The sequence below is a fragment of the Bufo bufo genome, chromosome 2, assembly GCF_905171765.1.
Source record: "Bufo bufo chromosome 2, aBufBuf1.1, whole genome shotgun sequence".
Taxonomy (NCBI): domain Eukaryota; kingdom Metazoa; phylum Chordata; class Amphibia; order Anura; family Bufonidae; genus Bufo; species Bufo bufo.
The window spans coordinates 618,824,763-618,896,851 of NC_053390.1; positions in this window are offsets into that span (position 1 = coordinate 618,824,763).

Consider the following 72,089-nt stretch of genomic DNA (forward strand, 5'->3'; position numbering starts at 1 on the left):
AATCAATGACAGGGGGGTGATCAGGGAGTCTATATGGGGTGATCACCACAGTCATTGATCACGCCCCTGTAAGGCTCCATTCAGACGTCCGTATGCGTTTTGCGGATCCGATCCATCTATCAGTGGATCCGTAAAAATCATGCGGACATCTGAATGGAGCTTTACAGGATGGAACAGAAGACCGGCACATACCCTGGACGCGTGCACCACGACTCTGCCAGAGGAGTGCCGACTGCTTTCCTCTTTTTGGAGCTTTACAGGGGGGTGATCAATGACAGGGGGGTAATCAATGACAGGGGGGTGATCAGGGAGTCTATATGGGGTGATCACCACAGTCATTGATCACGCCCCTGTAAGGCTCCATTCAGACGTCCGTATGCGTTTTGCGGATCCGATCCATCTATCAGTGGATCCGTAAAAATCATGCGGACATCTGAATGGAGCTTTACAGGGGGGTGATCAATGACAGGGGGGTAATCAATGACAGGGGGGTGATCAGGGAGTCTATATGGGGTGATCACCACAGTCATTGATCACGCCCCTGTAAGGCTCCATTCAGACGTCCGTATGTTTTTTGCGGATCCGATCCATCTATCAGTGGATCCGTAAAAATCATGCGGACATCTGAATGGAGCTTTACAGGGGGGTGATCAATGACAGGGGGGTAATCAATGACAGGGGGGTGATCAGGGAGTCTATATGTGGTGATCACCACAGTCATTGATCACGCCCCTGTAAGGCTCCATTCTGACGTCCGTATGCGTTTTGCGGATCCGATCCATCTCTCAGTGGATCCGTAAAAATCATGCGGACATCTGAATGGAGCTTTACAGGGGGGTGATCAATGACAGGGGGGTAATCAATGACAGGGGGGTGATCAGGGAGTCTATATGGGGTGATCACCACAGTCATTGATCAAGCCCCTGTAAGGCTCCATTCAGACGTCCGTATGCGTCTTGCGGATCCGATCCATCTATGAGTGGATCCGTAAAAATCATGCGGACATCTGAATGGAGCTTTACAGGGGGGTGATCAATGACAGGGGGGTAATCAATGACAGGGGGGTGATCAGGGAGTCTATATGGGGTGATCAGGGGTGATCAAGGGTGAATAAGGGGTTAATAAGTGACAGGGGGGGGTGTAGTGTAGTGGTGCTTGGTGCAACATATTACTGAGCTGCCTGTGTCCTCTGGTGGTCGATCCAAACAAAGGGGACCACTAGAGGACCAGGTAGCAGGTATATTAGACGCAGTTATCAAAACAGCGTCTAATATACCTGTTAGGGGTTAAAAAAATCCCATCTCCAGCCTGCCAGTGAACGATCGCCGCTGGCAGGCTGGAGATCCACTCGCTTACCTTCCGATCCTGTGAGCGCGCGCGCCTGTGTGCGCTCGTTCACAGGAAATCTCGGCCATCGCGAGATGACGCGTATATGCGTCGCTGAGCGCAGGGCTGCCACCTCCGGAACTCGAATCTGCGTTAGGCGGTCCGGAGGTGTTTAATATTAATAATATTAATACAGAGGATGAATTAATAATAATAATATAGAGGGGCCATTGTCTATTATAATTATACAGAGGGCATTATAGTTATGGGAACTACGGGGGAGATCTGTTATCTGAGGATGATAGTAAAGTGAGAAATCCCAAACATTTTCTGTGAAACTCTACAGGGACGAGACGCGGCTGAAAGAAGGTGTCATGGCGGTCCTATCTCCGAATGAAGAAGCTGAGGAAAGTCTACATCACAGGAGAGGTCACTGGATGTAACAGGTATGGTGCGGTCTTCTCCTGTATTTTTCATAGCAATGTATGTTATGTCCATACAAATATCTGTTTGGGGGGGGGGGGTGGATATAGAATTTGGGCCACACTGCCGACGCCTGGCCCCAGACTTCAGGTCACACTGTGCGTGTCCTGAATTCTGGGGCTCACACCCATCTACTACATTATCTGTACTCAGAGTTATCCCTGTGTTACCTGTGGTGTTACATAGGACTGCAGATGACATCTACTGCATTATTTGTAAAAAGGGGCGTGGTCACAGGTTGGGGGCGCAATACTTGGCTTGCCCCGGGTGCTGGCAACCTACGCTACGCCACTGCCTCCCACACACATTAGCTTGTCAGCTGGTCCCACTTAAAAGTGTGGGTGCTGCTGACAATACACTAATGTGTGTGGGGTCACAAGTTATAAGTCTGCATACTATCACAGAATTCATTAACAGATCATAATATCTATAAAGTGCATAAAAAATAAATAAACATGCAACTGATGAGCCCACAAACCCATAAAAAGAAGTAGTATATAGATATATAGGACATACAAATGTAGCCAGTGTTATTTTGACACCAGCTACACGAGAATGATCACTTTAACAAAATTTATTTTATTACTGTAAATAGTTTTTCAGAGATGAGTGAAGTTTTGAAAAACTTTGATTCGTCTGATTCGCTGAACTTTGACAAGAAGTTTGATTGGTAAGGAATTAATTTGTCAAAAATCGCGATAAATCAGATATACCCAGGCCACTCTGTCTAATCATATTCATTCCACTTGGTGGTCCAATCTCAGTATGAAGGCTTGGAACTTAAACTGCAGGGAGATTGCAGGGAGAGTGTATCGCCATGTGCATTAAGTTCTGGTGCACCCACATTCATAGTTAATCCATTCTGTAGGTACTGTGCCATCAGTATTACAGGTGTAATTTATGGTTGTCTACATCACTGTGCAGTGAACCAAGATTCATAGCTAATCCATTCTATTAAACAAAAAGAAAAGCATATTCCACGCCTCAGTAAAGCCCAAAACCCATACACGCCCCTGCAGGAGCTGTGTCTAAATGGCTCCTTAGTGGAACAAAATAAAGAAATGGTGGCAGCGCCAATAACGTAGTGGAGAAAAAATAGTTCTGTTAATGCATGTTGTGGCAGTCCAAACACATGTTTTTTAATCCCTTCTGTTAGCTGTATATTTACTGTGTGTCAGTATTACAGGTCACTTACCGCCAGGTCTAATTTATCACCGCAAAATTAAACATGCAGTGTCCCAACATTCAAGAAGCGGCCCCCATCCCAGAGTGGTGAGGATGGCAGCAGTGGCAGTAACAGTGACAATAGTTGCCTCATGACAGAGTGGGCAGGGTGGTAGCAGTGGCAGTACCAGTGACAGTAGTGGCCCCATGAAAGAGTGTTGAGCATGGCAGCAGTGGAAATACCACTGACAGTAGTGGTCCCATGACAGAGTGGGGAGGGGGGCAGCAGCAGTGTTGGCAAGCCTGAGTTCACATCGCTGTTTATTTTTATGTTCTTCGGAACCATTAGAACAAAAAACCTGAAAAAAAAACAAAGCCTGTAGTTTGAGCATCCATAAAGCCTCTTTCAGACAGTCAGTATTTGGTCAGTATTTTGCATCAGTATTTGAACAGTATTTTTAAGCCAAACACAGGAGTGGGTCCACAACAGAGATAAAATGTAATGGAAATACATGTGTTTAGTTTACAAATTCTGATGAAATACTGATGCAAAATACTGACCAAATACTGACCGTCTGAAAGAGGCTGTATGCTCAATTTGCATCCATTTTGGCGCTTTACATCTGAAATCATTTTTTTAACAACGAAAAACAGTCCTGCATGCAGAACTTTAATGGCCTCTTTCCCACCGTCAGTATTTGGTCAGAATTTTGCATCATTATTTGATCAGTATTTGTAAGTCAAAAACAGGAGTGGGTTTAAAACAGAGATCAAATGTAATGGAAATATTTGCATCGCATTTGTGTCTTGAACCCACTCCTGCTTTCGGCTTACAAATACTGATCAAATAATGAAAGAGGATTTATTAATGCTCAAAATACATGATCATTTTTTTATTTTTATTCAGTTCTTCTGACTGATAAAAGAACAGAAAAATAAACGGTGATGTCAACACAGACAAAAAGTGACAATAGTGACCCTCTAATAGAGTAGGGATAGGGGGGCAACAGCAGTGGCAGTAAAAGGGGAAATAGTGAACCCATGAGATAGTAGGGATGGGGTCCAACAGCAGTGGCAGTAACAGCGACAATAGTGGCTATATGAGGGGACAGCAGCAGTGACATTTACTATAGTCGCTCCATGACAGAACATAGTTACAACTCCATACGTCAGTGCTGAAGTAAATTGTACCAGACACAGAAAGGCCCAAGGATTGGCTGACCTTTTGCTCAACGTACGTGTGCAAGACTGGTACAGATTTTTTGGACAAGGTGGGCACAAGCCATCAGTTCTCTGAAATATGCAGAGTCAACTACATGGAAATGGAAGGGCTTTAGTATCAGCAACTTAGCCAGGTGCACATTTAGCTTCTGCCCCATCGGATGAGTGCACACATGATGTTGTCTTTTTGCAATCGCCTTGGTGATCGATTGCTGTCGAAACAAGTGACAAGATGGAAGAAGAAGAGGAGCATCAGGAGCAATAGACGACATTGAAGTCGATGGGAAGGAACGACAGCTTCCTTCTGCTGAGGTTGTCGAGCCCTGACTGCTGGAGAGGGCGTGCGGGACGTTTGGAGATGCAGCAGTTACTGCATCAGGCTGTAACACTAAAGGAGTAGCACAGTTTTCTTATGCCACTTCATGCTGATGCTCCGTGTGTTGTCGCAGGGCCGTTGTACCAACTTTAGCACCCTGGCTGCATTTCACCTTCTGCCCACATATCCTGCATGCCGCCACACTAACTTACCCCAGAGACTTGATGAAAAATTCTAACACCGGCCAGTATGGTATTTTCCCTCCACCACTGCGTGATGCATGCCACTGCTTTTATGTACCCATGCACTGCTAGCGTGTTCCTCACAGGTAGTCTCCCTAGTAGCAGACTGTGTAGTCCTCCCACGTTTGGCTGCATATCTCCCACTGCTTCCACTCTGCTGTCTCACGAGCATGCTTTCACAGTGCTGTCTCACGGACACACTGCCACCCTCGCCCCCTGATAATGACGATGCCCCCTCTTCACCTGGCTCCCACTTGCAATTGGCTACATCATAATCTACATCTGTTTGGTCCTCACTTGTGTCACCCTCACCTGTCTATTGCGCACTACCCTGACCACTTGCAAAATGTACTCCCACGTGACTATCATCATCGGTAGTTGACTGCCCTCACAAAGCTCATCCTCGCTGCAAAGAGGAGCAGAGCTGGAAGCATACATTACTTGACTAGTAGAAGGAGAAGCAAAAGAAAGAGACTGGTTCAGGACAGACGAGGGAACAGAAGCAGTTCCTGGACCACACCAACTTAGCATGGTGTCAGAGGAATCCACCAATTCCTGGCTTCGTATATGTGTTCTCACTTGAGAAGATGTTGAAGAGCGAGTCAACCATTCCAGTACAGATGGAATGTTGGTGAAAACACGAACGCTGGATGACAGTGGCAACTCTGGCCTGTTTCTGTGGCTCCTGCTATCACCACCCCTTCTTCTGCTGCTACTTGTGCCAGCTACACCAACATTTTTGCCACTGCCCATTCCTTTGGAGGGCCCAGGCAACTGTCTGTTGGCCATAGTGTACAGTAACTGTATCAGTAATTTAATGGATTAACTAAGAATGTGGCAGCAGTTCAAGATGCAGTTTAGATGACCCTTTAATACTGAGGCACAGTGAATCTATATATAAACTAATAGATTAACTTTGAATATGGTTGCCATTCAACAAGATAAACATGGCAATATATTAGACTTCCCTTTAATACTGAGTTCCAGTAATTCTACATAAACTAACAGATTAACGGGGATTGTGGCAGCAGTTCAACAAGATAAATGCGGTTGTAACGGTCACGTCCACACACACACAGGGGGAAGGGTAGTGACCACTGCCCTCCCTCACCCCTGGCCCTGCCTACTTGCCTCACGAGTCCTGATGACAGGGGATAACTGGACGGCAGTCCCTAACTAAGGATATGTGCAGGGAAGACAGACAAGACAAAATACGGAACATGAACGGACTGGGTCAGAACCAAGAGAGCTACGCAGTACAACGGATTAAGCAAAGAATGGTCAGGAGAAGCTGGGGTCAAATACCAGGAGAGTAGCAAAGTACAAGAGGAGTCCTAAGAGAGTAGTCAGGTGGGAGCCGAGGTCACAATACCAGGATGGATGCGCAGTACAGGAGGAGCAGGCAGAGGATCGTCAGGGAACAGGATCAGGTAAGTATTCAGTAGTCCAACAAATAGCCAGGAACCTAGAAATTAACAGGCAACCTGTGGCCAGCAGGATGCCTGTATTTATAATGGGGAGTAAAGGTCATGTGACGTGGCCAGCGTCAGATGACCGACAGGCCAACCAGTCGAGCACCGAGTGATCAGCTCGGCGCTCAAGGCAGACTAGGAGCAGGGAGCCACCCAGCCAGCAAAGCCGCCCTGGGAATGAGGTCAAGCACAAATCCTCATTCCCAAAGCTAAGCAACAGGTCTGCGGGCAATGGGGGACCGAGTGCACCTTCGGAACCCCGTGACAGTACCCCCCCTTTTACGAGGGGCCACCGGACTCAAGACTTCAGGCGATGGCTTTTCAGGGTGTTCTAAATGAAATTTACGAACAAGTCTAGGAGTATGAACCTCCCTAGCAGGTACCCAAGATCTCTCTTCGGGTCCATACCCCTTCCAGTGAATCAGGTACTGCAAGGCATTACGCACCTTCCTGACATCCACTATTTTAGACACCACATACTCGACAGCATCATTAACAAGAACCGGCGGAGGCGAGGCTTTTGATGGTACTACCGGTTCAAAATATTTTTTAAGCAGTGATTTATGGAACACATTATGAATGTGGAATGACTCGGGCAGCTCCAACCTAAAAGATACCAGGTTAATCACCTCCGTAATCTTATATGGTCCAATAAAATGAGGAGCAAATTTTTTAGAAGTTACCTTGAGAGATAGATTATTGGAGGACAACCATACTTTTTCCCAACCTGAAAGTTCACCCCCCTTGAACGTCTTCTATCGGCCTTGAGTTTTTGAGAACTTTGAGCCTTTTCTATGTTCGATTGAACCCGAGCCCAAACTGTGCACAGTTCGGAGGAGAGTTGATCCGCTTCAGGGTTAGAGGAGGAGACGGACGACCCAGAATGAAAACGGGGATGAAAACCATGGTTACAAAAGAAAGGGGAGACCCCAGCAGAAGAATTGACACGGTTATTCAAAGCATATTCAGCCAACGGAAGGAATTTGACCCATAATTGCTGGTCATCAGCAACATACAACCTCAAGAATTGTTCCACAGACTGATTAAGACGTTCAGTCTGCCCATTACTCTCAGGATGGTAGGCGGAAGAAAAAGACAATGAAATTTTACATCTTTGACAGAAGGCCCTCCAGAATTTGGACACAAACTGCACACCCCTGTCAGAAACAATGTTTTCCGGGATGCCATGTAAACGAACAATCTCTCTCACAAAAATAGACGCCAGGGTTTTAGCATTCGGAAGTTTAGACAGGGAAATGAAATGAACCATCTTGCTAAACCTATCGACCACTACCCAAACCACAGTCTTACCCTCCGCCAGCGGTAGGTCAGTTATAAAGTCCATCGAGATATGGGACCAGGGTCTACTGGGAATGGGTAGGGGTCGTAGGTTACCAGCAGGGCGAGTCCTAGGTGTCTTAGACCTGGCACAAACCTCACAGGCTGACACATAGGACTTGACATCCCTGGTCAGAGTGGGCCACCAATAGGATCTAGAAACCAGATCCTTAGTGCCCTCAACACCCGGATGTCCACAAAAGGCAGAATCGTGACACTCCCCCAACAGCTGGAGACGAAATTGTACGGGAACAAACAACTTATCTGTTGGGGTGGATGCCGGTGCCTTAATGCGAGCCGAGATATCCTGGGTTAGAGCTGCTAAGAAGATTTTTGCTGGTAGGATGGATTCAGGCGGCGTCTCAGTGGGTTGAAAGGCATGGAAGCTCCGGGATAATGCGTCTGCTTTCACATTTTTACTTGCCGGCCTGAACGTAATGGAGAAATCAAAACGGGTAAAAAACAGAGCCCATCGGGCTTGTCGGGGATTCAACCTCTTAGCCGACTCGAGAAACATTAGGTTTTTATGATCAGTGACAACAGTTACTCGATGCCTTGCCCCCTCCAAAAAATGCCTCCACTCCTCAAATGCCCATTTAATAGCCAGCAGCTCCCTATTCCCAATGTCGTAGTTTCTCTCCGTGGGAGAGAATTTCCTGGAGAAGAAGGCACACAGTGTCAGGTTAGTGAGGCTAGCAGGACCCTGTGAAAGAACTGCTCCTGCGCCGTCCTCGGACGCATCTACCTCCACAATAAAGGGTATCTCCTGATCAGGCTGGATCAGAATGGGAGCGCTACTAAATGCCTTTTTTAATGTTTCAAATAAAGAAATGGCCTTGGTAGACCAATTCTCCAAATCCGCCCCTTTCTTAGTAAGGTCGGTCAATGGCTTAGCAATTACAGAAAAATTCATGATAAATTTACGATAGTAATTAGCGAAACCCAAAAACCGTTGTAAAGCCTTTAAGGATGAAGGCCTTACCCATTCCTTAATTGCTAAAACCTTACCAGGATCCATCTTAAAGGCGTGAGGAGTCAAAACATGCCCTAGAAACAGTATCTCCTGTACACCAAAGACACATTTCTCTTGCTTAGCGGATAGCTGGTTCTCCCTCAACACCTCTAATACTTGTTTGACATGAGACACATGAGATTCGAAATCAGGAGAGAATATCAAAATGTCGTCAAGATAAACAATAATAAATTTACCTAAAAACTCTCTAAGAATATCGTTCATTAAGTTTTGGAACACAGCTGGGGCATTGCTGAGTCCAAAAGGCATCACCTGATATTCAAAGTGTCCTATCGGAGTATTGAACGCTGTCTTCCATTCGTCTCCCTCCTTGATTCGGATTAGATTGTATGCCCCTTTCAGGTCAATCTTGGAAAACCAGGTTGCCCCCAGAACCTGGTTAAATAAATCCGGAATCAATGGGAGAGAGTATCTATTTTGGACAGTGATCTTATTTAGTCTCCGGTAATCAATACAAGGCCTAAGACCACCATCCCTCTTTTTAACAAAGAAAAACCCTGCTCCCATAGGAGAGACTGAAGGTCTAATATGCCCATTAGCAAGGCTCTCCTTAATATAATCTTCCATAGCCTTGCGTTCGGGCCCTGAAAGATTATAAATTCGCCCTTTAGGAAATTCGGCACCCTCTATTAGCTCTATGGCGCAATCATACGGTCTATGGGGCGGTAGAACCTCTGGAATAGGGGATGAGAATACATCAGAATATTCTTTAATAACTGAAGGTAATGTATTAGACCTTACTGAAACCCCAGCCTGGACCACAGACAAGCATGAGTCACACTTAGGTCCCCATTTCACCAACTCTCCTTTGAACCAATCAATTGTGGGGTTATGTAAACGGAGCCAAGGCAACCCTAGTACCACCTCAACCGGTAGGTTCTCCAAGACAAAAAGAGAACATCTCTCAGAGTGGCACACACCCACGGTCAGAGAAATTTCAGAGGTACATGACCTCACCGTACCACCAATCAGGGGAGTAGCATCAATAGCCATGACATGGATAGGTGTAGGTAAAGCAAACATTGGAATACCCAATTTACTAGCAAATTCTAAGTCAATAAAGCTGGCCGCTGAACCGGAATCAATAAAGGCCTTACCCGGCCACTTATTAACCCCCAGAGAAATTGTTATGGGCACCAAAAGCTTATATTTAGAAAAATCAGGGTGTACCTGGTCTTTAGGTTGTCTTGCCTTAGGAGACTTGTCAGAGAGGACCCTCTTAGGACACTTGTTGATCCAATGGCCAGGATCTCCACAGTAGAAGCACTCTCCGCGTCTGCGATGAAGATTACCCCGGGTCATGCCAACCTGCATGGGATCCTCGGTGGAGACCTCAGTGTTGTCCCTGGAAAAGGCCTCTGGCTGGACCACGATTTGAGAACAGAACTGTCGTTCCTGTCATCTCTCTCTAACTCGTCGGTCAAGTCGGACAACTAGGGTCATCATCTCCTCTAAGGTCTCTGGAACTTGATAACTGACTAATAGATCTTTTAAAATATCAGACAGACCAGACCTAAACTGACTCTTCAGGGCTGGTTCATTCCATCCAGAGGGGACACACCACCGTCTGAATTGGGTGCAATACTCCTCCGCAGGGAGATGGCCCTGAACCAGTGCCCTAAGAGCCGTCTCGGCTACCAGGGCCCTGTCTGGTTCGTCATAGAGGCTACCCAGAGCCTGAAAAAACCCCTCCACAGAAGTCAGACAACTGGCCCCAGCAGGTAACGAGAATGCCCAGTCCTGGGGATCACCCTGTAGTAGAGAAATAATAATCCCCACGCGTTGGCTCTCGGGACTGGAGGACACGGGGCGCAAATGGAAGTAGAGTTTGCAACTCTCCTTAAAGGAGAGAAACCTCCTCCGGTCTCCAGAAAAGGGTTCTTGATCTTGGGTTCAACATGTGGACTGGGGGGCAGAGGAGTTGAAGAACCTTGCCTTAACTCAAAAGAACGGAGTTTCCCTCCTAGCTCCTGCACCATCTGTGTCAAGTTAGAGACATGGTCAGTCAGGGTAGGATTCATGATACAGTGGTTGTTGGGCCTGTTAATCTGTAACGGTCACGTCCACACACACAGTGGTGTGCCTTTATTTAATGGACAAAAGCACCTGGGAAATCCACACTCCCATTCTCTTCTCCTTAATTGAAAAACTTGTTGCCAATTAAAACTGTGGGTTCAGCTGACAAAACAGTAATGTGTGTGGGACAATAAGTTACAAGGTATAGGGATGCCTATTATCACAGAAATCATAAACATGCCACTGACAAACCAAATATCCATGAAGACAGTAGTATATAGATATATAGATACAGATGTAGCCAGAATTATTTTGACACTGTTGCATCAGGACAGTCACTTTAACACAGTTTGTTGTATTATTGTAATGTGTTTTTGTTGCGATAACACATAAACATACCTCCCAAGTGTCCCTCTTTTGGAGGGACAGTCCCTCTTTTTGACCCAATTCCCTCTGTCCCTCTTTGATCCCAAAATGTCCTCTTTTTGACTTGGGGAATTAATACATAAAAGTGCATTAATAAATTTACTAAATTGCCCCTTACTAACGTGTCTGTATGGTTTCTACCTGTCTATTAGACCATAACTTCATAATTTGGTGAAATTTGTACCTTAAAATATCTATAATCTGATGATTTATGTGCATATTTGTGCATAAATTGCCACAGGGTCTCCACATGATTTACAAAAATAAAGGAACTTATACTCACCTAACAACTCCCCAGCTGCTGCATTTCTGACGGAGTCTGTTATTATGCTTTGGGCGGAGTTACAGGAGTGGCCAAATATTTAAAAAAAACTGCCGTGATGTGCACTTCACATATTGTCCCTCTTTGCGATTTTCAAAAGTTGGGAGGTATGCATAAAGCATGTCAAAATAACAGTGGCTACACCTGTATATGGAATATTTATATAAAGACAAACTAAATTTGAACTCCAACTATGCTGAGACAAGATAGAAGTCTGTTATGGCTGCGTGTGTGGAATCACTATGCCAATCAACAGATTTGACTTTGGGCTACTCCTAAGGACGTTATCCTGGGCATCCCATGGTTTTCCCCTTTTAACTGCTGTGCAGAGTTCTAGACTGCACTGCAGGAAAACCACCAGGCTCTTACCTGGAGTAGTGTCTGTATGATTAACAGCTAACCTATAGGGGTCAGAGACACCTGGACAGGGCACCGAAGAGTCAGGTGAAATCAAAGCCAGGGAGAGGCAGAGTTCAGGGCAACCTGAGTATGTGTAATATAGTAAATAGTCAGAAATCAGGGCAGGCAGTGGAGGGTCATTTCTGACCCTAAGCACATGTTTAGGCCTATTTTACTTTCATTATTTACAAATGGTTGGTGGACCAAAGAAGCCTTTTATTACATGTGCTTTTAGCTACTAACATAAAACGTAACTTTTATTATGTGTCTATTGACTAATAAATCATGTTACAATTATCAGCTGTGTCACTTGGTTTCTTTGGAATCAGTAATGTTGTAGCAAGTTTGCTACATTACACTGTGGCAGTAAAAGTGTTACAAAAATACTGATTCCAATGAAACCAAGTGACACAGCTGAGAATTTTAACATGTTTTATTAGTCAATAGATGTGTAAGACATAATAAAAGTTATGTTTTATGTTAGTAGCTGAAAGCTCATGAAATAAAGGCTTCTTTGGTCCACCAACCATTTGTAAATATGGAGATCAGGCACAAGTTTGGGAGCAGAGGGTCAAAATCCAGAAAACAGGCAGAATAGGTAAATAGGTAGAGCTTAGCAGACACCTGGATGTTCGGGTTCGGCCGAACTTCACAAAAAAGTTTTAATCTTTAAAACCAATAATCTTGATCTAGGAGGACGAGGTCCATATGGAGTAGGAGGTTGAGGAGGCAGTGGATGTGGTGGTGTAGGTGGAATCGGCGGTGGAGGAGGTAGCCTACACTGCTTTTTTGTTTTAAATTTATTTTCTTTTTTTAAATTCGTGTACACCCCAAAACATTGGGAAATATAACCTGTGATAACCCCCTCCAGTCATGCTAAACACACATTCAGACAATACACTGGCTGCAGGGCAGGCCAGCACCTCCAAAGCGTAAAGGGCAAGCTCAGGCCATGTGCCCAATTTGGAGACCTAGATGTTGCAGGGGGCAGAACCATCAGTCAGTTTGTGTAGGCGTATGCAAACATACTGCCCCACCATGTCGCACGTCCCCGTGATGTTCACGATCCAATTGGATATTTGCTCTATCAACTTTCAATGTTCTTTTGTGCGGCGAATCAGGGTTCCACCCCGGAGAGGGAGTGTGAGAAAGAGAGACCACATCAAAGGGAGATCAATGCATGAAATTTTATTGTGATCGAGCGAAAATTTGGGAAAAGCTGATAAAACGGAAGAATTGAAGGAAAGTAGGGGGTGTGCGGCAATTCGAGCGAAAATTTGGGAAAAGCTGATAAAACAGAAGAATTGAAGGAAAGTAGGGGGTGTGCGGCAATTACCCACTCCCGAATCTGTGAGGTAGTGACGATAAATAACAATACAGTACTCTGTATGCCCTGTTATTGAAATGATTAATAAAACATTATAGGGAATGTCACTGTGGTATATTTGATTTGGAAACGTTAGCCAGGAGAGGACCTGCTGCCGCTTTGTTGACTCTAGATAACTTCTGCTTGATCGCACGTCCCTGTGACGTCCACGATCCATTTGGATATCTTCTCTATCAACTTTCGATGTTCTTTTCTGAGCCTACCATGTTGATCACGGTTATTGGCGAATCAGAGTTCCACCCTGGAGAGGGAGCGTGAGAAAGAGAGACCACATCCAAGGGAGATCAATGGATTAAATTTTTTTGGGATCAAGCGGAAATATGGGAAAAGTTATTGAAGCGCAAATGTGGGACAAATTAGTAAAGCGCAAATGTGGGACAAATTATTGTAGCGCAAATGTGGGACAAATTATTAAAGTGCAAATGTGTGACAAATTATTGAAGCGCAAATGTGGGACAACTTGTTAAATTTTAAGCATTAAATGAAAGGAGGTGGCGCGCATGAATTAAAGAAGAATTTCCGAAATTTTATTCCCTGTCACCTATGCAGAGCAGGGGTTTATTCACGTCCAAAATTGTAAAATGTCAACCCAAGAATGTAACAGAAGAATTTGTGAAATGTATTAACCTGTCTACTTGGTAGAGCAGGGGTCTATGACAGAAAAAATTTGTCACCCGAAATGTAAAAGAAAACTTTGTGAAATTTATTAAGTTGTCAACTAGGTAGAGGAGGGGTATATTACACCCAAAAATTTGTGAATTTCACCTGAAAATGTAACAGACAAATTAGTTTTTTTTTTTTTACCTGTCTACTAGGTATAGCAGTGTTACATCACACCCAAAAATTGGTGAATCTCACCCGAAAATGTAAGACAAATTAGTGATTTTTTTAACCTGTCTACTAGGTATAGCAGTGGTACATCACACCCAAAAATTGGTGAATTTCACCTGAAGATGTAACAGACAAATTTGTGAATTTTTTTACCTGTCTATTAGGTATAGCAGTGAGATACAAAATAGGTTACATAAAGGGATGCGTAAAGCAGCAATGCGGCATAAGCCCCTCAGCAAAAGAGCTAACTCAGAGATAACTAGAAAAACCTATAAACGAATACTGATAGTTGATAAGCTATAAAAATAATATTTATTGAAATACATGATTAAAAAACATACAATACGAGATGACAGACAAATCAAAGACAAAAGTGCGGTACAACCCTGGGAGAGTTTGGTAAGACAAGTGACATAAAATAGAGCCTGAGGATAAGAATCTATTGCATAAATCCAAAAAAAATTGGATATCTTAATCGATGGAGGCAGAAAATGCCATATATAAAAAGCGCAAGTGCAAACCGCAAATAAGCAGTTAAACAGTAGCAGCTCTGCAGGTAAATATATCATTAATTGAGTAAGTAACTATTTAGTAAAGTGCAACAGATATCATGATAAAGTGAATGTGCAAGCCACATATGAGTGGAAAAAGAGCATAATAAAATCCTATCAAAGGCTCAACAGTAGTAATAGATGCAAAGTAAGCATGAAAAGTCACATACCGTAATTTAAAGTAATAACTCCACAAGGAGGACCGCACACCCCGACGCACGTTTCGGTGGAAACCTTCCTCTGGGGGTGAGGAAGGTTTCACCGAAACGCGCGTCGGGGTGTGCGGTCCTCCTGTGGAGTTATTAAATTACGGTATGTGACTTTTCATGCTTACATCACACCCAAAAATTGGTGAATTTCACCCGAAAATGTAACAGACAAATTTGTGATTTTTTTTTTACCTGTCTACTAGGTATAGCAGTGGTACATCACACCCAAAAATTTGTGAATTTCACCCGAAAATGTAACAGACAAAGTAGTGAAATGACATAAAATAAAATGCGTACAAATAAAAAATAAATATTAGATTTATGAGTAGGAGTTTGGGGAGGGAGTGGACATAGCATTGTAGGTGGACGCAACGTTGGAGGAGGACGATGTAGCCAACACTGGTTTTTGGTTTTAAATATATATATTTTTTATTAGGGTATACTCCAAAAGAGTGAGAAATATCCAAAATACAAGAATGAGCAATTGCAGTGTAGTATAACAATGGCTGGTTAAGGCCAGTATACATGTCTATTCTAGACAAGGTACGGACAAGTCCTGTGGGATCCATGCCTGCTTCATTTTAATGAACGTGAGCTTGTCCACATTGTCTGTGGACAGGCGGCTGCGATTGTCTGTGATGAACACACATTCAGATAATACACTGGCTGCAGGGCAGGCCAGCACCTCCAAGGCGTAAAGGGCAAGCTCAGGCCATGTGCCCAATATGGAGACCCAGAAGTTGAAGGGGGCAGACCCGTCATTCAGTACGTGTAGGCGTGTGCACACATACTGCTCCACAATGTTGGTGAAATGCTTCCTCTTGCTAAGACGTTCCATATCAGCTGGTGGTGCTGGTTGTTGTGGCGTGCTGACAAAGCTTTTCCACATTTCGGCAATGCTAACCCTGCCTTCTGAGGTGCTGGTGGAGCCCCAGCTGCGTTGGCGACCTCTTCTTCCTCCTCTGCCTTCGCCTTGTGCTTCCACTGTGCCCCCGCTGTCAGGTGGGAATGCTACCAGCAGCGCATCTACCAGCGAGCGCTTGTACACGCGCATCTCGCGATCACGCTCCAGTGAGGGAATTAAGGACGGTACGCTGTCCTTGTAACGGGGATCCAGCAGCGTGGCCACCCAGTAATCAGCACAAGTTAGAATATGGGCAACTTGGCGGTCGTTGCGGAGACACTGCAGCATGTAATCGCTCATGTATGCCAGGCTGCCCAAAGGCAACGAAAAGCTGTCCTCTGTGGGAGGTGTATCGTCTGTGTCCTCTGTATCCCGCCAGCCACACACCAGTGATGGCCATGAGCTGGTCTGGGTGCCACCCTGCTGTGAAAAAGGTTCCTCCTCCTCCATCTCCTCATCGTCCACCTTGTCATTCTCCAGAACTGTGCCCTGGCTGGACAATTGTGTACCTGGCGTTTGTGGGTGCAGAAACCCACCCTCGGAGCCACTTGTGAATGACTGGCCGGAAACCCTAGGAAATTATTTCTCTTCCTCCTCCTCCTCCTATGTCACATCCTCTTCCATCATCGCCAGCAGCGTTTTTTCAAGGAAGCATAGAAGTGGGATAGTAACGCTGAGAACCGCGTTACCGGCACTGGCCATGTTGGTGGAGTACTCGAAACAGCGCAACAAGGAACACAGGTCTCGCATGGAGGCCCAGTCATTGGTGGTAAAGTGGTGCTGTTCCGCAGAGCGACTCACCCGTGCGTGCTGCAGCTGAAACTCCACTATCGCCTGCTGCTGCTCGCACAGTCTGGCCAGCATGTTCAAGGTGGAGTTTCACCTTGTGGCCACGACTCATATGAGAAGGCTGAAGTTACGCTGCAGCGCTGACAGGCAAGCAGCAGCAGCAGGGTGAGAACGCAGAAAGCGCGCACAGACAGCCCTCACTTTATGCAGCAGCTCTGACATAACGGGGTAATTTTTAAGGAATCTCTTCTCCACCAAATTCAGCACATGCGCCAGGCAAGGGATGTATGTCAAACCGGCTAGTCCCAGAGCTGCTACGAGATTTCGCCCATTATCGCACACTACCAGGCCAGGCTTGAGGCTCACTGACACCAAACACTCATCGGTCTGTTGTTCAAGGCCCGTCCACAGCTCCTGCGTGGTGTGGGGTTTGTCGCCCAAACCCTCACCAGATGTTGGATATTGCCAAAAATTTGTGTTTTTTCAAAGGCAGAAAAATATTTAATTTTTTAAAACTTGTTATTAACAATCACAGAATATTAAGTATTTTTTTTTTTTAATAACAGAATATGAAAGCTGAATTGCACATTGACTAATCCTGCAAAGGCACCAGATGTTGTATATTGTCAAAAAAGTTTGTTTTTTTACTAACAGAATATGAAAGCTGTATATAACGCTTGAATTTCACACGTGCAAAAAGGGCTGTAAAATAGTGTATTTTGCCAAAAAAAGGTGTTTTAAAAAAAAACTGAAAATTATGGCTGTATTTCTAGCTTAAATTGCACACTGACTAATCCTGCAAATGCATCAGATGTTGTATATTGCCAAAAAAGAGTGTTTTTTTAAAACCAGATTATTAGTGCAGTATTTCAAGCTTGGATTTGAATGTCAAAAAAGCTCAGATGCAGTGCTGGTGCACTGAGATTGCATAAAACGACCGCCACCGCCCACTTAACTAACAGACAAGTATACTATACTGGCTAGGAAGAAATCACCATAGCGCATGCGTGGCGTCGGCGTGTGCTTTCGGGACTGTGCACAGCCGGCCGGGAGAAATGAAGAAGTCGTCTGCGCAAGCGCGGCCACCGCGATTCCGCAGAAGAGTGGTGGCGTAACCAGGGGAGACGGAAGACTACAGTCAGGTAAGTATATGTTCATTTTCTTCTAAGGAGTGGGAATTAGTTAATTAAGTGGTAGGCAATTAAGAGTGACGCATTTGTGTGAGGGGAGGCGGGGCGTTCACTATTTAAACCTGGCCCTCCTCCCCCCACTTGTCGGTTCGAACGATTTCGAATCGGCTTGTGGGTTGGTGCCAGAGAAGGGCATGCGTCACTGGAGGATCGGGGGATCGGCTGCGTCGAGCTCGTCGCTACGGTGATTAGGTAGGCAGGGTGGCTTGCACACCCGTCTCGCTATGTATAACATGTGGGGCTGCCGAGCGTGCCGCCGGTCCCCAGCTGCGCTGGAGACTGCCCACACTCCCGATCGCTTCCGGCACCCCGAGACAGGCACCCCGATCCGCTCCAGGCCCTGCGCTAAGCACCCCCGCTCCCACATGCAGCGTCCCCCAGGCAGGCACCCCTCACCTGTGGCTCAGCAGCGACGGGTCACGACGTCCGCTCGCATACCCTGAGCATCGGTCACGCCGGCCGTCGGCTCCACGACGCAGCGTTATATATCACTCACTCCCGTATCAGAACGTTCCGCCGTAGAGGAAAACGCCGTCCGCTCACACAGGGATCTATTCATTAGCTGCAATCAGTAAGCGGAGGTCCAGCTGCAGGATCAGGGGGCGGAAGCCAAAACCTATAGGCGATTAATACGCCGCGGCTTTCCCTGTACAAATAGTCGATAGCGGTGGGCACGGGATGCAATGTTCCACATGGCGGAGCGCAAATCCCTCGCAGCCGATCCTGATGCACGTTCTCCTGGTAATTACAATTAGCGAGGCTGTGAAGGTGGACATGCTTATGTGACTTTCAGTCATGTCTAGGAATCCGCTGCAGAATAAACTCGTCTTCTTTACTGCGCCAAACTCAGGCAAGACGAGATAAGCAGATACTCAGACATGTGCACTGTATAACAAGTTATGATTTCAATGGTTAATTCTAACCTAGAAGGGAATCACTGGCTTGCTGCGCTCCAGCAGGTCCTGGCTTGAGAGAGGGCGGGGGATGGTCGACACCTACAGGCCCATACTGGTACTGCAGTCCAGGTGCAGGGCTCCTCTGCTCAGGCACAGTGGCTAGGTACTAAGGCAGGAGTATAAAAAAAAATAAAAAAATAAAAAATATTTAAATAAAATTTGGAATATGTTCAAGGATCAAATATAAAGAGGGCTTCAAGGAGGGGGGCTGGCCACGTCACTTTGCACACGCAGCCGGGCCGCCCGTAAGCCCATACGGTCAGTCAGGGGGTTGGTTCGGGCGCAGTCACAATAATCCGGTGGTTAGCTAGGGAGCGGTGGCATGAGTGAAGTGTCGCCCAGCTGGCGTGCGCTCACTCACACGTCTGTTCTTGGTTGTTCAGGTCCACAGGTGGTGGGCTAACTTACGATACTGTGGGGTTCGTGGCTGTCATGGCCGCCAGGTGAGTCAGGGGTGGTGCATGCGGGGGCCAACCCCCTCTTTTCTCCTGCATAGGCTTGGGGGACGGGGGATGGTGGACTATTATGTCCAGGCCTCTGGCGCATCTCTTACAGGGTGGCGCCTACAGTCGTGGCCTTTGGTGGGGGGGAAAAAAAAATATATAATAATAATAATGGTATAGATAGGAATGTTGCTTTGCCAGGTCTGTCACGACTACAGACTCCTTATAAAGCCCTGCCACGACTGCAGGCATCAGTCTGTCACGACTACAGACCCGCTCTAAAGCCCTGCCACGACTGCAGGCAACAGTCTGTCACGACTACAGACCCGTTATAAAGCCCTGCCACGACTGCAGGCATCAGTCTGTCACGACTACAGACTCGTTATAAAGTCCTGCCACGACTGCAGGCATCAGTCTGTCATGACTACAGACCCGTTATAAAGCCCTGCCACGACTGCAGGCATCAGTCTGTCACGACTACAGACTCGTTATAAAGTCCTGCCACGACTGCAGGCATCAGTCTGTCACGACTACAGACTCGTTATAAAGTCCTGCCACGACTGCAGGCATCAGTCTGTCACGACTACAGACCCGCTCTAAAGCCCTGCCACGACTGCAGGCACAAATCCGTTACGACTACAGACTCATTATTAGGAACCGGCAACGACTGCAGGCATTAGTCTCATGTCAACAGACTCATGAGGTAATACTACCACGTCTACAGGCGATGGTCCGTTACCGCTACTCTCGATGTAGGGTCCCCTCACGACTACAGGGGCTAGTCGGTCACATCCACAGACTCGGTCGCACTCTCGTTAACTACAGGCACTGGGTGGGCATCTACGGGTCGTTGCGTCACGACTACGCACGTGGGTCAGCCACGGCCTGGGAGGTCAGCCTTTACGGTCACAGGTAGGTCCAGTTAGGCTTCAGTCTCCCAGCGGGTTCCAGTCACAATAACCAGCCCCTAGGTGAGGGGGGGCACTCCCGCACCGGCGCACAATGCCAGGGAGCTGTGCGGCTCCTCACGCGGCACACGGTTCAAACCAGCGGGGGCCGGGGCCCACGGTAAAGGAAGGGCTCCCTCTGATCCGGTGCACATTGCCAGGGAGTGGCGCTGCTCCCCACGCGGTACGAGTGTCCAGCCGGCGGTGGGTTGGCCCTAGCTGAGGAGGGGGGCTCCCCCGCACTGGTGCATTCTGCCAGGGAGCAGCGTGAGCTCCCCACGCGGCTGGGGGGTAAGGCTCCTCATCTTCAATAAAGTCTGGCACAGGCCGCCGTGCTGTTAGGTAGGCAGGGATCAGGGGAAGGAGTACTAGGCTCGGTCAGGGAGAGCAGATCATAGGCGGTGGCTGGCTTCCTGCTGCCGGCCGTACATTAGGTTCCAAGGGGTTTATTTAGGCACAGGATGTTAGTTAGTCCGTGCAGGTGATCTGCGTTATACCATGCTCTTCATGCTCGTACTCAGAGCTGTGCCCATACGGGAGCTGCTTAAGTGGTTGATAGTGAAAATAAATAAATAAATAAATAAAAAAAAAATACATTTTTGAGTCTCTCACGCATGGCTTCTCCGTTTTAGGTTTACACATATGACTCCGCCATCTGAGTCTCTCACGCATGGCTTCTCCGTGTTAGTTTTACACATACGGATCTGCCATTAGAGTCTCTCACGCATGGCTTCTCCGTTTTAGGTTTACACTTATGACTCCGCCATTAGAGTCTCTCACGCATGGCTTCTCCGTTTTAGGTTTACACATATGACTCCGCCATTAGAGTCTCTCACGCATGGCTTCTCCATGTGAGTTTTACACATACGACTCCGCCATTAGTCTCTCACGCCTGGCTTCTCCGTTTTAGGTTGGCACATATGACTCCGCCATTAGAATCTCTCACGCATGGCTGCTCCGTTTTAGGTTTACACATATGACTCCGCCATTAGAGTCTCTCACGCATGGCTTCTCCGTTTAGGTTCACACATATGACTCCGCCATCTGAGTCTCACGCATGGCTTCTCCGTTTTAGGTTTACACATATGACTCCGCCATTAGAGTCTCTCACGCATGGCTTCTCCGTTTTAGGTTACACATATGACTCCGCCATTAGAGTCTCTCACGCATGGCTTCTCAATGTGAGTTTTACACATACGAGTCCGCCATTAGTCTCTCACGCCTGGTTTCTCCGTTTTAGGTTGGCACATGTGACTCCGTCATTAGAATCTCTCACGCATGGCTGCTCCGTTTTAGGTTTACACATATGACTCCGCCATTAGAGTCTCTCATGCATGGCTTCTCCGTTTTAGGTTACACAAATGACTCCGCCATCTGAGTCTCTCATGCATGGCTTCTCCGTTTTAGTTTTACACATATGACTCCGCCATTAGAGTCCCTCACGCAGAGCTTCTCCGTTTTAGTTTTACACATATGACTCCGCCATTAGTCTCTCACGCATGGCTCCGCCATTAGTCTCTCACGCATGGCTTCTCCGCTTTAGGTTTACACACAGGACTCCGCCATTAGAGTCTCTCACGCATGGAGATTAAAAAAAAAAAAAAAAAAAGGGGCCTATCACTCACCTATTGGGCTTTGTCAGGGTTTTTGCCACTCTCAATTAAACTTGTCCTATAGCATTGTTAACTATACATGGCAGGTATTCAGCACCATTGGTACAGGCTACATCCGGACCTACCGTCACTCTTCTCCGCCCACCCGATCAAAGCGGCTTTGAAGGGTTTGCGCAAGATGTCTGTTGTGAAACGACATGGGCGTCAGCCATTTACCGGTAGCTTGTTCAGGCCGTGACAGGCAAACTGCAGGGGCAAACCGTTCGGGCCACAGGTTAGCGCTCTGGTAGAAACAGCCTTGTACCTGGCCTTCCATGGATTCCTCAGGTCAGGCGAGCTCATGGGCACCAATACGCTGGCTGGGTGCCTGCGGAAAGGTCAGCTCATCCGGCGCGGGTCCATCTATGTCCTCACCTTGGCCTCGTCCAAGACGTCACGGCCGGGGCAACCAGTGGCGGTCAGATACTTTCCCACGGACAGCAGATGGTGTCCGGTGCAGGCCTTGGAGGCTTGGCTGCGTAGTATTTAGTCCAAGCGGCATGTTCTCCCGTACTCGAACTAGGCAATGCCCGGCTAACCACCGCAGCCTTTCTTACGTACATTCAGGTTAGTTGACAGGTTCAGGGGTCGGTCCTCGCTGGATCACAGGACATTCCTTCCGCATGGGCGCTGCAGCAACGGCGTCCATGCATTAGGTGCCAGTACATGTCATCAAACGGTTGGGTCGTCGCAGTTCCGCGTGTTCCATGCGTAATATCCCGGATCCTTATACGAAATATCATTGGCTTTCGAGTTTTGGTCTGTAGTTTCTGTTATCAAGTTTTCTAACTCCTATGCATGGTTCTTTTGGCCCCTTTAGGCTACCCTTCGATAAGCAGTTCCGGCATAACTCTGCTGCTTCTAGGTTGGGGGGGTGGAGTATAGGCTTAGGTAGGGTACCCTCTCAGCATGAGCCGATCCGAGCACAAGTGGTAGGCAATTAAGAGTGCCGCATTTGTGTGAGGGGAGGCGGGGCGTTCACTATTTAAACCTGGCCCTCCTCCCCCCACTTGTCGGTTCGAACGATTTCAACCCACCCAGGAGCCCTCCCTTCTTTCAGGTCTCATCATTGGGGTAGCCCCCTTTAGGCTACCCTTCGATAAGCAGTTCCGGCATAACTCTGCTGCTTCTAGGTTGGGGGGGTGGAGTATAGGCTTAGGTAGGGTACCCTCTCAGCATGAGCCGATCCGAGCACAAATACATTTAGAAAAATGATCACTGTTAAATCATTAACAGATTTAACAGTGATCATTAAGATGGGAATACCCCTTTAATATATGTATTAGTGATCTTGTAGAAGGCTTTCACAGTAAAATTTAAATTTTTGCAGATGACACTAAACTGTGTAAAGTAATTAACACGGAAGAGGACAGTATACTGCTACAGAGGGATCTGGATAGATTGGAGGCTTGGGCAAAGAAGTGGCAGATGAGCTTAAACACTGACAAATATAAGGTTATGCACATGGGAAGGAATAATGCAAGTCACCAGTACATACTAAATGGTAAAACACAGGGTTATACTGACATGGAAAAGGACCTAGGAATTTTAGTGAACAGCAAACTAAGCTGTAGAAACCAGTGTCCGGCAGCTGCTGCCAAGGCCAATAAGATAATGGGTTGCATCAAAAGAGGCATAGATGCCCGTGATGAGAAAATAGTCCTGCCACTTTACAGATAACTATTGTGTGTGGTAACCATTTTTGCCAAACAGCTTTTTTTGCAATAATCAATTAACAGTTGAAGGTCCAAAGTGAAAATTTGTAATTTTTACACAGATGACATTTCACTGCCCAATATGTTGTGTCCAGCATATGCCAGTGTGAAAAGTCATCCCTTATGATTATTCTGTGCTTTCTGGTTTTATAAACCTCCTACCTGTGACCGTGATGTTTTGCCTGGACATACAACTGGGCTCAGGAGTGAAATAGAACCATGAGCATTTGAGATCCATGATGATGGTGATTTATGGATCTTGTTCTGACAACTGTAGAGGCTCTGGGGTCTAATAATAAATGGAACCGCCAAGAAGTGACCCTATATCATAAATTACACCCCTCGAGGTATTTATTAAGGGATGGAGTAAGCATTATGACCCCAAAAGTGTTATGCAGAAATTAATAAGCAGGGGACAGTGTGAAATTAAAATTGCAAGTTTTCTACATAATTTGGCATTTCAGAGCCCAATATGTTGTGCCTAGATGGTGCCATCTAAGACACACAATGCCCTTTAAATTATTAGGTGGGTTCTACTGCAAACAGAAATGCCCTACATGTGAATCTAAACTGCTGTTTTCGTACGCTGCAGGGTTAAAAAAGGAAAGACTGCCATTTGCCATTTGCAGCTCAGATTTTGATGGATTGGTTTATGAGCACCATGTTGCTTTTGAAAAGCCTCTCGGGACTAGTACAGCCATTTTCTGAGAATAATTAAAAAAAAATCTTCTTATGGAGATGTGTGAGGGCTTATTTTTTGAAGGATGAGTTATCATTGGTTCTATTTTAGGTTACATACGACGTTTTGATCACTTTTTATTTCACTTTTTGGAAAGCATGATAAAGATAGGGCAGCAACCCTGCCATTGATTTTTGAGTTTCGTTATTGCGGTGTACATTGTGCGTAAAAAATGGCATGTTATTCTGCTGGTCAGTATGATTACAATTTTATATAGTTTTTTTTTTTTACATTTTACCATTTTGTATTTTTTTGGTGATGGTCTTATATAAGTTCTTATTTTTTGTGAGATGAGGTGGCTTTTTTTTACTGGTACCACTTTGGGGTACATACAACTTTGTAATCGCTCGATATTACACTTTTTGTAAAGTGAGGGGACCAAAAAATGGCTGTTCTGTCAATGTTTTTATTTACTTTGTTTTTACAGTATTCACCTGATGGGATATATCATGTTTTATTTTTATAGAGCTGGTGGTTATGGACATGGCGTTACCTAATATGTATTTTAAATTTTTGTTAGGTTTTACACAATGAAAACATTATCACAAAAAAATGAAACCGACTTTCGTATTTATGAAAAGCCAAAAGACTTTATTGTAAATATATATGAACAATACATACATGTATAATTAAAAAGGCAGCACAAGGCGGGACACACAGATGAGGAGCAGGACCCAAGGAGAGGCCGGGAGATCAGTGCACGAAATAACAGGGAAAAAGAATGCTAGCTGAGAGAGCATACCTCAGAACCTCATGGCAACAACGCCCCAAACAAAGTGCAAAGGAGGCGATTGTAGAGATTGAGGTTTAAGATGAAAAAGGACGAAGTTAGACATACCCTGAGTGGTGCAAAGATCTCTCGGCCGACTCCTGACCCAACGCCGTTTCGCCAGTAGACCTGGCTTCTTCCGGGGATATGGAAACATATAAAAACATCTCCCCTATATAGTGCCCACACAGGTGTGTGGAAGATAATTAAGGTTGCAGGACCTGAATGACGTCAGCACCAATGGAGTTGGAGCCCCAGTACTTGAAAGCCAATCAGTGGAGGCAAAAGCACCTAGTGGGGGCGGGACTAGACTGACAGGGCGATCATGGGAGCAAACACATGACAGCAGTGTCAGAGGTGCTTCAGAGGGCACGCCCAGACTACACCAGAAAAGCCAATCGGTGGCCCATGTAATCATATGGCGGAAGGACCGGTGGCGGTCCGGTAGGTGCGGCCGAGCGTCTGAGTGGCAGCGCCACCAGAAAACATAAGGCCGCAAACTCCAAGGGGCGGAGGGGTAGTGACGCGGCAATCACGTGACAAGCGCCGGGGAAACAACGCCCCCACTGCAAACAGTGGTGAACGCCCAACCCCGGCAACGCAGGCAGAGCCTAAGTGACGGAGCGGTCACGCGATACAACACACAATCGCGGCGACACACCTCATTCAGAAATAGACATGCCAGCCCACAGGCTTCTCCAAATATGGGCAGATGATCAATGTGCATAGTAACTTATTTAGTATACATCAGGGTGAGAACTACCAGGCCAGCAATTAGTAGCTAGACATAAAATAGGATGACATGGATAAAGAAAACACACAATTAACCCCTCATTATGCTAATAGACGGCAGGTGACTACATCGCGCTGTGGACAGGTGGCGTACACCCCACCACACTGCGATGATATATTGCAAGACCATGTTCTGACTCATTATAATCACACCATGTACAATATAAAAGGTGCATACCATATATTATGAAAGGAAATAATGCCACAAGTGCCAGTATTCCAAAGCGACAGCTGACTTGACTTGACATAAAGTCCTAATGCATAAAGCAGATATAATATATATATACATAAGTGTTGACGAGAGCGCCCGACCATAGGGGCTAAATTATTACAATGTTGGATCATACACAATTACTCATAAGATAGGTGCCAATAGGGTACAAATTAGTTAAGATAGAACACAACCAAAGCAATTATATGCTTAACAGGAGAAAAAGAGACACAAGTGATAAGCAAATGAACAGAGTGCTCGGTGCAGTGATAAATGGAAAAGGAGAAAGAAAAGAGATAAGATTATACATCATGGTGAGTATATATGGTCAGAACATCTCAGGAAGAGGGAGTTATTATGTAATACTAATGGAGCAATCGTAGTCATATGGCCAGCATATGACCCTAAAAAGTCCAGAATGTGTCTAGCCAGCACTATGCACGAAGACAAAACTCTGTATGGAACCATGGTATGGTCCTCCACTGCAGTAGGCGTCATCGGTAGTGCTAAAGGTAAGTAAAGAAAGCACAGTATGTTAAAAAACAGGGGAATAACAGACAAAAGATTAAAAACAAGGGACCCGGGATGAGTAGATGAACCCCAAGGGAACTCAGAAACAGGGAATATTGATAGAGACATCCATCACAGGACGTATCCGTTATAGAAACAGAGCAAAGGAGAGATCCTCATTTAACCCCCTAGGTGTCATGCTGTCCAATTCAGGAATCCAGCGTACTTCTTTTTGCGACAGGATCTTCCTCCAGTTACCACCACGTGGTGTCATGTATACCCTATCAATCCCACAGATTCTAAATTGAGAACTATCACAGTCGTGAAACAATTTAAAATGTTTGGGAATCGTTTTTAGTAAGGTCACATCATTTTCATCTTTGGCAGCCTCAATGCCCAGGACATGTTCACGTATCCTCCTCTTAAGCTCCCTAGATGTCAACCTAACATAAATGCGTTGGCATGGACACTTCCCCACATATATCACACCTGGAGTATTGCAGGTGATAGTATGTGTAATAGTGTATTGTTTGCTGTTGGTGAATGGATTGCTAAAGGAAGTAATCCTGTCGATATTGGGGCATGCCACGCACCTCCCGCATGGGGTGCATCCCCACTTGGGACCTTTTGAGTCGGGGTTTCATTTGGTCTGATGACCTGGATGGTAACTGTTTACCAACAGATCTTTTAGATTTTTGGTGCGTCTGTATGTAATGGAGGGACAGGTAGGTAAGATTTTTACCAAAATTGGGTCCAATTGTAAGATCTCCCAGTACTTGGCTAGTGTATCTCGGATAGATTTCCACTGCGGATTAAATGAGGTGATAAACCATACCTTGTCCGCTTGATTGTGTCGTTTGCGGTTATATGCCAAGAGAGAATCTCTCTGTGCTTGTTTCACTTTCTGATGACACTGTTTAATGTTCGCCGCTGAATATCCACGATCCGAAAATCTTTTTTGCAGGTCCTGAGACTGACTGTTAAATGCCTCTTCCGTCGAACAGATTCTCCTGGCCCTTAAGAACTGGCCATATGGGATGCTACGGATAAGGCTCTGCGGATGGCAAGACTGCGCGTGTAGGACAGAGTTGGTGGACGTTGCCTTGCGGAATAGGTCTGTGGATATCCTGCCGGACTTGTCTACACGAATCTGTACATCGAGAAAGTCGAGGTACGTCTTGTTGATCCTAGATGTTAATACAATATTCCGGTTGTTACAATTGAGCAACCCCACCAGCTCGGTGAATCCAGATTGTGGGCCCTGCCACACGACGAACATATCGTCGATGTAGCGGGCCCACATCTGGATTCCGCCGATGTCACCGTAAACCTCCGCAAGGAACACCTCCCTCTCCCACAGCCCCAGGAACAGGTAGGCATAGGACGGCGCACAGGCCGCCCCCATGGCCGTTCCCTGGAGCTGCAGGTAGAAGGCATCCCCGAAGAGAAAAAAATTATGCGTTAAAACAAACTCAAGAAGCTCAACGACAAACTCACCCAGATCGTCCTCAATGTTGGACATGGATAAAAAGAACCAGACTGCCTCCAAGCCGTCCCTATGACAGATACTGGTATATAGTGATTCAACATCACATGAGGCGATCCACATATCCGATTCAAGGTGAAGATCATTCAAATGGCGTAGAAAGTCGGTCGTATCTTTAACGAATCATGGAAGTTGTTCTACAAGTGGCTGCAAAATAAAATCTATGTATTTGCAAGCTGGTTCACACAGGTTCCCCTTCCCTGATACGATGGGACGTCCAGGGGGGCATGTCTCATTTTTATGAACTTTAGGGAGTAAATATAAGCACGCCACTTTCGGATATTCGGGGGTGAGGCTTATAGCTTGTTTTTTTGTGATGATGCCATTCGCTTCTGCACGTTGTACCAAAGCACCCAATTCTCGTTTATACTGGTCACTGGGGTTAAAATTCAGGCGTTTATATCAGGTGGAATCCCTAAGTTGTCTGTGAGCTTCTTTTTCGTATGCATCACGGGGCCACATCACCACATTACCGCCTTTGTCGGCGGGTTTGATCACCACCTCCTTCATTTTTTGGAGCTCTTTAACGGCCCTTCGCTGTGTGAAGGTCAGATTATTAGATCTAGTGGGATAGGAGGCCGAGATCTTTTGAAGATCTTGAGTGACCAACTGTACGAATGCATGAATGTTGGGGTACATACTAAAGGCCGGAAACCTAGTTGATTTTGGTAGGAGGGAGGAAGGAAACTTACCACGCGGCCCAATTGCCCCTGGTGCTTGTTCCTCCATCAGTTCCTCCAAAATGGTGACCGCCTCTATTTCTTGTGGCGTGGTAAGGGTTGCTTGTGGTGCATCTCTCGTAAAAAACATCTTTTTAAAAATCAGCTTGCGAACAAAGAGATTGAGGTCTTTGACTACTGTAAAACAATCAAAGTAATCAGTTGGCACAAATGATAAACCAAGACTAAGTACCTCTAATTGTGCTCGTCGTGTGGCAGGGCCCACAATCTGGATTCACCGAGCTGGTGGGGTTGCTCAATTGTAACAACTGGAATATTGTATTAACATCTAGGATCAACAAGACGTACCTCGACTTTCTCGATGTACAGATTCGTGTAGACAAGTCCGGCAGGATATCCACAGACCTATTCCGCAAGGCAACGTCCACCAACTCTGTCCTACACGCGCAGTCTTGCCATCCGCAGAGCCTTATCCGTAGCATCCCATATGGCCAGTTCTTAAGGGCCAGGAGAATCTGTTCGACGGAAGAGGCATTTAACAGTCAGTCTCAGGACCTGCAAAAAAGATTTTCGGATCGTGGATATTCAGCGGCGAACATCAAACAGTGTCATCAGAAAGCGAAACAAGCACAGAGAGATTCTCTCTTGGCATATAACCGCAAACGACACAATCAAGCGGACAAGGTACGGTTTATCACCTCGTTTAATCCACAGTGGAAATCTATCCGAGATACACTAGCCAGGTACTGGGAGATCCTAAAATTGGACCCCATTTTGGTAAAAATCTTACCTACCTGTCCCACCATTACGTACAGACGCACCAAAAATCTAAAAGATCTGTTGGTAGTTACCATCCAGGTCACCAGACCAAATTAAACCCTGACACAAAAGGTCCCAAGTGGGGATGCACCCCATGCGGGAGGTGCGTGGCATGCCCCAACATCGACAGGACTACTTCCTTTAGCAATCCATTCACCAACAGCAAACAATACACTATTACACATACTATCACCTGCAATACTCCAGGTGTGATATATGTGGGGAAGTGTCCATGCCAACGCATTTATGTTGGGTTGAGATCTAGGGAGCTTAAGAGGAGGATACGTGAACATGTCATGGGCATTGAGGCTGCCAAAGATTAAAATGATGTGACCTTACTAAAAACGATTCCCAAACATTTTAAATTGTTTCACGACTGTGATAGTTCGCAATTTAGAATCTGTGGGATTGATAGGGTATACATGACACCACGTGTTGGTAACTGGAGGAAGATCCTGTCGCAAAAAGAAGTACGCTGGATTCATGAATTGGACAGCATGACACCTAGGGGGTTAAATGAGGATCTCTCCTTTGCTCCGTTTCTATAACGGATACGTCCCGTGATGGATGTCTCTATCAATATTCCCTGTTTCTGAGTTCCCTTGGGGTTCATCTACTCATCCCGGGTCCCTTGTTTTTAATCTTTTGTCTGTTATTCCCCTGTTTTTTAACATACTGTGCTTTCTTTACTTACCTTTAGCACTACTGATGACGCCTACTGCAGTGGAGGACCATACCAGCGGAGTCATGGTTCCATACAGAGTTTTGTCTTCGTGCATAGTGCTGGCTAGACACATTCTGGACTTTTTAGGGTCATATGCTGGCCATATGACTACGATTGCTCCATTAGTATTACATAATAACTCCCTCTTCCTGAGATGTTCTGACCATATATACTCACCGTGATGTATAATCTTATCTCTTTTCTTTCTCCTTTTCCATTTATCACTGCACCGAGCACTCTGTTCACTTGCTTATCACTTGTGTCTCTTTTTCTCCTGTTAAGCATATAATTGCTTTGGTTGTGTTCTATCTTAAAGGGACACTGACAGGGCCAAAAAGCATATTAAGGTATATATATGACCGTACAGGTCTTATAAAGTGTATAAGAATCATGTAAGTATCCCCCCTGTCCACCTTATAACTACAGTAATGTGAAGTTTTATAACCTGCTGGAATCGGGTTCAATCTGCCCAAGGGGCGGTGTTTCACCTCAACTTGCGCCCAGCCAGCCTCGCCACAACTGCTGTTTGAAGCGCCGCCCAGCTCATCAATATTCACTTCGCTGGGCGGCGCTGGGCGGCTACTAGTGTCCCCGGCTATCTTCAGCGCATGCGCCCGGCACTCTCACTGGCCGGGATCGCATCGCGCCTGCGAGCAGTCTCATTCTCAGAGGCAGAAGATAGCCGGGGACATTAGTAGCCGCCCAGCGACGCCCAGCGAAGTGAATATTGATGAGCTGGGCGGCGCTTCAAACGGCAGTTGTGGCGAGGCTGGCTGGGCGCAAGCTGATGTGAAACATTGCCCCTTGGGCAGATTGAACCCGGTTCCAACAGGTTATAAAACTTCACATTACTGTAGTTATAAGGTGGACAGGGGGGATACTTACATGATTCTTATACACTTTATAAGACCTGTACGGTCATATATATACCTTAATATGCTTTTTGGCCCTGTCAGTGTCCCTTTAATCTAATTTGTACCCTATTGGCACCTATCTTATCAGTAATTGTGTATGATCCAACATTGTAATAATTTAGCCCCTATGGTCGGGCGCTCTCTTCAACACTTATGTATATATATTATATCTGCTTTATGCATTAGCACTTTATGTCAAGTCAAGTCAGCTGTCGCTTTGGAATACTGGCACCTATGCCATTATTTCCTTTCATAATATATGGTATGCACCTTTTATATTGTACATGGTGTGATTATAATGAGTCTGAACATGGTCTTGCAATATATCATCGTGGTTTGGTGGGGTGTACGCCACCTGTCCACAGCGCGATGTAGTCACCTGCCGTCTATTAGCATAATGAGGGGTTAATTGTGTGTTTTCTTATACCATGTCATCCTATTTTATGTCTAGCTCCTAATTGCTGGCCTGGTACTTCTCACCCTGATGTAAACTAAATAAGTTACTATGCACATTGATCATCTGCCCATATTTGGAGGAGCCTGTGGGCTGGCATGTGTATTTCTGAATGAGGTGTGTCGCCGCGATTGTGTGTTGTATCGCGTGACCGCTCCGTCACTTAGGCTCTGCCTGCGTTGCCGGGGTTGGGCGTTCACCACTGTTTGCAGTGGGGGCGTTGTTTCACCGGCGCTTGTGACATCGCGGTCACGTGCCTCGTCACGTGATCGCCACGTCACTACCCCTCCGCCCCTTGGAGTTTGCAGCCTTATGTTTTTTGGTGGCGCTGCCACTCAGACGCTCGGCCGCACCTACCGCACCATCCCCAGTCCTTCCTCCATATGATTACATGGGCCACCGATTGGCTTTTCTGTTGTAGTCTGGGCGTGCCCTTTGACGCACCTCTGACACTGCGGTCATGTGTTTGCCAGAAATCACATCTCATTTACCCAAACTGCGATTCTAAGTGCTGGAGGTGCCTTAATGCAGAAGGCTCCATGTTACATATATGGTGGACATGCCCTACTATATCTGAGTACTGGAAACTGGTCTGCTCAATTTGCTCACAGATCAGTAGTGTACGGATTACGCCCCCAGCTAAAGGATGTTTATTAGGATTGATAGATAAAGTTAAAGGAAACAGATATATTACCTCCTTACTAGGCCAACTACTCGCGGCTGCGATAGTTCTGATAGCATTCAAGTGGAAGAGTCGTAGGGCCCCGTCCATTTCCCAGTGGATTACAAAGTGTGATGCCCTTTACAGATTAGAGCAAATTGCAGGGTGGGAGTCCAAAAGAACACAGGTATTCGAAGCCACATGGGCCTCGTGGAAAAAGTATAGAGATTTCGCCTCATAAGGTGGATACGTTTTTTTTTTGTATTTTTGTATTTTGTATCAAGTGATATAAAGAAGTAGGTTCTTCCCCTCCCCTCCCTCTCCCCACCTCTCTTCCCACTACCTTCTCTTCCTTTCTTTTATTTTTCTACATCTCCCCCCCCCTCTCCCTCTTCCTCATTATTGCTGGTACTGGAATATGTTTGTATCACAAACTGAAAGATATGGAAATAAGTACCCTTTTGTGGGGTTGATGTATCTTTTTGTATTTTCTGCTTAAGTTTCACAATAAAGTATTTTCAAAATAAAAAAAATTAAAAAAATTAAAAATAAAATAAAATGGCACAATAAATAGGTTAAAGTAAAAAAAAAAAAAAAAAAAAGCCTTCAATGGCTTTTATCTTTGGAAAAAGATAAATATATACTCAGGTCACTTTTGCTGTTAACTGCGCTGATATCATTTAGTGGCCTATTTCAATACAATACGAGAAATATTTACGCAGGTCACTTTTGTTGTTATTTGTGCTAAAAACATTTATTGCCATATGTCTAGTGAAAAAGAGAAAAATTTACTTAGTTCATATTTGCTGTTATTTGCGCTAAAAGAGTTTCTTGTCATATTTCACTACAATACGAGAAAAATAAACGCAGTTCACATTTGGAGTTATTTGCTCAAAAAGTGTTTATTGCCATATTTCTAGAGAAAAAGAGAAAAATTGACTTAGTTCATATTTAGTGTTTTTTGCGCTAAAAGAGTTTCTTGTCATATTTCACTACAATACGAGAAAAATAAACGCAGTTCACATTTGGAGTTATTTGCGCTAAAAGCGTTTATTGTCATATTTCACTACAATACGAGAAAAATAGACGCAGTTCACATTTGGTGTTTTTTACGCTGAAAGCGTTTCTTGTCATACTTCACTACAATATGAGAAAAATAAACGCAGTTCACATTTGGAGTTATTTGCGCTAAAAGCGTTTATTGTCATATTTCACTACAATACGAGAAAAATAGACGCAGTTCATATTTGCTGTTATTTGCCCTAAAAGCATTTATTATCATATTTCACTACAATATGAGAAAAATAGACGCAGTTCACATTTGGTGTTATTTGCGCTGAAAGAGTTTATTGCCATATTTCTAGAGAAAAAGAGAAAAATAGACTAAGTTCATATTTGCTGTGTTTTGCCCTAAAAGCATTTATTATCATATTTCACTACAATATGAGAAAAATAGACGCAGTTCACATTTAGTGTTATTTGCGTTGAAAGCGTTTATTGCCATGTTTCTAGAGAAAAAGAGAAAAATATTCGAAGTTCACTTTTTCTGTTATTTACTTAGAAATCGTTTAGTGGCCTATTTTAGTCCAATCCGATAAATATATACGGAGTTCACTTTTGCTGTTATTTACGTTGAAATTGTTCCAATTTCAAATCCTTTAGTTGACTATCTCAGTAAAAAAAGAAATATATATTTGGCGATTATAGGGGTGTTTTAATTTGCTTTTAATTTATTTAGTTCAGCTAAAAGTATGTCAGAGAGAGAAGTGCCAGGCCCTGCACAGGGGAGTGTCAGAGGCGTAAATGATTCTGGAGCAGGCACAGGTTGCAGCAGAGTAAGGGGGTGTGGCAGCAGAATTTTCTTCCCGAGGCCTTAGGTCCACATGTCAGCTAGCGGTCGTCTCTTGACCAGCAACCCAGAGGTTCTTGATTGGTTGACTGGATCTCCGACTTCGTCGCAAGTGACAGCAGCACCAGCAGCCTGAGTCTAGAGTCGCTGATGAGCATCTTTCTTCAACCGCATAGTGAAGAAACTACTTGCCAGCAGCAACAGGTAGACCTGGAGCAGGACCTGAACCAGCAGGTGGTGGCATACTTTGACAGCACCCTGCCAGCCATCATAGAAGATCTGCTGGACTACTTGGCAGCCAAATTGGATTTGTGGCCGCAATTAGCCGAGTTTGCCCTGAAAAAGCTCTCCTGCCCGGCTAGTAGTGTGGCATCAGAGCGGGTGTTTAGTGCGGCGGGGGCCATAATCACCCTAAGAAAAACTTGCCTGTCCAGCCAAAATGTGTAGAGATGTACTTCTTCAAGATGAATCAGGCATGGATCAGCCAGGATTCCCACCCACCAATGCCTGATGACTCAGATTAGATCATTCATCTCAACACTATGTCACCGTGCCACTCTGTGCTGTCATGCTGCTGCTGCTGTTGCTGTCATGTCCACAATAGGTCACCTTGCCACTCTGTGGCCTCCTGATGCTGCCATATCCACACTATGCCTTGTGGCCTCCTGATGCTGCCATGTCCACACTATGTCACCTTGCCACTCTATGGTATCATGCTGCTGCTGTTGCTGCCATCTCCACACTATGTTACCTTGCCACTTTGTGGCCTCCTGATGATGCCATGTCCACACTATGTCACCTTACCACTCTGTGGTATCATGCTGCTGTTGCTGCCATCTCCAAACTATGTCACCGTGACACTTTGTGGCCTCCTGATGCTGCCATATCCACACTATGTCACCTTGCCACCCTGTGGTATCATGCTGCTGATGATGTTGTTGACATCTCCACACGATGTCACCTTGCCACTTTGTGGCCTCCTGATGCTGCCATGTCCACACTATGTCACCTTGCCACTCTGTGGTATCATGCTTCTGCTGCTGCTGCCATCTCCACACTATGTCCCCATGCCACTTTGTGGCCTCCTGATGCTGCCATGTCCACACTATGTCCCCTTGCCACATTTGAGCCAATTGTTAAGGACACTAAACGCTAGCTAATAGGGCCACAAAAGTCTTTTTAAGGACTGGTAAAGGTGTGCTATCAATAGGTGCGATATACTGAGGTGTGTGATATACTTAGAATATACTTTCTAAGATAGAAAGTATATTATAGTACATTTGTATTGTGCAGCAGTTGTGTACGGTTCTGCTGAGATACCGCAGCTATATAGAGGGACAAGCGCTATTGGAGCAACTATTTGCAACAGGTGTGATATACCTGTTGGGCCCAAAAAAACTTGAGGGGTGTGATATACCTTCTTCCACAAAATACAGATTAAAGGGGTTATCCGAGTTAATAAAAAAAAAAAAAAACATTTAAAATCCATCAGGATATACATATAATTTGGTTAAGCTAGATTTCATCAAGTTAAAACCCATATGTCCACCTTTTCATGGTTCTGTCATTGCTTTGTTTACATGCTGAAGTACATGCTGAGGGGGCGTATAACAAAGCCTGAGCTCTGCCTCATGAATATTTCTGGGCGTGAACAACCTGACCTTCCCCTCACCCTGCTCTGCACTTTGCATAAAAAAGCAAAAAACACACACGATCATCTCCTAGCTCACACTGGCAGAAGATCTTCATGTCACATTGCAGCTGCCGGATCCGCTGATCAGTATGACAACTGACAGAATTTGTAGACGGATCCGGGTGCGGATCCGTGTAGAAATGCATTGCAAGAACGGATCCGTCTATACATTTGTCATGCGGATGAACGGATCCGTGTGGCAGTCTTTTTCACAGTTTTCATGGTCTGCTCATGCGCAGACCGTAAGGACAGATCCATCCTTCAGTTGTTTTTCAATGCCGGATCCGGCAGGCAGTTCCGTCGTCAGAACTGCTCGCCGGATCACTATGCTGAAAGTGTGAAAGTAGACTTAGTCCTGCGACCTCTCACCGTGCAGCGCTGGAGCTCCGCCCCCGTCCCCATTATAGTCAATTATAGGCATGGCCAAATAGCGGCAGGGCGGATCCGACAGGGTGAACAGCCTGTCGGATACGTCCTGCTGCTAGTGTGAAAATACACTTACGCTAGTGTGCAAGTACCATTATCAGTATTTGTATCTAAGCAATATCTATATTATTCAAATATATATTCAATATAGATATTGCTTAGATAAATATATGTATTGGTGGCAGATATGGATTATGTATAGCTGAATCAAAAAATATGATTGACATTTATTTATTTTTTCCCAGGGGGTGTTCAATGTGTAATGTCTACTAGGGGGGGCGGGAGCTGTAAGAACGGGGCTGTAAGAGCAATCCATGTGTATAAACTGGCACCTCTAGCCCAGTGAGTGCAGGAGCGATAACATAGCCTGCTGCCGGAGAAGAGGTCGCCTCGGCTCTGGTATGTACCGCGCATGAGCGATCGCATACCATCGCCGAGGCAGTGTGAGGAGAGCTGGAGATGGGCGGGCACAAGAGGCTCTGACGTCTCGTTTACAGAGCCTGGCCACTCCCTTAAGCAGGGAGAAGCCTGTAAACGAGACGTCAGCACCAGAGCCAGCTTGCTGACGTCAGGGGTCACATGACCCAGAATTAAACTGGCCAAACGGGGAAAGATAGCTTATAGAAGTGATTTAAAGAAACTTTCAGTGAACTAGAATAAAAGTAATTAGAATACATTTATTTAAGTCGGATAACCCCTTTAAGGGCTGCGATATACCTGTTACCCCAAATAAACAGGGTGGTTTGATATAACTGTTGTGGCAAAAAAATATTTGAGCGGTGTGATATAGTGAACGAACATCAAATGCTCGCAAACCGTGCGTTCGCGGCAGGCCCCAATCACTGTAATGGTACACGAACCTGAAAAACCTTCAGGTCATATTTGTAGCCAGCAAACACTTACTAGAAGTACACAAAAAGTCCCACAACACGGACAGTGAAATACAAGAGGGGGATCATTGACAAATATTCCCACAAAAAATATGTATTTTAATCAGGGGCCATTTTTATGCCTCTTAACCCCTTAACCACCTCAGCCCCCAGTGCTTAAACACCCTGAAAGACCAGGCCACTTTTTACACTTCTGACCTACAGTACTTTCACTGTTTATTGCTCGGTCATGCAACTTACCAACCAAATGAATTTTACCTCCTTTTCTTCTCACTAATAGAGCTTTCATTTGGTGGTATTTCATTGCTGCTGACATTTTTACTTTTTTTGTTATTAATCGAAATTTTTTGCAAAAAAATGACATTTTTCACTTTCAGTTGTAAAATTTTGCAAAAAAAACGACATCCATATAGAAATTTTGCTCTAAATTTATTGTTCTACATGTCTTTGATAAAAAAAAAATGTTTGGGTAAAAAAAAAATGGTTTGGGTAAAAGTTATAGCGTTTACAAACTATGGTACAAAAATGTGAATTTCCGCTTTTTGAAGCAGCTCTGACTTTCTGAGCACCTGCCATGTTTCCTGAGGTTCTACAATGGCCAGACAGTACAAACACCCCACAAATGACCCCATTTCGGAAAGTACACACCGTAAGGTATTCGCTGATGGGCATAGTGAGTTCATAGAACTTTTTATTTTTTGTCACAAGTTAGCGGAAAATGATGATTTTTTCTTTTTTTTTTCTTTTCTTACAAAGTCTCATATTCCACTAACTTGTGACAAAAAATAAAAACTTCTATGAACTCACTATGCCCATCACGAAATACCTTGGGGTCTCTTATTTCCAAAATGGGGTCACTTGTGGGGTAGTTATACTGCCCTGGCATTCTAGGGGCCCAAATGTGTGGTAAGGAGTTTGAAATCAAATTCTGTAAAAAATGACCTGTGAAATCCGAAAGGTGCTCTTTGGAATATGGGCCCCTTTGCCCACCTAGGCTGCAAAAAAGTGTCACACATCTGGTATCTCTGTATTCAGGAGAAGTTGAGGAATGTGTTTTGGGGTGTCTTTTTACAGATACCCATGCTGGGTGAGATAAATATCTTGGTCAAATGCCAACTTTGTATAAAAAAATGGGAAAAGTTGTCTTTTGCCAAGATATTTCTCTCACCCAGCATGGGTATATGTAAAATGACACCCCAAAACACATTCCCCAACTTCTCCCGAGTAAGGAGATACCAGATGTGTGACACTTTTTTGCAGCCTAGGTGGGCAAAGGGGCCCATATTCCAAAGAGCACCTTTCGGATTTCACAGGTCATTTTTTACAGAATTTGATTTCAAACTCCTTACCACACATTTGGGCCCCTAGAATGCCAGGGCAGTATAACTACCCCACAAGTGACCCCATTTTGGAAAGAAGACACCCCAAGGTATTCCGTGAGGGGCATGGCAAGTTCCTAGAATTTTTTATTTTTTGTCACAAGTTAGTAGAAAATGATGATTTTTTTTATTTTATTTTTTTTCATACAAAGTCTCATATTCCACTAACTTGTGACAAAAAAATAAAAACTTCCATGAACTCACTATGCCCATCAGCGAATACCTTGGGGTCTCATCTTTCCAAAATGGGGTCACTTGTGGGGTAGTTATACTGCCCTGGCATGCTAGGGGCCCAAATGTGTGGTAAGGAGTTTGAAATCAAATTCTGTAAAAAATGACCTGTGAAATCCGAAAGGTGCTCTTTGGAATATGGGCCCCTTTGCCCACCTAGGCTGCAAAAAAGTGTCACACATCTGGTATCTCCGTATTCAGGAGAAGTTGGGGAATGTGTTTTGGGGTGTCATTTTACATATACCCATGCTGGGTGAGAGAAATATCTTGGCAAAAGACAACTTTTCCCATTTTTTTATACAAAGTTGGCATTTGACCAAGATATTTATCTCACCCAGCATGGGTATATGTAAAAAGACACCCCAAAACACATTCCCCAACTTCTCCTGAATACGGAGATACCAGATGTGTGACACTTTTTTGCAGCCTAGGTGGGCAAAGGGGCCCATATTCCAAAGAGCACCTTTCGGATTTCACAGGTCATTTTTTACAGAATTTGATTTCAAACTCCTTACCACACATTTGGGCCCCTAGCATGCCAGGGCAGTATAACTACCCCACAAGTGACCCCATTTTGGAAAGATGAGACCCCAAGGTATTCGCTGATGGGCATAGTGAGTTCATGGAAGTTTTTATTTTTTTGTCACAAGTTAGTGGAATATGAGACTTTGTATGAAAAAAAATAAAATAAAAAAAATCATCATTTTCTACTAACTTGTGACAAAAAATAAAAAATTCTAGGAACTTGCCATGCCCCTCACGGAATACCTTGGGGTGTCTTCTTTCCAAAATGGGGTCACTTGTGGGGTAGTTATACTGCCCTGGCATTCTAGGGGCCCAAATGTGTGGTAAGGAGTTTGAAATCAAATTCTGTAAAAAATGACCTGTGAAATCCGAAAGGTGCTCTTTGGAATATGGGCCCCTTTGCCCACCTAGGCTGCAAAAAAGTGTCACACATCTGGTATCTCCTTACTCGGGAGAAGTTGGGGAATGTGTTTTGGGGTGTCATTTTACATATACCCATGCTGGGTGAGATAAATATCTTGGTCAAATGCCAACTTTGTATAAAAAAATGGGAAAAGTTGTCTTTTGCCAAGATATTTCTCTCACCCAGCATGGGTATATGTAAAATGACACCCCAAAACACATTCCCCAACTTCTCCTGAGTACGGAGATACCAGATGTGTGACACTTTTTTGCAGCCTAGGTGGGCAAAGGGGCCCATATTCCAAAGAGCACCTTTCGGATTTCACAGGTCATTTTTTACAGAATTTGATTTCAAACTCCTTACCACACATTTGGGCCCCTAGAATGCCAGGGCAGTATAACTACCCCACAAGTGACCCCATTTTGGAAAGAAGAGACCCCAAGGTATTCGCTGATGGGCATAGTGAGTTCATGGAAGTTTTTATTTTTTGTCACAAGTTAGTGGAATATGAGACTTTGTATGAAAAAAAATTTAAAAAAAAATCAGCATTTTCCACTAACTTGTGACAAAAAATAAAAAATTCTAGGAACTCGCCATGCCCCTCACGGAATACCTTGGGGTGTCTTCTTTCCAAAATGGGGTCACTTGTGGGGTAGTTATACTGCCCTGGCATTTTCCAGGGGCCCTAATATGTGGTAAGTAGGTAAATGACCTGTGAAATCCTAAAGGTGCTCTTTGGAATATGGGCCCCTTTGCCCACCTAGGCTGCAAAAAAGTGTCACACATGTGGTATCGCCGTATTCAGGAGAAGGTGGGGAATGTGTTTTGGGGTGTCATTTTACATATACCCTTGCTGGGTGAGAGAAATATCTTGGCAAAAGACAACTTTTCCCATTTTTTTATACAAAGTTGGCATTTGACCAAGATATTTCTCTCACCCAGCATGGGTATATGTAAAATGACACCCCAAAACACATTCCCCAACTTCTCCTGAGTACGGCGATACCAGATGTGTGACACTTTTTTGCAGCCTAGATGCGCAAAGGTGCCCAAATTCCTTTTAGGAGGGCATTTTTAGACATTTGGATACCAGACTTCTTCTCACGCTTTGGGGCCCCTGGAATGCCAGGGCAGTATAAATACCCCACATGTGACCCCATTTTGGAAAGAAGACACCCCAAGGTATTCAATGAGGGGCATGGCGAGTTCATAGAAATTTTTTTTTTTTGGCACAAGTTAGCGGAAATTGATATTTTTAATTTTTTTCTCACAAAGTCTCCCTTTCCGCTAACTTGGGACAAAAATTTCAATCTTTCATGGACTCAATATGCCCCTCACGGAATACCTGGGGGTGTCTTCTTTCCGAAATGGGGTCACATGTGGGGTATTTATACTGCCCTGGCATTCTAGGGGCCCTAAAGCGTGAGAAGAAGTCTGGAATATAAATGTCTAAAAAATTTTACGCATTTGGATTCCGTGAGGGGTATGGTGAGTTCATGTGAGATTTTATTTTTTGACACAAGTTAGTGGAATATGAGACTTTGTAAGAAAAAAAAAAAAATATTCCGCTAACTTGGGCCAAAAAAATGTCTGAATGTCTGATCAATGACAGGGGGGGTGATCAATGACAGGGGGGTGATCAATGACAGGGGGGTGATCAATGACAGGGGGGTGATCAATGACAGGGGGGTGATCAATGACAGGGGGAGTGATCAATGACAGGGGGGTGATCAGGGAGTCTATATGGGGTGATCACCACAGTCATTGATCACGCCCCTGTAAGGCTTCATTCAGACGTCCGGATGCGTTTTGCGGATCCGATCCATCTATCAGTGCATCCGTAAAAATCATGCGGACATCTGAATGGAGCTTTACAGGGGGGTGATCAATGACAGGGGGGTAATCAATGACAGGGGGGTGATCAATGACAGGGGGGTGATCAGGGAGTCTATATGGGGTGATCACCACAGTCATTGATCACGCCCCTGTAAGGCTTCATTTAGACGTCCGGATGCGTTTTGCGGATCCGATCCATCTATCAGTGGATCCGTAAAAATTATGCGGACGTCTGAATGGAGCTTTACAGGGGGGTAATCAATGACAGGGGGGTGATCAGGGAGTCTATATGGGGTGATAACCACAGTCATTGATCATGCCCCTGTAAGGCTTCATTCAGACGTCCGGATGCGTTTTGCGGATCCGATCCATCTATCAGTGCATCCGTAAAAATCATGCGGACATCTGAATGGAGCTTTACAGGGGGGTAATCAATGACAGGGGGGTGATCAGGGAGTCTATATGGGGTGATCACCACAGTCATTGATCACGCCCCTGAAAGGCTTCATTCAGACGTCCGGATGCGTTTTGCGGATCCGATCCATCTATCAGTGGATCCGTAAAAATCATGCGGACGTCTGAATGGAGCTTTACAGGGGGGTAATCAATGACAGGGGGGTGATCAGGGAGTCTATATGGGGTGATAACCACAGTCATTGATCATGCCCCTGTATGGCTTCATTCAGACGTCCGGATGCGTTTTGCGGATCCGATCCATCTATCAGTGCATCCGTAAAAAACATGCGGACATCTGAATGGAGCTTTACAGGGGGGTAATCAATGACAGGGGGGTGATCAGGGAGTCTATATGGGGTGATCACCACAGTCATTGATCACGCCCCTGTAAGGCTTCATTCAGACGTCCGGATGCGTTTTGCGGATCCGATCCATCTATCAGTGGATCCGTAAAAATCATGCGAACATCTGAATGGAGCTTTACAGGGGGGTGATCAATGACAGGGGGGTAATCAATGACAGGGGGGTGATCAATGACAGGGGGGTGATCACCACAGTCATTGATCACGCCCCTGTAAGGCTTCATTCAGACATCCGGATGCGTTTTGCGGATCCGATCCATCTATCAGTGCATCCGTAAAAATCATGCGGACATCTGAATGGAGCTTTACAGGGGGGTGATCAATGACAGGGGGGTAATCAATGACAGGGGGGTGATCAGGGAGTCTATATGGGGTGATCACCACAGTCATTGATCATGCCCCTGTAAGGCTTCATTCAGACGTCCGGATGCGTTTTGCGGATCCGATCCATCTATCAGTGCATCCGTAAAAATCATGCGGACATCTGAATGGAGCTTTACAGGGGGGTGATCAGGGAGTCTATATGGGGTGATCACCACAGTCATTGATCACGCCCCTGTAAGGCTTCATTTAGACGTCCGGATGCGTTTTGCGGATCCGATCCATCTATCAGTGGATCCGTAAAAATCATGCGGACGTCTGAATGGAGCTTTACAGGGGGTTGATCAATGACAGGGGGGTAATCAATGACAGGGGGGTGATCAGGGAGTCTATATGGGGTGATCAGGGGTGATCAGGGGCTAATAAGGGGTTAATAAGTGACGGGGGGGGTGTAGTGTAGTGTAGTGGTGCTTGGTGCTACTTTACTGAGCTACCTGTGTCCTCTGGTGGTCGATCCAAACAAAGGGGACCACCAGAGGACCAGGTAGCAGGTATATTAGACGCTGTTATCAAAACAGCGTCTAATATACCTGTTAGGGGTTAAAAAAAACACATCTCCAGCCTGCCAGCGAACGATCGCCGCTGGCAGGCTGGAGATCAACTCTCTTATCTTCCGTTCCTGTGAGCGCGCGCGCCTGTGTGCGCGCGTTCACAGGAAGTCTCGCGAGATGACGCATATATGCGTGACTGTGCGCAGCGCTGCCACCTCCGGAACGCGATCCTGCGTTAGGCGGTCCGGAGGTGGTTAAGGACCGGGCCATTTTTCACCTTAAGGACCAGGCCATTTTTTGCAAATCTGACACTTTATGTGGTGATAACTTTAAAACACTTTTACTTATCCAGGCCATTCTGAGATTGTTTTCTTGTCACAAATTGTACTTCATGGTAAAATTGTACTTCATGGTAAAATTGAGTAAAAAAATTATAATTTTTAAATAAAAAAATGAGCAAATTTCCAAATTTCAATTTCTCTACCTTTATAATAGCTAGTAATACCTCCAAAAATAGTTATTTCTTTACATTCCCCATGTTACGAGGCTTAGAAGTTTAGAAGCAAATCTTGACATTTTTCAGAAAATTTCTAAAACCCACTTTTTCAGGACCAGTTCAGGTCTGAAGTCGCTTTGTGAGGCATACATAATAGAAACCACCCAAAAATGATCCCATTTTACAAACTACACCCCTCAAGGTATTCAAAACTGATTTTACAAAATTTGTTAACCCTTTAGGTATTCCACAAGAATTAAATGAAAATAGAGATAACACTTTTTCGGCAGATTTTCCATTTGAATACATTTTTTCCAGTTACAAAGTAAGGGTTAACAGCCAAATAAAACTCAATATTTTTGGCCCTGATTCTGTTGTTTGCAAAAACACCCCATATATGGCACATGGCAGGGCGCAGAAGGAAAGGAACACCATACGGTTTTTGGAAGGCAGATTTTGCTAGACACCATTTTTTGACACCATGTCCCATTTGACAGCCCCCCTGATGCACCGCTAAACAAGAAACCCCAAAAAAGTGACCCCATTTTGGAAACTACGGGATAAGGTTGCAGTTTTGTTTTAGGGAACATATTATTTTTGGTTGCTTTATATTACACTTTTTGTGAGGCAAGGTTCTTTATTCTAACAACTTTCATAAACCACTAATTCATAGCGCGGTTCCCGCATCTATTGTATACTTTGCCATTAAGGAGACTGAACCTACCCTATTAAGGGCACCGCTGCTTTGTCCAGTCCCTCACACTAAATATCACTTGTTTTGCAACAAGAAATAGCTGTTTTGGCACAGTTTTTATTTTTTGTTATTTACAACATTCATCTGACAGGTTAGATTATGAGGTATGTTTATAGAGCAGGTTGTTACGGATGCGACAATACCAAATATGTCAACTTTTTTTGTTTATTTGTTTCAGTATTACATAATAAAGCATTTTTGAAAAAAAAAAATATAATTTTGTGTCTCCACATTCTGTCTTGTGTAGGGGCTATTTTTTTTCGGGATAAGATGACGGTTTGATTGGCACTATTTTGGGGTGCGTATGACTATTTGATCGCTTGCTATTACACTTTTTGTGATGTAAGGTGACAAAAAATTGCTTTTTTTACACCGTTTGTATTATTTATTTTTTACGGTATTCACCTGAGGGGTTAGGTCATGTGATATTTTTATAGAGCAGGTTCTTACGGATGCGGCGATACCTAATATGTATACCTTTTTTTATTTACTTAAGTTTTACACAATACCAGCATTTTGGAAACAAAAAAAATGATGTTTTAGTGTCTCCATATTCTGAGCCATAGTTTTTTTTTTTCTTTGGGGCGATTGTCTTAGGTAGGGGCTCATTTTTTGTGGGATGAGGTGATAGTTAGATTGGAACTATTTTTGTGGGCATACGCCTTTTTGATCAATTGGTGTTGCACTTTTTGTGATGTAAGGTGACAAAAATTGCTTTTTTTTTTACAGTTTTAATTTATTTATTTTTATGGTATTTATTGGACAGGGTGGATCATGTTATATATATATATAGAGCCGGTCATTACAGATGTGGCAATTCCTAATATGTATGTTTTTTTTTTTCTTTTTCTGTTTTTTATTATAAAATAAAGGCAAAGGGGTGTTTTTTTTCTTTTTTACTTTATTAATTTTATTACTTTATTAATTTTATTAAAAACACTTTTTTGTACTTTTTTTCTTTACTTTATTTCTGATGTTCACTTTTGCGGGTCTGATCCCCTCTGCAATGCATTACAATACATCTGTATTGTAATGCATTGCCTGTAAGTGTCATGAGTCATACACTAACAGGTTGACTAGGAGACCCAGCCTGAGGCTGGATCTCCTCGGCTCCCATAGAAGGCAGGTCCCGATGCCATGCAAGGCATTGGGAAGCCTCTGCATGGCATCGGGCTGCCTTCTGAGACATCGAGTCCCCGCCACAGCAGCGCGGGGACTCGATGCGCTCACTCAAACACAAACCCCTTCTATGCCGCAGTCAGCGGCATAGAAGGGGTTAATCCTCAGCGATCGATGATAAGGGGGGGGGGGTCACAGGACCCCCCTCGGCATTGACCCAGGTTGCCTGCTTTAACCAAGAGGTTAAAGGTAAACTCTCAAAAATGTGCCAGGCTGGAGCCTAGAAATTTTTTATTTCCTATCGGTTTGATGTATAAAAATGTGCAGCACTCCATTAAAAAAATGCAAACGTTAACGCATTTTTTTTCTACCATGGAACTGTATGGTGAACAGACGCCACTGTACTGCATCAGTCTGAGGCATCTGTTAACGCATACATTTTTTGTATGCATTAAATGGATGGCAAAAATAGGATGTGAACCCAGCCCTAGTGTCAGAATCAGCACCAGTACACAGCGGAGCACCATGGCGGAGAGGCCGCCATACATTGACAGAGCGCTACCTGGTCCTGGTGGTCAGATATAAGGACTGTGTTTCCCAAGGATCATTTTCTACTGGGAAATACAGGGCACAGTATAATACACTAGAATCTATATAATATAAAGATATTAGCCCTACCACCGAATAATAATACAATTAGGTGGTCATTTATTATATAGAAATACGTCTATGTTAGGCGTATTTCTGACACAGATTGTGGCGCAAAGGTCCTTAGCACAGCAATCTGAATATTTTTCCCGCTCATGCCAGGTCTAAAAACGGATGGTGTGGGCAGGGAAAGGGATAGAGTTATGACCATCCAGTTATTGGATACCACCGCCATACATTGACCGGATAACACCTCTGTACAGTGACCGGATAACACCACCATACAGTGACTGGATAAAAGGGTATAAGAGGGCACAGTAAAGGGAATGACTTGGGGCACTGCACAGGGTGTGGTAAGAGGGCACAATGCAGGGTATAAGGGGGCACAGTACAGGGTGAGGGGCACAGTATGGGGTGGGGGGCACAGTCACATGACCCTGTGACATTAGAAGGTCCTTATGGTGAATGCGATTCATATGCCACCATAATGAGAGGCAAGGGTGTGCTTATGTGGCTAGAGATAAAAAAAATTAACTGTCGGCCAGTACAGGCCCCAAAAACTAGGCAATAGGCATTCACCTGACAGCAAAGAACTTTGGATTCTGTGGCTGGAGGTACATTAGGTGGTCACAGGATAAATATGTAACTGTCGGCCAGTACAGGCGCCAAAAATTTGCCAATAGGCATTCATCTGACAGCAAAGATGTCACGGCCTTAGCTGTGTGTGCTGTGACACTTGTGCCATGCTTGCGGTTGCCAGTGGCAATGTGTTGCTGTTATGGCATGTGGTGGCAGTGTCTTGGCTTTTGCTGTGTGCGCCGTGACATGGTTGCAACGCATGCTGTTGTCGGTGGCAACGTGGTGGCTGGTGTGTGCACTTCCCCTTTAAGTTGTAGCCTTCCCCTGTCGAGTGCTGTAAGGGTTAACCCCCTGATTGGGTGTGGTCGCTTTGGGCTATTTAGCTTCTGCTGGAAGCCTGTAGCTCAGCGTTCCTCCAAGCTTGGTGTGTGCTGGTGGTTCACTGCTCCTGGCTTTACCATCTGTTCAGTGAGGGCCACCCTTATGGTCATCAAGGTCTTCCCAGTTTCTCCCTTGTATCCTCTATGTACCCAACCTCACTTGTTGTATGTTTGATGTGGGTTTATGTTCAGGGTTTGTTGTACGTCGTTGTTAGATGTCTGGGCTGTTGTTGGTGTTTGTCCCTGCATGTACGTTGGACGTTTGCCCTGTATGTTAAAGCCTGTTTGCAATACTGCTTGGGGATTCCATGCACTGTGTGAGCATGGGGGGCTCTGGCAGAGTTGGTATGCTGGATTGCTATGTGGTTGTTTGTACTGTGACCTGCTGTGTGTTCGGGCTCCTGTACTGATATACTGGGTTCGAGTTGTGGAGGCTTCGGCAGGTAAGTGAGTTGTCTTGTTGTTCTTACCTGCCGATCCTCTAGCTGTGTATGGGCTTCCCTTTTCCCTGCTTCTAGGCCTTTAGAGACTCCTGTTCCTCCGTGTTGTGGATGAACAGGTCGTCTCTTCCCTGCTCCTAAGTGAGGGATTCCCAGGGCGACTCAGGATTTTAGGTATCCAGGGTATGAGCCATCTCACCATCAGGGTCCGCTCATACGGTTAGGAGTTAGTGAGGTTTAGGGATGCAATAGGAGGTGACCTGCTCCCTGATCCCGGTGTCCTGGCCTAGTTGCTACCGTTATCCCTTTAACATTGTAAGGTGGGGGTTTTTCACCCACTCCCCATCGTGACAAAAGAACTTTGGATTCTGTGGCTGGAGGTGCATTAGGCGGTCACAGTATAAATATGTAACAGTCGGACAGTATAGGCCCCAATAATTAGGCATTTACCTGACCTAAAAGGCATTTTATGCCGCTATTTATACATAAGGCAAGGACCATTATTTGTTCTGAGTGGTGGCGGATATGTGTGGGCTGGCATGAGGAAATTCAATTACACGTGGTCATCACAGGTGTTGAATTACTCCAAGATCCATGCCTCATTCATTTTTAAAAATGTGTGTTAGTCCACACTGTCGTGAGCTAGGCGAGTGCGCTTATTGGTCACGATCCCCCCTGATGCGCTGAAAGTCCAATCGGACAGGACACTCGACGAGGGGCAAGCCAAGAGTTCCATGGCAAATTTTGCCAGCTCTGGCCACAGGTCAAGCCTGCACACCCAGTAGTCAAGGGATTCCTCGCTTTTCAGAGCGTCCACATAGGTCGTTAACCCGATGTAGTCGGACACCGGTCAGTCTAGGTGTTCCCTGAGGCTGGATCCGGAGGGCGGCTTTCGATGGGTTGGCTGCAAGAATCATCTCATGTCTGAAGTGACCAACACATTTTTAAATAGCCCTTTTTTTGCAGGCGTGGTAGGATTGGTACACGCACCTGTTTGGCTGTGGGTGGAAATTCCTCTGCCAGCACCCTCCGCACTCTGTGATGCTGGTAACATCTCCGACATTTTTAGTTTTTCCCGGGGGTCTAAGTAAGTTGCACCCCAGTACAGGTCCTTGACCTTTATGCTTTTTATACGGGTTTCCCTCTTCAAACACTGGAGCATGAAGGCCCCCATTTGCACTAAACTGGAAGCGGTGGTGCACCCTGGCTTCTGCTCATCGCCCAGGAGAATGTCGTCTTTGGTCTCCACCCCCTAGCCACAGACAACACCAGGATTCCCCGAAAAGTATAAAGCCTGCTCTTCTTGCTCCTCCTCCTCCTCCTACCTTCCTCCTCTGACTCCTCTTCAGACTCCTGCTGACTTTTCTCAGATGGAGTAGCCCCCCCTGGGAATTCATTCACCATTGGAACTTCCTCATCTTCCAGCTCCTGCTCCTCGAGGGCTTGATCAATGACACGACGCAATGCACGCTCCAGAAAGAAGGCGTAAGGTACGATGTCACTGATGACACACTGGCTGCGACTGACCAGTTTGGTGATCTCATCAAATGGGCGCAGAAGTCTGCATGCGTTGCCAAACAAGGAGCCATCAATGGAGAAGTCCTGAACATTGATGACCTTATGGGAACTGTTCAAGTGAAGGCAATGAAAAGAAGACAGGCCCAAAAGGAGGCCGAAGCCAATGTGGTGCAATGGAGCCAAGATTCCCCTAGTGAGGATCTCATTGCGAGTCAAAAAGGGAATGTTGCCTTGCAGAACATGCAGTTCAAGTGTGTGCGCGTCTCTACTAGGGTTGAACGAACCCGAACTGTAAAGTTCGGCTTCATACCAAACTTTAGGATTTTTGGTCCCTGGACCCGAACCCGAGCATTTCAGTAAAAGTTCGAGTTCGGCGATTTCTCTGCGCTTTTTGAAAGGCTACAGAGCAGCCAATCAACAAGCGTTTAACTCTGTGCCCTTAGAAACCATCACAGCCATGCCTACTAATGGCATGGAGGTGATTGGTCAGTACAGCATGTGACCCAGCCTCTATATAAGCTGGAGTCACGTAGCGCTGCACGTCACTCTGCTGTTACTAGTGTAGGGAGAGGATGCTGCTGCTGATTTCAGGGAGAGTATAGGAGAGAATCTTTGGTTCAGAACGTGAATCTAACTCAGCGATCGACATACATTTAGTTGTGTGCGTGCAGGGCACAATCTTTTTACCCTGCCCTGAGCCCAGTGACCGAAAAAAAATAACTTTTATCCGTCTGTTTGTTAGGTGGGCGGCGGCGGCGGCCATTTTATGCAAGCTCAGTGCACCAGCACTGCATCTGAGCTTTTGTGACATTGAAATCCAATCTTGGAAATCTGGATGTAAAAAATCACCCTTTTTTGGCAATATACAACATCTGGTGCATTTGCAGGATTAGTCAGTGTGGAATTTAAGCTAGAAATACAGCAATAATTTTCAGGGTTTATTAAAACACCCTTTTTGTGCAAAATACACTATTTTACATCCCTAGCTGCATCAGGAGCAGCTTTCATATTCTGTTAGTAAAAAAAAAAAACTTTTTTGCCAATATACAACATCTGGATTATATAGGATAAACCAGGCACTCAAGTATGGAGTATATTGATAAGGGTATTTATTCCCACAATAGAATATAACAATAAAATTCACCAATAAAATACTATAAAATATTAAAAAACACTTTAAACCATATTAGCAGCAATAATATACATATACACCAAAAGTCAATGCGTTAATTGGATAGCAGCGGCATCAGTACATAAATTAGCAGCAGCAATGGACATATGCACTAGTTAATAAATAGCGGCATTGGACATATGCGGTTTGGAGATGCTGAAGTCATTGGGTTCAGAAGACAAGGAAAACGCAGGAAAACCGCAGTTGATAGCCTCTTCATCCACCTGTGGAGTTACAGTGCCACCTGCGACCCCGCAAACAGAGGATCTTCGGCGTTCTCACCCTTCTGCTGCTCACCTGTCAGTGCTGCAGCGTAAATTCGGCCTTCCAGCTCACTGCCTTATATGCGGGTGATTTGCTCTGCAGAACAGCACCACTTCACCACCAATGACTGGGCCTCCATGCGAGACCTGTGTTCCTTGTTGCGCTGTTTCGAGTACTCCACCAACATGGCCAGTGCCGATAACGCCGTTCTCAGCGTAACTGTGGCCACCACCTGTGTCACCAAGCATCTCTCCAATGTCCCACGGAAGCATTCAGCTCTCCATCTTACAAACACTGGAGAGGAAGAGGAAGAACCCCCCTACCCACCCGCAATCCTTAGCCCTGAATGCCAGCATTTCTAAATTACTGGCCTTTGAAATGCTGTCATTCCGTCTGGTGGAGATGGAGAGTTTTAAAAGCCTTATGGCGGTGGCTGTCCCACGGTATGTCGTGCCCAGCCGCCACTACTTTTCCAGGCGAGCCATCCCTTCCCTGCACAACCAAGTAGGGGACAAAATCAGGTGTGCACTGCGCAACACCATCTGTGGCAAGGTGCACCTTATTACGGATACGTGGACCAGTAAGCACGGTCAGGGATGTTATATCTCCATAATAGCACACTGGGTAAATGCAGTGGCGGCTGGGCCTGAGGCGGATAGCAGTTTGGCGCATGTCCTTCCACCACCGAGGATTGCATGGCACTTCAGTTGACCCCCTGTTGCTTCCTCCTCCTACTCCACTTCCTCATCCTCTACCGGCTACTCATCCGGTCAGCGTAACACCTTCACTACCAACTTCAGCACAGCCAGGGGTAAACGACAGCAGGCAGTTTTAAAACTTATCTGTTTGGGGGACAGACCCCACACCGCGCAGGAGCTGTGGACGGGCCTTGAACAACAGACCAATGAGTGGTTGGTGCCAGTGAGCCTCAAGCCCGGCCTGGTAGTGTGCGATAATGGGCAAAATCTCGTAGCAGCTCTGGGACTAGCCGGTTTGATGCACATCCCTTGCCTGGTGCATGTGCTGAATTTGGTGGTGCAGAGATTCCTTAAAAATTACCCCGATATGTCAGAGCTGCTGCATAAAGTGTGGGCCGTCTGTGCACGCTTTCGTCGTTTTCACCCTTCTGCTGATCACCTGTCAGTGCTGCAGCGTAATTTCGGCCTTCCCGCTCACCGCCTCATATGCGGGTGATTCGCTCTGCGGAACAGCACCACTTCATCAGCAATGACTGGGCCTCCATGCGAGACCTGTGTTACTTGTTGCGCTGTTTCGAGTACTACTCCAACATGGCCAGTGCCGATAACGCCGTTCTCAGTGTAACTATCACACTTCTATGCCTCCTTTAAAAAATTGCTGCTGGCGATGATGGAAGAGGATGTGGCACAGGAGAAGGAAGAGGGATCATTTCATAGGGTTTACGGCCAGTCATTCACAAGTGTCTCCGAGGGTGGGTTCCTGCACCCCAAACTCCACAATTGTCCAGCCAGGGCACAGTTCTGGAGGATGATGAGGTGGAGGATGGAGGAGGAGGAACCATGTTCACAGCAGGGTGGCACCCAGACCAGCTCATGGCCATCACTGGTGCGTGGCTGGGGGGATACAGAGGACACAGACGATACACCTCCCACAGAGGACAGCTTTTCGTTGCCTCTGGGCAGCCAGGCACACATGAGTGATTACATGCTGCAGTGTCTCCGCAACGACCGCCGAGTTGCCCACATTCTAACTTGTGCTGATTACTGGGTGGCCACGCTACTGGATCCCCGTTACAAGGACAACGTACCATCCTTAATTTCGTCACTGGAGCGTGATCATAATGCGCGAGTAAAAGCGTACGCTGGTAGACGCGCTGCTGGTGGCATTCCCAGCTAACAGCGGGGGCACAGTGGAAGCACAAAGCGAAGGCAGAGGAAGAGGTCGCCAATGCATCTGGGGCACCGCCAGCAACTCAGAAGGCAGGTTTAGCATGACCGAAATGTGGAAAAGCTTTGTCAGCATGCCACAACAACCAGCACCACCAGCTGATATGGAACGTCTTAGCAAGAGGCAGAATTTCACCAACATGGTGGAGCAGTATGTGTGCACATGCCTACATGAACTGAATGACGGGTCTGCCCCCTTCAACTTCTGGGTTTCCAAATTGGGCACATGGCCTGAGCTTGCCCTTTACCCCTTGGAGGTGCTGGCCTGCCCTGCAGCCAGTGTATTATCTGAACGTGTGTTTAGCACGACTGCAGGGTGTTATCACAGGTTATATTTCCCAATGTTTTGGGGTGTACCCTAATTTAAAAAAATATAAATAAATTCAAAACCAAAAAGCAGTGTAGGTTACCTCCTCCTCCTCCACCGCTGCTTCCACCTACACTGCCACATCCACCGCCTCCTCAACCTTCTACTCCATATGGACCTCGTCCTCCTAGATCAAGATTATTATTATATTTTTTACGTATTTTATGTTATTTAAAGTCATTTCCCTATCCACATTTTGATGCCAATTGCAGCCCTTTAGCCCTTTCCATGACATTTTACAGCCATTTTAGTGCTCAAAAGTTCGGGTCCCCATTGACCTCAATGGAGTTCGGGTTCGGGGTCAATTTCGGGTCAAGTTCGGGTCCCGAACTCAAACTTTTTTGTGAAGTTCGGCCGAACCCATCGAACCCGAACATCCAGGTGTCCGCTTAACTCTAGTCTCTACTTATTAACCACATATTTTTCAGGTTTGGTCTTCACCCCACTAGTGAGGTGATGACAAAAATGTGGGAGATACTGGGAGTAAAGAAAAAGCTACATATAGCTTATCGGCCAGCCTCTAGTGGGGTAGTAGAACGCTACAACCAAACCATTGTCAACATTCTAAAGAAATTTGTCAATGAATCCGGTAAAGACTGGGATGTAAAGTTGCCTCTGGTTCTCATGGCCATTTGAGCCATTCGAAATGATCACAGGCACCAGACAACAGACCACAATTTGATAAATGCTTCAACAGCTCATCAATATATGGAGAATCTACGCAAGCACCTTCAGCATGCTTTTGCATTTGCTCAAAAGAATATAGAGAAGGCAGCAGTAATCGCCAAAACCTGCTATGATCTGAAGACTACTCAAAAGGAGTACCAGATTTCCGATTAGGTTTATCTAACTTTGCCCGGGATCAGGTGAAAGAAAGGAAGTTCCTGCCTTTCTGGAAGGAACCCTATGTCGTCATTGATGAATTGTCACCTGTGGTCTACAAGATCAAAATTCCTAAGGGGAATGAATTTATAGAGAAATGGGTGCATATTAATCAATTACGTGTTTGTCATCCTAGGTCACAACTTTACCAAATGGAAGGATTACCGGATGATGAGGATTAGAGAGATATCAAGGTTCCAGCTAAAGGAAATCCAGGATTGGTTTAGTACAGGGGCGTACATAGAAATCATGGGGCCCCATAGCAAAACTCAGAATTGGGCCCCCCCAATAAAAAGTTTAATAATTAAAGCTGATTACTGAAGGTGCGGGGTACATTAGGAGCTAAATAAAAGGTTAGGCTGTGGTCACATCACGTTTTTGCCATCCGTTTTTACTTAAATGTTGGGGGGGGGGATAAAAAAGTGCTGCACCCTATGCTTTTCTATCCTGCAGAGTCCAGTAGAAAAAACGTATAGGTTAACATATACATTTTTTTTTCAAACTCTATGAACAAGGATGCCACTGTATGTACATGAAACGGATGGAAAAAACGGGACATGAACTCGGCCTTACCCTTTAAGTTTTATTTATTTTATGATAGGTGTAAATCAGAGGAGAGCCTATAGGGTTAATTACTGCAGCAGGACTGTCCACACTGGTCAATGTGACCCCTGGGACTGATCTTCTGCAGGTCCACAGCATTAGATCTCTGTCTCACAGCTCAACTTCTCCCTTTGTTATTAACAGGGAGCAGAGCTGAGCAATTTTAATCATGTCCCATCCTTCACTCAGAGGCAGTCTATCTGGAGCATCCAGCACATGCCACAGGTCCCATATGAAAGAATGTATGCACTACAGTGAGCAGAACAGAGCCTCCTGTCTGACCCTGACAGCTGTAAGTACAGTCCCACTGCTGTCAGCTCCTCTCACCTCAGCTCTATCATGCAGAGCACTTCTGCTTTCTTCTGCCCTCTCACACAGCCTAGGAATAGTGAAGGCAGTGCTGGGGGTTAACAAGCATAGAGAAGGCAGGAGGACCCAGAGGAGGGTCAGCAACATGTGGGACATCACTGCTGATAAAAGTAAATGCAGAGCTGGTACTTACCGCGCTGCTAGCTGTGGGAGCAAACTTCCACCAAAGACCTCACAGAGGGGCGGGCACATCAGGCAGTGAGCTGCTTCCTGATTGGAGGAATCGGCTGCTCACTCTCCCTGCTCCTTCTCTCCTTCCAGCCCAGCCTGCTGTTGTCAGCGCAGCACTAGCGCTGTGTATAATGCCAAATGTAAATATGTAATGGCACTGGGGAGTTTGGGGTGGCAATGTACACCCCTCATTGACACTGGGCCCAGGGCTGCCGACCCAAACGCCCCATTGCCAGTATTTATCTCTCTACTGTTAAGTAATGCAGCGTGTATTCAGGTCGGAAAGGGGGCGGAGCCATGCAGCCTGGCCGGGCCTCCTAACCTCACGGGCCCCATAGCCAGTGCGTGGTCTGCCTCTATTGACGGTACGCCACTGGTTTAGTATAAACAAACGAGGGTACTAACAAATCCTCATGTATTTTCCTCTGTAACTAATTATCTCTTGACTCACTTCTGAACCAAGAACTTGCTCGTGAAAGAAAACTATGCCAAATTGAAGATATATGGTAGTATCACTTATTTTATCATAGGGTTGATAAAAAGAATAGTGGAAAGATGTATGTGCTTATATTTGTCATACAATATATTATATATACGCAAGATGGCATCAAAGATCGTTGATGTTATCTACATCGTCCTGGACTTTGGGAAGGAGTTCCACACTGAAGCGATTGCTGTACCAGGCCCTTCATCTGCATCTGGACTAATTTTTGGGGCCTGTACTTGCCGACAGTTACATTTTTATCCTGTGACCGCCTAATGTACCTCCAGCCACAGAATCCAAAGTTCTTTGCTGTCAGGTGAATGCCTATTTGCTAATTTTTGGGGCCTGTACTGGCCGACAGTTATCTGGATCATGCTGCAGAATACCACGGGATTCATCTTGACGAATAAGAGGCTTCTATCCCAGTAGATCTATGTCAGTTTGGATCCACGCATCTCTGTTGAAAAACAGTTCAACATTTCCGAGATTCAGTCTCCAGAGATACAGATGTGGTATCAAGTGCACGTCAGTTATTCCCAAGAACGGATTACACAGATCCTGGAGCAGACGAGAAAAACTCTGACCAAGTAACAGTTTTCCACAAGTCAACAACTAAAGCGTTTTTTATTTTTGCGATTGCAGCCCCTATAATCTTTGGTGTAGTAGGCGCTGTCGTTGCCACCGGTGTATCAGCTGCTAATTCCATCTCTTTAAGACATTGGAACTTGAAATCGGTTTGCTAAAGAAGAATCTGATGAATTTTCATGCAGAGATGGAAAATCAGAAGCAACATTTATCGGACTTATATACCGTTGTGGAGGACACTACCGTTGTGACCAGCAACTTACATTCAAAGTTTATGACTAACTCAATAAATCTTCATGAGAGTAACGGACAATTTAACCGAGAACTCTTATTCCCAAAGGAGCGTATTGATCCTAACCATCCAAGCGATGTGTTGGATGTAAGTTTTCAGAAAGACTTTAGCAAAGATCTGAATGGAACATTACAGACCGAGTACAAACACCCTGGTTTTAGAGGAACCCGTATGAAAATCCCTTTTTCGCATTCCAATATAATCCAATTTGATTTCAATGGATTATTATATTGTAATGAAGGGCAATTTGTTGTGCTTTTTCAAAAGTGTATAAAACATTTATCGAAATATTCTAGTTATAGTGGATTTGATTATATATACCTATAAAAGGCCATATTGTTATATGTATATATTTTAAAGATGACCGAGAGAAGTTAATGAAACGGTGATAAACATTCAAAGGGGCACCTAGAAGTCTTCCCTTAATTGGAAAAAAGTGTCAGAATTAATCCCTATGGCTTTGATTTAGGTTTCAGAGGTCATGTGTATAGAATGTGAGATAAAGTCATATTTGGATATTTAACCCTTAATAGAATGATGCTAATAGCTTAGGTAATAGTGTCACTTAGGGGTAAATGAGTAACATTACACCAACAGCAGAAGTGCATTTTGGGTAATACAATGACATCACAGTCCTTATCATATGTTCACGCCTAGCTGACAATGGTTGGAAAACTCCAAGATAGTAAGGACGGTCTAACTGATAAGTTTGTGATCATAAACCACACATACATGAGGAAAGGGACCACCACCACCAACAACAAGAAAAAAAGAGAAAAAACAGAGAAATAATGAAAACCCAGAAGAAAAAGTAGAAAATCATGGCTTGTTTATTCCAAAAAGAATTCCACACTTTCTCATAATCTGTGTTATTTCAACTTCATCCAATTCACTTCAATGGTACTGAGCTGGAATACTAGCTAGAATATGTGGACAGGTGTGGTGCTGTTTTTGGAAAGCAGCCATATTTTGCTCATGCTGTTCAACCCCAAAATTTGCCACTCACTTTCCACCATTTATGTGCAACTTTCTGTAAGCTACAATGGTAGAAAGGTTATCTTTTATAGTGTGCAAGTCAACTATAGCATATAATTTGTAAATAAATGGCTTCTGAAATCAGCCAATTAGTGGTACGCATAATTGTTGATTAGATTTATATAGGGTTTGCTGGTAGTCATGAGTAGTGATGATACAAAAGTATAGGCTCACAGTCTTGACTCCACAATTAGCATTCAGCTCTATGACATAAATTACATATACTTAGTGGAAAAAGAAAGCAATGTCCTGTTCAGGAACCCCCTATTGTTGAGTTTTCTGAATTAAGGCCAATTAGTGTTGTTTCTTGAACAAATAAAATAAGAAAGGATAAGATTCATGGTAGTAACAGGCTACCTAAAGCAAAATATGACAATAACTTACCGGCAGCAAGTGTCAATGACTGTATTACTGAAATATTTCCCCAGTCAGTAAGTTAAAGAATAGGAAATCTAAAATGTAAAGACATTCTTTCCCTGTATTAGGTCAGCGATACCACACATATCTGTAATTGAAAAAGAAAAATGATAGCCTAGGGGATGCACAAGATGGTGTCTGTGCAATACTATATTTAATTAGGAAATGGTTTGTAATGCTGCTCTCCAGTTCATACGATATTATTAGATTCTGGGAAATACTTTAGTTCAATTACTTATCATTCTGCATTATACATGTTTCATGCAAGGAAATCACCAGTGCATGGACTGTTCACTCTAAATTTAACATACTATAGGGTAAATTAATTTATGAAATTATAAGATAATACATTTCTTCTTCTTTAACTTTATTTTATATACAAGTGTAGTTTAATAACTGCATAAAGTTATTGTTAAATAAATATATTTTTAAGAATATTGAACATGCTGTAAAATGTGAATTGATTTGCATCAAATGCCATAGTTAAATGTAGTAAAAAAAAATGTAAGTGTACTTACAATATTTAGCAATCATTTATATTGGCTACATTTTACATGACCTGTGTCAATATTGCACATTTAGAATATGTTGGCTGTACAACTAGGCCAATGAAAAGTCATATCGCGGAGCATATAAATGACGTCTGGCTTAGGGCTGTTGCACACGAGTGAGTCGATTGCAGGAATCACGCTCCGTGTGTCAGCGTGATCCTCCATTCTGGACTTGCAGGAGCGCACAGCATTATCGTGATTTAAAATTATATGTGCCCATGTGACCTTGCAGATACAGAATCATACTGACGTAAAGCTGTCAGTATGATCCTGTAGAAGTAAGGTCAATCAGAGGTATATAGCATTATAAATCAGTACACTGTTGTGTGCTCCTGCAAGTCCAGAAGGGAGGTTCAGGCTCACACACGGAGTGTGATTCCTGCAATGGACTCGCTCGTGTACAACAGCCCTTACACAATATGTCTGCAACCTCAAAACACTTTTGCAACATATGTAAGGGTAATATTGAGTGTGTGGAGGTCTGTGGTCTTGAAAAAGTGCATAGACCATGGCGAGGAGTTAGTTGGCAGTATATTGTCACAATTACTGGATGTGGATTCACTGTGCTAACCACCTAGGAGTGGTAGGCTGTTGACCCATGGGGATCAGGACCACCAAAGCAGAGAACCAGAAGAATCAGGGTACGTTGTTGTCAGGAACAGGCTGAGGTCAAAGACCAGGAAGGCAATTGACAGAATACTGACAAGTAAACAGATTATAGCTCATATAGAAAGGTAAAGCAGGACCTGTATTGATTAGACAAAGAGTGAAAGAGACAGGAAAGAATTTATAGGGATGCTGATGGACTAGTTAGTCATCAGCTGGACAGCAACACACAGAACAAGGAGAGGAAGTGTGTAAGCCCTGCAGTGCTGAACCTGAAGTGAGATACTGAACTAAGCTCCTGTTCAACCATACACACAAACAGACACATAGTGTCACGGTCCCTCAGGTGACTGATGTCAGGAAATCAAGGAGATTGGCTGAGTGTGGAGGAATCTAACAGTCTCCTTGATTTCTCTTGATTCCGTGTTGATAGGGTTAATGACCACTTCCCTTTTCTCAGCTGTTGCTCAGTGGTCATCACTTCTACCCTTTATAGTCTGACCCCACCCTTCTGACTATGCGGTAGATAGCTTCATTTGGGTTTTGCTGAGCTAGTGGGAGTTTGTCTCTGGTGTTTCCGCTCGTCCGTCTCTACATAAATTAAGTGTCGCTTTTGTGTTTTTTATATTCCCTGTTGTTTGTGTCTGGGCCTGAGACAGAGACTTCCATTCGTCCATCTGGGGAGAAATGGGTTGTTTCTGGTCCTAACCTTTTTCCAGGGCCTTATAGAGATATAAAGGCCTAGGTATCCTGCATATGAATATTCCTACCTTTAGGGTCTATTCATATTGATAGATAGTTAGGGCCCGGATTAGGGTTGGTTAGGAGGTGACCTGTTTTTTCCCTAGTTTCCAGGCCCAGTTACTGTTCCTCTTCCCTCCTGTGTTCAGTGTGTGGAGTTTTCCCCCCACACTGATCGTGACTTTATCTACTGCCATAAAAACCACCATTTCGTTCAGGTCAGTGCAGCTATGTATCCTATGTATCCTATGTCTGTACTGGTCGAATAGCTGCAGGGACTGTCTTTGGTTGCTGACCTCCGCGCGACAGTCTTACAGATTCAGAGACCACAGGCGGTTGGTTCCGATGGTGGGTACCAGGCCTGTCTTGAACCTAAGGTTACCCTCCCGGACAGATTTTATGGGGGTAATGACAATTTCATTCGGTTCAGGGAATTGTGTAAGTTTTACTTTAAGCTGCATCCATACTCTTCTGGGGATGAGTGTCAACGTGTGGGTATGATCATTTCTTTGCTTAAAGAGGACCTTTCACTAGTTTAAAAACTAAAAACTAACTATATCAGTGGACAGAGCGGCGCCCTGCACTTACTAGTATGTCTGGGCGCCGCTCCGTTCGCCCGATATAGGCTCTGGTGTCTGCAGCTCCCTCTTTTGTACTGGGCGGAGTTTTTGTATTAGGGTTGTCCCTTGCTGCAGCGCTGGCCAATCGTAGCGCACAGCTCATAGCCTGGGACTCTTTAAGGATGATGCACAGTATTTGGCTTTTTCTCTGCCGACCGGATCACCCTCCCTCCAGTCAGTAGATGAATTTTTAAGAGCCTTGGGTCTTATTTATGATGACCTGGATCAGATCTCTCAGGCTAATACCAAGTTACGTGGTTTACAGCAGGGAGAACGCTGCACGGAAATCTATTTCCCTGAATTTAGGAGATGGGCTAAGGATACGGAGTGGAATGATCCTGCTCTCCGTAGCCAGTTCTTTCAGGGTCTATCTGAGAGGCTGCAGGACGCGTTGGCCTTTCATTAAAAACCTGAGTCATTGGAAGCAGCTATGTCCCTTGCTGTACATCTGGATAGACGCCTGAGGGGGAGATCTAAGGGTCCTTACCCTCAGGACGTACTGTCAAAAAGGGTGGCGGCTTCCTTTGACACTTATGGTTAAGAGACACCTGTGGTTACGCCTTGTGAGGAGCCTATGCAGTTGGGGGGAGCTACTCCTGGGACTGCTGGTAAGAGCTCTGGTCATATGAAGGGAGTCTGTTTTTGTTGTGGAAAGAAGGGACATTTCGTAAATATTTGTCCGTAGATTCAGCATCAAAGTGTAATAAAAAAAAATTGCTTAATCCCCAAATTACTATTGGTGGTGGGGAGCAAGAAAACTTACTTTTGTCATTTACTGGTAGTTCCCGATTTCTCCTGTCTACCGAGGTGGCGTTAGAGTCCAAAACAGCGGAAATCAAGGTATTTATCGACAGTGGGGCTGGGGTTAACCTGATTGATGGACAGTTTGTTCGTATTAATGGGTAGTGATGGACAAACACCTGCCGGGACGGTTCGCAAACGCGATCAAATGTTTGCGAACTGCAAGTTCGCGGCGGGTCCCATTTATTTTAATGGCAGGCGAACCTGAAAAACCTTCAGCTCATATTTGCAGCCAAGAAATAATTACTAGAAGTGCACAAATAGTCGCAAAACATGGACAGTGACATACCAGATGTATTATTCGAATTTGCGATCTCCATTTATTATTTCTTTCAATGCGAAATATCGGCAATAAAATTTTTGCGTACGTGCATGCGCAAATGCTCTATACAGTACCCAAATGCACTATAAAGAAAGTATATTACACCCCGCTTCAATCAGTTTTTTGGGGGGGCAACTGGTATATCACACCAGTTATAATTATTTTTTCCAATAGCGTTTGTCACTGTGTGTAGCTGCAGTATCACTGCAGAACTGCTCACCACTGCTGCACAATACAAATCACTATAATATGCTTTCTATGTTAGAAAGTATATTATAAGTGTATTTAACCCTTCTGTCCTGCACACCTATCAATAGTACACCTATACCAGTCCTTAAAAGGACTTTTGTGGACCTACTGTATTTGATAGCGTTTTTGTTCCTAACAGTCTGTCCCTGCTCCACACAGCAACCTTTCCCTACACTGACAAAAGACTAAATGTAAAATGGCTGCCAGATCGGGTCTATTTATAAGGTAGGGGGTATGTCCATGGGCTGAAACGTCTCAATTGGCTGTCCTGTACCACCTGATGGATGTGTCATGGGTCAAAGTTCTTCACAATGTAAAAGAATATGGCGGACACGAATATCTCCATATGTTCTCATGTTCGGCGAATCGTGAACGGGCAAAGTTTGCCGCGAACCAACCGCCGGGTGAACCGCAAGGCCATCTCTATTCATGGGTTGACTACTAGTGCAGTAGAGAAAAGCATTTCTGTCTTTGCAATTGATTCTGCACCTCTTACCCAAAAATGCCTGTTGCAGGTGGCAAATTACATCTATTTAAGAGTGGGTGATTTCCATCAGGAATTTATCTCGTGTTATGTGTTGGAGGGTCTGCCTGCTGCGATAGTTTTGTGCTTACCGTGGTTAAGCAGACATAACCCTACCATTGACTGGCAAGCGAGACAGATTCTTTATTGGAGTGATTTTTGCATGGACAACTGTCTTAATGCGTCTTTATCTGTGGTCACCACTAAAACTGTTCCCTCGTTCATTTCCGAATTTTCTGATGTGTTTTCTGAGAGTGTTAACCAGGAGTTACCCCCCCGCATCGGAAGTATGATTATCCTGTCAATCTTATTCCTTGAGCTAAACTGCCCAAATCTCGGTTGTATAATCTTTCGGAGCCCGAAAGAAAGGCTTATGCGAGAGTATATCACCGAGAGCTTGGCGAAGGGTCATATCAGACCATCCAAATCCCCAGTGGCTGCTGGGTTTCTCTTTGTAAAAAAAAAAGATGGTACCCTTAGACCATGTCTGGGCTTCCGTGAGCTCAACTGTATTTCCGTCCGTGATCCTTACCCCCTTCCTTTGATTCCGGATTTGTTTGGTCAGATTGTCGGTGCTAATGTGTTCTCTAAATTAGATCTATGGGGGGCATATAATCTGGTAAGGGTCAGGGAGGGGGATAAGTGGAAGACTGCATTTAATACACCTGAGGGTCATTTAGAAAATCTGGTCATGCCCTTTGGGTTAAACAATGCTCCAGCGTTTTTTTTACAATTTATCAATAACATATTTCATCATCTGGTGGGGAGATTTGTTGTTGTATGTATATCTGGATGACATACTAATTTATTATTGTGACATGGAGACTCATAAAGATCATGTGAGACAGGTGTTACAGATCCTAAGAGAGAATAAATTGTATGTGAAGATGGAAAAATGTGTTTTTGCTGTTCAGGAAGTGCAATTCCTGGGTTACCTGCTCTCATCCTCAGGTTTTCGTATGGATCCTGAGAAAGTCTGTGTGGTGTTGGACTTGGATCGACCCAAAAATCTGAAAGCGCTTATGCGGTTTTTAGGATTCACCAACTACTACCGTAAATTCATCTTGACCTATTCAACTGTGGTTAAGCAGACATAACAGTCATGACTAGGAAGGGGGTTGATTTCTATGTTTGGTATGAGGTGGCATTGCAAGTCTTTTCTGCTGTGAAGGAATGTTTTGCTTCAGCCCCTATTCTGGTGCAATCAGACGTGTCTCAGCCATTCATTGTAGAGGTTGACGCATTTGAGGTAGGGGTGGGAGCAGTTTTGTCGCAAGGTCCTTCACCTAGTAAATGACGCCTATGTGCTTTTTTCTCTAAAAAACTCTCAACTGCTAAAAGAAATTATTATGTGGGTAATAGGGAATTGCTGGCCATTAACTTGGCTTTTGAAGAATGGCGCCATTGGTTGGAAGGAGCAATTCATCCTATTACGGTAATTACTGGTCACAAAAATCTAGCTTACCTTGAGTTGGCTAAACGACTGAATCCAGATGGTCGCTGTTTTTCACCAGATTTAACTTCATTGTCACCTACCACCCTGGGGTTAAGAACTTCAAGGTGGATGCTTTGTCGCACAGCTTTCCTGGGGGGGGGGGGAGGAGTGATTCTAAAGATCCTAGTCCTATTTTGTCTGAATGGTAAGTCATTTCTGCCCTATATCCTGATCTTGAGGCTAAGGTGTTGGAGGCCCAAGAGGATGCACCGGACTCTTGAACTCCAGGGAAATTGTTTGTTCCTTCAGACTTACGTCATAAGGTATTTGAGGAATATCACTGTACTGTCTTGGCTGGACACCCTGGGAGTAGATACACTGTCGATCTCATCTTTCGCAGATTTTGGTGGCCAGGGCTGCATAAGTTTGTTGAGGACTATGTATTAGCCTGTTGTACCTGTGCTCGTGCTAAGGTGACACATACTCGGCCTTCTGGATCTCTTCTTCCGTTACCCATCCCGTCCAGACCTTGGGCCCATTTGTCCATGGACTTTATCACAGATTTACCAAATTCTTCAGGAAAAAACGTGATCCTGGTGGTAGTTGATCGGTTTGGCAAAATGGTGCATTTTATAGCATTGCATGCTCTACCTAATGGCAAAACTCTTGCACAGGTGTTTGTCAATAACATCGTGAAACTACATGGCATTCCCTCTGATGTGGTGTCTGATCGGGGACTCAGTTTGTTTCCAGATTCTGAAAAGCATTCTGTACTCGACTGGAGGTACAATTGTCCTTTTCTTCGGCTTTTCATCCACAGTCGAACGGACAGACGGAGCGCACCAATCAGAATCTGAAGACTTACTTGAGATGTTTTGATTCGGAGAACCAGGAGGAGTGGTCTTTATTCTTGTTGTTAGCTGAGTTTGCCATTTATAACCATAGACAGGGTTCCACTGATAAGTCACAGTTTATTGGGGCATGTTTTTGGCACATTTTCTGGTTCTCAAACTTCCGGTATTCATGAGAAGAAACTATTTTCCTCTTCTTTGTCTTCGATTTGGCAGAAAATTCAAAATAACCCGAAAAATATGGGCAACAGGTATAAGTGTGTGACTGACAGGAGATATACAGTATGAATGGTCCAGACCTGAGAGTGGGTGATTCTGTGTGTCTGTCCACAAGAAACATTAAGCTTAAGGTACCTTCTTGGAAGTTGGTCCCAAGATTTATTGGTCCATATAAGATCACTGCCATTGTTTACCCTGTAGCCTTCCGTTTTGAACTTCCTCAGGCTTTGAAAATTCATAACGTATTTTATGTCATTGTTGAAGAAATGTGTCGAATATGTTGAGCTGTGCTCCTTGCCTCCCACTCCTGTCATGGTGGACGGTAATTTAGAATCAGCAGGATTGTGGACTTCCAAGTTCTCAGTAGATCCCTCCAGTATCTCATCCACTGGAAGGGTTACTGACCAGAGTAGAGGATTTGGGTTCCAGCAGCCGATGTTAATGCAAATCGTCTGGTGAAGGCCTTTCACAGAGCCCATCCTGATAAGGTCGGTCCTGGGTGCCCAGAGGTCACCTGTAGAAGGGGGGGGGGGTACTGTCAGGGTCCCTCAGATGACTGAGGTCAGGAAATCAAGGAGATTGGCTGAGCGTGGAGGAATCTAACAGTCTCCTTGATTTCCTCTTGATTCAGTGTTGATAGGTTTAATGACCACTTCCCTTTTCTCAGCTGTTGCTCAGTGGTCATCACTTCTACCCTTTATAGTCTGACCCCACCCTTATGACTATGTGGTAGATAGCTTAATTTGGGTTTTGCTGAGCTGGTGTGAGTTTGTCTCTGGTATTCCTTCTCGTCCGTCTCTACATAAATTAAGTGTCGCTTTTGTGTTTTTTATATTCCCTGTTGTTTGTATCTGGGCCTGAGACAGAGACTTCTATTCGTCCATCTGGGGAGGAATGGGTTGTTTCTGGTCCTAACCTTTTTCCAGGGCCTTATAGAGATATAAAGGCCTAGGTATCCTGCATATGAATATTCCTACCTTTAGGGTCTATTCATATTGATAGATAGTTAGGGCCCAGATTTGGGATGGTTAGGAGTTGACCTGTTTCTTCCCTAGTTTCCAGGCCCAGTTACTGTTCCCCTTCCCTCCTGTGTTCAGTGTGGAGTTTTCCCCCCACACTGATCGGGACACATAGGGGGTCATTTATGAAGACCGGCTTTTTAGAGGCCCGTCCCCTTCCCTGCCCATGCCACACAAGTAGGCAGGGACAACAGAAATAGGTAGGGTCAGAAATACCATAGTGCAGAACAAAAACTTGCTTCAGAGGAACCAAATACCATAGTGTAGCACAAAATACGGTACTGCTGTCCAAGCCACAATATGATATTTCATGAGGATGGCAATACAGTTAAATTTAGGAGGACACCTGTGGCCACTGGCCAGGTGCATAGCTACCTGATGCTTTTACATTACATAATGCTGAGTAGCTACTAGATGGGACAAACCCAGGCACTCAGGATATACAAAAATATAATTCCAAAAAATATATATTTATTGAAATCGATAAAACAAACAAATAAATGCATAAATTGGCAAAGACAAACACAACCACATGGAGAGTGCACAAAACACAACGGAACATCCAGTTATAGCATTGCATGTAGTGGAAAAGGTGGGATGGAGAAACAAGTTTTAAGAAATACAAAATCAAACATGTGGCTCCCCCACCTAAATAAAAGACCATGATTCACAACATATACACAATACAGACCCGGCTAGTGGCACCTCCAAGAGACCCCGACATGTTTTTCGCCTCTGCTTCCTCAGGGATAATAGAGACATAACATAAGGGGTTCGGACCGCGCGTGTCATAAATATACGGTATAAAACAGGTTATTTTCTCTTTCTCCCTTTACAAAGGTACCGAGGTCTGCAGATCTCCTATTGATGGATATCCTGCAACTTATAAAAGAATACAATAGGGTAGATCCGTATGGTTGTACTGCCCTGTGATGCACAGATTGTACTTACACGGCACTCCACCAATAACAAGCGTATTACTGATATCCTCTGCAACAAGTTGGTTCTCTGCAGTGAAGATCCACGCTCACACGCTGGTGCACAGGGCTCAACCACGGACTTAATTACAGCATACACCAGGTGGGTCTGCTGGTGTTCCCGACTTCTTTTGGTTCAGAATTTTCTGTGGATACAAGTTGCTCCCACCATAGTGAAGCTCCGATAACTATTTTAAAAGGTTTATTTAGTACATACTTACAAACATGCACTTTAAAATCGCATTAAAAATCCCAGCGTCTTTCTCCTTGCCCGACCCAGGTTTCGCTCCTTGAGCTTCGTCGGGGGCACAAGTTAAGCCAAAAATTTGCAAAAGCCCCATTTTGTAATATTTGAAGCCAGAACTGGAATGGACTGGAGTGAAGGCATGACAAATTAGAGCCATATGCGGCTATTTATTAACACTGATGTTTTAGACACCCGTCTTAATAAAGCCCTGCACTGGTGTTGGATCAGCCCCAGTTACGTATAGGTGCCCTAATTTAGGCATATTTCTGTTTAATAAATGACCCCCATAATGTTTTTAGGTCCATGTTCACCTTTGGGGTTTTGTGCTATGAGTAAGGATGTAACTACACCATCTGAAATATGTAAGCCACTCTAGTTTAGTGTCAGAGAGGTTATCTTACAGTTTGGAGAAGATAATAGCTATTTAGATTTATAATTGTTTCACAGACAGGTAGATTTACAGAAAGGAGAAAGGCCTGTATTACAACATCAGACTATAGGACCGATTTTCTGACCAATCACTGGTCAGATGGCCAATTACACACGCAGATCATTTGTTATACACATCAACTATTGGTCTGATTGGACATATATTGGTCAGATAATCTGTTGGTGTACTACAGGCCTTAGTGTGTTATTGTGTAACTTATTCAGGCTGCCACAGGGAGACAGGTTTTTTCAGACTGCTTGTGGTAATGTGCAGTTTTTTAATCTACACTGTTCAATTAATTATTAAAGGACATCTGTCAGCATTTGTAGGATTTGTATCTATGAAACTGGCTGACCTGTTGCATGTGCTCTTGGCATCTGAAGACATTTGTGTTGGTCCCATGTTTATTTGTGCCTGCATTGAGAAAAATGAAGTTTTGATGCAAATGAACCTCAAGGAGCAACGGGGGCATTACTCCTAGAGGCTCAGTTCTCTCTTTGCACTTTGATTAACAGGGCCAAGAGTGACCAAGGTAACCTGGCTGGCTCTGTCCAAGTGCCGGGGGTGCAACAATTGCAAACATGTATAAATGTGTTAAGAGCAGGGGTTGTGTCACTTCAGCAAATAGCATTTATCATGTAGAGAATGTTAATACAAGCCACTTACTAATGTATTGTTATTATCCATATTGCTGGGTGGATAAATTTTTCTATCACAATATACACTGCTCATTTCCATGGTAAAGGGGTAATTCTTAGACATTTTTTTTAAGTGAAAAAACCATAACCAATTCTACAGTAGTGTGGTTTTGAACAGTTTGTTCCCACCATTTACCATCCATTTACCCATAGCCATATATATCACTATCACTTTACTATTACTAATGCTTACATTAAAGAGCTTGAAAGGGGTTGGACGCAGTCCTAGGAGACCCAAGAGTGTCATCCATAACTTTACATGGCAATTGGGGCACTTTCGATTGGAGTCAAATTTATTCAGGCCAAATCATATCTGACAGCTAAATCAGTCGTGGTGGAGTTGTCTGCTGTTAGAACTTGTCCCCCCACAAATATGGGTTTGGTCCAAATATTGTGGAAGAACCTAAAAACCAAAAATATTCTCTTGGGAGTCATTCCAATGTTGGCTGCATTAACATTCACTAAATTCAGCTTTCTCTAAAATCTGTTCATAAGTAACTCCATTGACCATTATTGCCGTTGACTCTTGGCGTGTCCTAACCTTGTCCGTCCTCATGCAGTGGTGTTTCCAGATTTGCTTGATATACCTCTGTCCTGCTAAGCATCCTGCCTGGAACTACAGATTGTAATGCTTTGTTTTCTACCATGCCAAGACAAAGGTGACCTTCGCCATTAAAAAAGTTCCGCAACTTCACAGAGACGCAAATACTTTTTGTGACAGGTAAAAGCATTTTGTGCATTAACGCTTCTCAGATTTTGTACTTACATTGTATTCTCTGCTTAAAAGCCTTTATATTTTATTCCAAATTTAAGCTAGATGTGCTCAAATTACCATATCCAATTAAAATAAAATGGATTAATAGACAGCCTCATTTATGCTCTGCATTTGTTAATTCACACAATATAAAACTCTCACTGTATGCAAATTGATAAAAGTTCAGTGTCTGGGGATTCAGGTGACATTAATGAAAAAGCATGCCTCAAAACAATTATTGCATTTAATGTAGGAGAATTTAGCACTGGAGGCGGCACATCAGCTAACCTCTTGCTAAGCTCGTATCTTTCAAATTGCTGCTCTTGCAGGACAGTACTGGGGAAAACAAGACTGAATAAAGCAATTTCCAAACTGGCTGCTGTGATCATTCTACAAAGTCTAGCAGTCAGGCCAATGTGAAAATGTTGCAGTATTTATAGATACTGTGGCTGTAATGAATTAACTGTGCTCACACAAGGAGCTGGAAAATCAAACAGCGCTCAAGTGATTGTTCCTCTCTTTGGAAATATGAGCTTTTATGTTTCATGTATGCCAGGTTCTTTATGCAGATAAGATGTAGTTAGACATAAAGTTCAAGCATTTTTGTAGATTTTATAAACTGTCAGAAGATGGCAGTGCAACACTTGAAAATTCATCCTTATCCATCTCTTAATAAAGTGATCTTAGATCCAAAAATGATTTTCATGTTAAAAGCATGTATTATTTCTGGTAAAGATGCACAGAACCTCAAGTAAATGTGAGGTTTACCAGAAAGTTGTCATATGAAAATCAATCTTCCAAGTAGTCGCTTGCTTCTCAGTTTTTATGCTAAACCTCGGAAATAAAAAAAGATTGAAGTGTGAATTATTGTTATCTGCATTTATCTTCAAGGGAGAATGCATTGCTAAATTCTACAGAAGTCATACATAAGTCATCAGAGCTTTATCTCAAAATAAAATATACTTATTTTAAACAAATGGGAGTGCATTTAAAGTTATGTAAATTTTTCATTAGTCTCACAATAAGATCCTTGATTGAAACACACCAAAAAAAGTGGCCCTTTTCAAACTGGTGTAATAAAGGTTCATTTCATTGTCTATAATGGCTATAATACTGATCCACATTCTACTGAACAAAAAAAAAAAAAACTCACTATAGGATCCATGATAATTTAAAGGACTTTTATATTGGCCAATGTTCGGGGCAATTGCAAGGATAGAGTGTTCCTAGGAACGCTCATTTCCTATAACTACCCTGCATAAAGGTATCACTGATCACTCGAGTAGCGAGCAAACTTGTTCATTGGGTGAATGCATTGTGGGTGCAAACACAATAACCATTAATTTTTGGCAGTAGACTGTGCTGTCCAAACAGCGATCTGCTGCCCAGAAGCAAAGAATGTGTATGGGAATTCTAGGGATCACTCATCCTCATATAGCAGAGGTGACTGCTGCTGTGACTTCCTGTGACATGCAGGCAATTATTACAAATGAACGGTTTGTTCCCCATAACAGTCTTCTTTGTCCGCCTATGTAAAGGTGCCTTAAAGTATACCGACAGTTATAAACATTTTTTTCAGAAATTAATACTACAGGGGAATATAAGAAACTTTGTAATATACGGTATCTTATTAAAGAATTTTGCTTTCTCCAGTTCTCCTCAAACTGCTTTCTCCTATTTCCCTTCACTTAGCCTCTTATTTCTATTAGCTCCAGTCTCTGTCTTCCACCTCATACACAAAAGTCTATGGAGACAGAAAGAGAGATGAGAGGGCTACTGACAGCTTCCTCACTTTGAACAGTGATAGAGCCTTACCTTACTAGATATAGTAGAGTCAAAAGTGCTAAATGTAGCAGAGCTAAGAAACTGCATTTTATGTGTCTCTCATCCAGAATTCTCAGCCTCCCCCTCCTCCCTCTATAGACATCAATGTTATAAGCAGTAAAGAGTGAAGCAGACTGATAAAAGTGGATAAAATGTTTTTTATTTAACAAGATATATTACAAAGTTTCTTATATTCATTTGTACTATTAATTTATGAAAGTTGTTTTATACCTGGAAGTTTGATTTCAGTCCTGGTCTACTGAACCATGAGAGGTCTGGGCCTTGTGACCATAATGGGTGTGCCAAAAAAGCACCTATATTATGCCAATCTGAAAGCACGAACAATTAAAATGAAGCAGTGAATAGCTACCAGTAGAAAATATCACATGAATAATTAAGGATACAGACCTCACTTTGTAGAAAGGAACAACAGATCAGTTGTGGTCAGATGTACATAGTGATCAGTACACATGGGCAAGAGATCATTCATGGTCACATTTATGGTATGCAGGGAGAAGTGATCAGCTGTTGCCTGTTGTATGTAGTGGTAAACACACAGAGGCAAGAGATAATTCATGGTCAGATGTCTTTAGTGATCAGTACACAGAGACAAGTGATCAGCTGTGGTTAAATGTACAATATGTAGTCGTCTGTACACAGGGATGACATATAAGACATGGTCAGACGTATGCACAGGTTGGTACATAGTAAAGAGGACCTAAAGAGGAGCTTGGGAAAATATGATACTAACCATCCATACCTTTCATTTTCTGTACATGATTATTGGGGCAGACATCTTGCCTGAGTCACTGTTCTTGTTTGCTAACTGAGATATTCTTTACAGCAGCCACATGGGCTTAACACTGAAATGGAGAATTAGTTATATGAATTTTTAATTATTTTTAATAGGTTAATAGGTTATGCAGATCAAGGAAGTTTTAGGCGTTGGTGAGATTCTGCTAATGATCAAATTCTCAAGCACTTAGCTCCAATTTGTGGCACGTGGGAGAGGCATAAAAGCCAGATTGAAAGGTAAGGTTTTTTAGCCACATGAAACCTCAAAAATTGGATCAAGTCACGTGGGATGATTGTGCAATGCCTGTTAGTTGACATTCCAGTTATCACTAATTCTTGCAAACTGACAGGGTCAGTCTGAAAGACTTTGGTTTATCACACCGGCAGATCACTACATGCCTAGGCCAAGATGTCAGCACTGTTCAATGTTGCATGTACCATCTCTTTAGAAGAATGGTTCATAGTGATCTGTTCTGTACTGCAAGCGGTATTGTAGGTCACATTCCATGCCTAGGGTGGAAACAGTGTCAACACAAACCTTCAGAAGGCATTTGCATGACATTGGACTATAAGCCAGACATCTGGCTACAGGTGTTCTATTGACCTTATACCACCACTCTCAAAGGCTATCATGGTGGACAGCAAGACTGGTAGCAATGGTGGCCGGAAGAGGTCGATCCTCTTCAGCGATAAGTACCACTTTTGTCTTGGATGCAATGATAGCCAGAGATTGGTCTGGAGACAACATGAGCAAAACCAAGAAGAGACCTTTACAATGGGATGCCACACTGGTCCTACTCTCAGAATCATGGTGTGGTATGCCTTAATGTATGGTAAGAATTCACAGTTAAGACA